We start from the raw sequence: 72089 nt of genomic DNA, 5'->3' as shown, positions 1-72089 counted from the left end.
CCAAGCTACTGATGCCAGTAATAGCAGAGGCCATTCCCTAAGTCAACTTGATTAAAAGCATTTAATGGACTTCTCCTCCAAGAACTTATCCAAACCTTTTTTGATCCCAGCTATACTAACTGCACTAACCACATCCTCTTGCAACAAATTCCAGAACCCAATTGTGCACTGAGTGAAAAAGAATTTTCTCCGATTAGTCTTAAATGTGCTACTTGCTAACTTCATGGAGTGCCCCCTAGTCCTTCTATTATCTGAAAGTATAAATAACCAATTCACATCTACTTGTTCAAGACCTCTCATGATCTTAAAGACCTCTATTGTATCCCCTCTCAGCTGTCTTTTCTCCAAGCTGAACAGTCCTAACCTCTTCAGCCTTTCCTCATAGTAGGTTTAAGGAGAGAGAGAGAACCTAACCATAATGCCCTCATGCTAGATAAGTATTTATATCTCTATGGGAGGCCCACCTAGTACCTCAAGGTGAGGTTTAGGTATTAGTGTAGGGGGTTAGGGGCCACTTTGACATTCAAAATGAGACGTACGAACAGAACAGTGCTCTCTTGTGAAGATTTGATGACCTTTGGATTGAGGAAACTCACCCAAAGATGAGATTTGTGCAATGTTCTCTCAACCTAGCTTGATATTGTTATGTTTGTGGCGAATTGGACCCTTGGTCGTATTGGAGATGACTCCTCCCACGGGGAGGGGCCACGTGGGGAAACAATATGGTAGGCTAACCTCAGAGAGCAGACACGGAATGAATGGAAGGCTTTATTTTACTACTGTAGAGAGATGGCATGAAGCAGGAAGATAAGACATTGAGGTCCGCAAGGTGCCAATACGTTCAACAGTCTTGGATGTAGAATCTCACCCAGACGTTCAAGAAAGGAGGGAGCCCGTGGTGCGGGCAATGCTGAATCTGGTGGGTGGAGTTGGAGCACCGGATCATAGAGGAACTCACAGGAGTGTAGGCGTCTTCCTGGTAGTGAGATGGTGGGACTGAAGGTCTGTGGTACAGGGCACATAGACTGGTAGGCCCTCGAGGAGCGAGTACCTAATAGTCCGGAGATCCTGAAAAGAATAAAAGAGAGAGACTCCCGAGGAGCGGTTTTCTCAGTTAGTAGAGGCCCCGAAGGGTGATGGAAGCGTGAGACTCCCGAGGAGTGGGTGTCTTAAGCTTTTAAGGAGCGAGGCCCTTGGAAATAAAGTGTCATCTATGCGAGCAGCTTAGAGCAGGCAGAGTAAGTTAAACCTAAGTCCTTGCTAACTCAACCACCGATGGTGAGTTGAGTGTTTAAATACCTTGAAAGGGGTGGAGTCCTTCCTTGGTACTGCCCAGATTTTCCCGCACTGTCCCCTTTAAGAAGGGAGCTGGTCCTGCCGCGCGCATCCTAGAAGACATCAGGGGCGGGGCTTCAGCGGCAGCGGTGTTCCTGCCGCCGAAAGAAGCCTCCCAACACTGGAGCCAGCCCCGGAGGAAGTAGCCCGCTGCCGGGGAAGGTAAGCTCGGCCATCCACGGCTATCGTGGCCGACTGGCGCAACAGATGTTACCCAGGTAGAGAGTCCATCAAGCTAGGTTGAGAGAACATTGCACAAATCTCATCTTTGGGTGAGTTTCCTCACTCCGAAGGTCATCAAATCTTCACAAGAGAGCACTGTTCTGTTTGTACGTCTCACTTTGAATGTCAAAGTGGCCACTAATCCCTATACTAATACCTAAATCTCACCTCGAGTTACTAGGTGGGTCTCCCATAGAGATATAAATACCTATTTAGCATGAGGACATTATGGTATGTTTCTCTCTCTCTCTCTCTCTCAGGCCCCAATGGCTCTCCAGGAGCTTCAAAACAGCATGTGCAAAAAAACATCACAACCACAATAAAGCCCTATCACATGACTTTACACAAATGAAAAAGCTGTAGTTAAAGTCATGTGATACAGCTTTGCAAAACTGTGAGCCCAGCCTACTTGGCCAAAATTCCCAGCCCACCAGCCTCCCCTTTTTCTCATTTGCATCACACCAAACATTATGGTGTTTTTGCATGCGTTCATGGCATTTTCACATGCATGAATGTGTTTTTTGCATGCGAAAATGCCATATAGCACTTTGATAAATGACCCCCATTGTTTGCTTTTTTGACTGCTGCAGCACACTGAGCCGATGATTTCAAAGTCTTTTTCCTGGATAGTAGCTCCTAATACAGAACCTAACATCGTGTAACTACAGCAAAGGGTTATTTTTCCCTATATGCAACACCTTGCACTTGTCCACATTAAATTTCATCGGCCATTTGGATGCCCAATCTTCAAGTCTCGCAAGGTCCTCTTGTAATATATCACAATCCACTTGAGATTTAACTACTCTGAATAATTTTGTATCATCCGCAAATTTGATAACATCACTCGTCGTATTCCTTTCCAGATAATTTATAAATATATTGAAAAGCACCGGTCCAATTACAGATCCCTGAGGCACTTCACTGTTTACCCTTTTCCACTGAGAAAATTGACCATTTAATCCTACTCTCTTTCCTGTCATTTAATAGTTTGTAATCCACGAAAGGACATCGCCTCCTATCCCATGACTGTTTAGTTTTCTTAGAAACCACTTATGAGGGGCTTTATCAAATGCCGTCTGAAAATCCAAATACACTACATCTACCGGTTCACCTTTATCCACATGTTTATTAACCCCTTCAAAAAAATGAAGCAGAATTGTTGGGTGAATCCATGTTGACTGTGTTCCATTAAACCATATCTTTCTATATGCTCTATGATTTTGATCTATAGACTAGTTTCCACTATTTTTCCCAGCACTGAAGTCAGGCTCACTGGTCTATAGTTATCCGGATCACCCCTGGAACCCTTTTTAAATATTGGGGTTACGTTGGCTATTCTCTAGTTTTCAGGTACAATGGAAGATTTTAATGATAGGTTACAAATTTTAACTAATAGATCAGAAATTTAATTTTTGAATTCCTTCAGTACCCTAGTTTGCATACCACCCGGTCCAGGTGATTTGCTACTCTTCAGTTTGTCAATCTGGCCCACTTACATCTTCCAGGTTCACAGTGATTGGGTTCAGTTCATCTGACTCATCACCCTTGAAAACCATCTCCAGAACTGGTATCTCCCCAACATCCTCATTAGTAAACACGGAAGCAAAGAATTTATTTAGTCTTTCTGCAATGGTCTTATCTTCCCTAAGAGCCCCTTTAACCCCCTCAGTCATCTAACGGTCCAACCGACTCCCTCACAGGTTTCTTGCTTCGGATATATTTTAAAAAGTTTTTATTATGAGTTTTTGCCTCTACGGCCAACTTCATTTCAAATTCTCTCTTCACCTGTCTTATCACTGTTTTACATAACTTGACAGTGCTTATGCTTTATCCTATTGTCTTCAGATGGATCCTTCTTCCAATTTTTGAAGGATGTTTTTTTTGGCTAAAATAGCCTCTTTCACTTCACCTTTTAACCATTCTGGTAATCATTTTGTCTTCCTTCCACCTTTCTTAATGTGTGGAATACATCTGCACTGCATGCCTAGGATCTTATTTTTAAACAATGTCCATGCCTGTTTAACACTTTTAACCTTTGCAGCTGCACCTTTCAGTTTTTTCTAACTATTTTCCTCATTTTATCAGAGTTTCCCTTTTGAAAGTTTAGTGATAGAGCTGTAGATTTACTTATTACCCCCCCTTCCAGTTATTAGTTCAAATTTGATCATGTTATGATCACTATTGCCAAGTGGCCCCACCACCATTACCTCTCTCACCAAATCCTGCGTTCCACTAAGAATTAAAACTAAAATAGCTCCCTCTCTTGTTGGTTCCTGAACCAATTGCTCCATGAAGCATTTATTACATCCAGGAACTTTAAGTCTCTAGCAAGTCCTGATGTTACATTTACCCAGACAATATTGGGGTAATTGAAAACTCCCATTATTATTGCACTGCCAAATTGGTTAGCTTCCCTGATTTCTCTTAGCATTTCATCATCTGTTTGACCATTTTGTCCAGGTGAACGGTAGTATACTCCTAAAACTATTCTCTTACCCAACACACATGGGATTTCTACCCATATAGATTCTACTGAGCATTTAGTCTCTTGTATGATCTTTATCCTGTTGGACTCTGTTAGGGATGTGCATTTGTTTGCGATGAAATAGGAAATAGAGATGATATTTCCTATTTCGTCGCATTTTGGGGGTGACAAAACGATAAGGAATCCCACAAAATTTTATGTGGTTTTCTTATCATTTTCAGGGGGGGGGGGGGTAGAAAGGGCACATTAAAAAAAACCCCCAAACCCACCCCAACCCTTCCAATTTAATTAATTGCAAACCCCCACCCTCCCGACCCCTCCCAAGACTTGTCCAACCCCCCAAGACTTACTGTAAGTCCCTGGTGGTCCAGTGGGGTCCCGGGAGCAATCTCCCCCTCTTGGGCTGTCGGCTGCCACTAATCAAAATGGTGCTGATGGCCCTTTGCCCTTACCGTGTGACAGGGGCTATTGGTGTCATTGGTCGGCCCCTGTCACATGGTAGGAGCAATGGATGGCCCGTGCCATTTTCTAAGATGATGCTGGCCATCTATTGCTCCTACCATGTGACAGAGGCCAGCCAATGGCACCAATAGCCCCTGTCATATGGTAAGGGCAAAGGGCCATCGGCAAGTTTTGGGGGGGTCAGGAGGGTTGGGGGTTGCAATTCATTAAATTTGAAGGTTGAGGTGGGTTTGGGGTTTTTTGGTTTTTTTTTACAACCCCTGTTGCAATAATTGAATTTGAAGGGCTGGGGTGGGTTTTGGTTCGTGGGCATCTAAAATAAAATTGGCCCGAACCAGGGGAAAAATGAAATTTCTCGCAGTGGGCCGATAACAAAGGCTGAACCGAAAGATTTGGCCGAATCACATCTCATAAAGTGCCACACCCCCACCAAGTTGATCCTCCCTATCATTTTGATATAATTTGTATCCTGATATAGCACTGTCCCTTTGGTTATCCTCCTTCCACCAGGTCTCTGTGATGCCAATTATGTCAATCTCATCATTTACTGCTATACACACTGTCCCATCTTACTTCTTAGATTTCTAGCATTGACTTACAGTCATTTCAAAGTGTGTTTTTTGTTTGTATTAATAATCTGCTTTTCAGTTGTTAGGGATAATTTGGAAATCTTTAACACAGGTGATTTTTTACATATAGGCACATGGACTACGTTTGCTTTTATTGGAATCTTTCTATTGGGATGCCCTAACTCTTCTGTTTCATTAGTATCCTTCAAGGATACATTCTTCCAAACCATGCACTGCTCAGTGCACATCACAGGAATTTTACCTCAGTTAAAGCAGTTCGTTTTTAGAATACTGGCACCCAAGGCCAAATAATGTGGGATACCTATGCCAAATAGATTATCAGACTTTATGAAAACAGAATAAAACACTTGTTATGAAAGCCTTATCTCAGGACAGTTGAAGAGTATATGGTGGAATCATTTCAAGATTTTTCATTGTGATATATGATGGGAGGAAAGGTGGCCTATATATTTTAAACAAATGTTAGGGTTCTTGAAAGGCAAAATATCACTTGATGCAATTTGGAGATGGTCAGTTAGCATAGACTTTTTTTTTTTTCTTCGCAAAACTCCATGGTGCTGTGAATCTCACATAGGTATTTATTATTAAGAAAGTATCACATGATTGGAGCACGGAAGGCAATGGCAGAAAGGGGTGCAACATGAAAACCATTTATGCAAGATATGGTGGTCAGGCCACGGTTGGTCACAGAAACAATATGCTCATCGTTTTTAGGAGACAAATGTTTTAAAGGCGACTTTTTCCTTAGCATTCTCTGCAGCACAGCAAGTGAGTGAACTAGTGGCCCCAACAACAACATGCCTCCAGGCTAGAGGGTTTGCAATGTGAAGACATAGTTTTAAACTTAAAGGTGAGTGAGATTTAGGATCAGGCAGTCTATAACTGGCCAAGCAGGTAGAGGATTATGGATTATAATTTGTGAAGCAGCCAGCATGATTACATGCCTTGTTGCAAATATTAGGGCCTGCTTTGAGGAGAAAATGGGATTACTTTCTTTCCCATAGTGATGGCCAAGCATTAATCAGTCTTGGATTTATAGCAGTTTAAAAAAACCACTGAATTTTTGCAGGCGAGTGTCATAGCCACTGTGCAAGTGCATTGCCTAGTGGCTCATGATTGCAGGCTTCTGGAACGAGTTCTGGTGTATGGCCTTCGGTTGAAGACTATTTCTGTGATAACTGAGATAGGTGAGCTGGAAGAGGAAAAAATCCCCAGGCATTAGTTAATGAGGGCTCATGGCAGTAGATCCCAACCTCTGTTCCAACTGAGCTGGAAGCCCAAAAAGAGAAGGAGAAAACTAAACAAAAAGGAAAACATATAATTTGAGATTTGTATATGGCAAAATAAATTGTATGATCAAATTTATTATGTTCAGTTCAAAAATAATTTGTCTATCCCTACCCTGGCCGTCTGCATTAAAAGCAGGAGATCTGACACAGTTTTGGATGGATCCAATCCTTTCATGGAGGAGGCTTCTACATATGCAACTTTTCCTCAACATACCCTTCTTGAGAAAAGAACCATTGTATCACTTTTCTTCCAAAAAGGATTACTGTAATTTCCTTCTTTCCAGCCAAATATCTCTCTGAGGATCTTTGAAATAGTGGCATGTATTCAGATCTGCCAGGATACTGAACACATAAGTATTACTTCAGTAAGATACATAGCAGCAAGCCTATACAAAAATTTAGCAAAAATCTCAACTAGTTGATTGTGCATAATCTTATTTGCCTGAACACTGGCTGAACAGGAGTGTTTCCTGTTCATATCATGCTTTCCATTCATTTCTATAGCAACCAGTTATATAATAAAAAAAAAAGCACTGCCAAGATTAACATTCTTCACAACGTCAACGTTAACTCAAAATTCTTGGTGCACTCTGTGCAGGAACACAGTGTTAAAATAAATCTCTCCAGGGTCACAAGACTCATCCAAGAACAATGGGATATCAAATGACTTTTGCTAGTTTGATTGCAAAATTGGTATTGCATTTCAAGGAATTCATCCTTGTTTGGCCTTGGGAGCCTTATAAAATTGCAGTCCGCTTATTTCTACTTATTCCTGCAGTGTTTGCAGAGAATCTGGCACCATGGCTCTCATAGTCTCAAGTAATATTAGGTCTGCAGCTCAATACTAAAAATCTAAAGCAAAATGAAATGTTTAATCATCTCCTGTGGCTGATCTAATTTTTCTTTCAGTAACTTTATCATCCCCGGCACTAAATCCATTTTTGATCTCCAACAGCTCATAAAGTTAAAGTGAAACTAAAATGCTGGTTCTTTCACCTTTGATTCTGTCAATTGTTCTTCTGCTAGAGACAATTTGACTGAAGATATTTATAGCCCCTTTCCACCAGCAGGTGAAGTGGCTAAGGGCAAATCTCAGCAGTAGGCATCCGAGCTGCTCTCTGATAGATGGTTCTGCATTCATTTTACTTCTTGGAGATTCTCATGGGGGGAGGGGGGAATTTGCAATGACATTCTTCTTTGCTTTTCATGGAGTTTAGTGCTTTGTGAAACCTTCCATATTAAAGAGAATATCTCTGGCTATTTGAATTTTTGCTGAATAACAACTGTAATAAAAGGATTTGTTTGGGAGAATACAAAGTGGCATGCCTATAAATATGAAATTAGTGATGCTCAGAACCACTGTAGACACTCCATTAACACCCGCTGCTCTATCCACATACTGCTCCACCATCGATTATTTGCTTATGCACGGCCTTTTTATTCACAGGTATGAATCCTCAAAACTGAATATACGTTTTCCTGAAAAAAAAATACAGAAGTCCATATTCAAAGCAAATGGTGCCAACAGTGACATGCAGATCCCAAAGCACCACACGAGAGGAAAAGCATCACAAGCAGTGACCTGAAGCCAGAGAAAATTCTGGAGAAGGTCCATAGTGGTCCTGACATGCAAATCGGTCCTCAGGCCTGGGCTAAAAGCAATCCAATGCAACTAGACAGTCCTGCGCCAATTCCCCTCCCATTTGGAGAGTGGAGGAAATGTGGCATACAGAAGGCTTCCTCCTCACTGACTCGGGAGTCTCAGAGTCCCCCAGACTGAGGCTCAGACCTTGGATGCTGTGGCCCATGGACAACAGGGATCAGACCTTTGTTTGCATTTTAAAATGGTTGGTGTAATCCATTAAAGGCTAAATACCCGATGATACAAATAGACAGTAAGTACCGTAAGGGAATTTGCAAACAAACTTTGAAGAAAGAGCCCAAAAGGGTATGAAACCACTGAAGATACCTGGGTAAAGGACATGTAACATGCTCGGCTGATTCCAGCCGATAATACGGTTGTTTGGATCAGAATGGTGACTCGCTTGTGCCATGTGCAACCCATCCTGACCCTCAAGACATTGACTAAAAGGCAAAGCAGTAGGAGTGGAGGCAAAAACATTGCAAGGTTCCAATAGAGGGGCAAGAGAGAAAACCATGGGAGCAAAGCAGTGAAGCAAGAAGAGAGACATGAACACCCCAAGACTTAGCATAATGGATATGGCAGCAAGCTAAGGGTTTATTAACGGTACAATATACACAGTAACGTAGACAAAAAAAAAAGCAGTCATGTGTTAGAAAAAGCAAGTAAAGACAGTGGCATCAACAGCCCCAGACAATGAAAGAGCAGTAAGGCAGGAAGAGGAGTGGCATCAAACCCTAACAGGAGAATTTTCTAAAGGATTTGCACGTGTAAATTGTACCTACTATCATTGCAATTTTCAAAAACCATTTAAGTCTGTAAAGTGCACTTATGCGAGCAAACCTTATGGACAATTCAGTGGCATGTATTGTAGTAATTTTCAAAAGCCCACTTACAGGAGTAACGTCCATTTACTCGAGTAAAACCCAGTTTTACAAATATAAATGCTTTTTAAAATCAGGCCCCTTGCTACCAAAAGAGTGGCAAAACCGTATCAGTAGTGACATAAACAACCCAAGGGATCCTGAGTGGTTCGGCACATGAGGAAAGCATCGGATCGGTGTGGAGAGAATAATAGTCATCAGATACCAGAAGGGAATTTGTAAAGAACTTTGAAGACAGCAGGAGCAGAGACAAAAACACCAAAAGGCACCAAGAGAGGTACAAGGAAGCAGAAGCACTGGCATTAAAACATCAAACCATAGGTGCAGAGCAATGCGGCAGGAAGAATGGCATAAATATCCCAAGGCACTGAAAGATGGTCTAAAGGTACCAACACCAGTGGCAAGAACACCCCAAAGGCACTAAGGGGCCGATGCAATACAGAGCACACTGTATAACCCGCAGTCCAACGCGAAGTGAAACTAATAGCACTCATCGCTTGCAAATGCATGTGAATGAGGCTATTAGCTATTCACTCCGCATGCAAAAAAAAAATAAAATTGTGTATCTAAGACGCACATTTTGCGCTCAGCAATTACTGCCTGCCCAGAGCAGGCGTTAATTGCTGAGTGCTCCTAAAAGTAGTACAGAAAAGCAGAAAAAAAACTGCTTTTCTGTACAGCCTCCTACTTAATATCGTTACGGCCCCTAATTTAAATATTGCATGGGACCCCCAGGAGGGGTGCCTGGGGGCGCATTAGGAGAGCGGGCGCTGACTGCTCAGAGCCCGCTTTCAGTGCACAATTATTGCATTGGCCCCTAAAAGAGAGACAGGAGCAGGCTGAGCAGCAAGTGGCAAAACACAGGAAGGTGCTGAGCCAGGCTAGAGGTGGCATGGGAGAAAGAAGGTTTCTCTTTTTTTTAATTTTTGTTTTTGGGGCCAAATTTCCGCAGAATAATAACCAAGAGAGAGACAGGGTGGGAGATGCAGGCTGGGCAGCAACAGAGGTACAACAGCACAGCAAAGAACTGAAGCAGGAGAGAGGCAGAGCAGGAAGAAACAGGCCGGGTCGCAGGAGTGGTTCAACAAAACATCAAGGCCCTGAGCGAAGAGAGAGGCAGGGCAAGAGGAGTGGGCAGGGCAGCAGGCGCAGTCCAGCAGTAGCCAAAGCAAGGCCCCAGGACCCCAAGACAGCCAGAAAAAGAGCAGAGGAGGAGAGAGCTTTTTCTTTCTATTTTTAATGCTTTGTTTTGGGGCTAAAGCACCCCAGGATCACTGAGAGAGCAGGGCAGGAGGAGTGGGCTGAGCAGCAGCTGCAAGCGTAGCAACCGGCAACAAGAAAGCAAGGTGCTGAGGGCAAAAACTGTGGACATTGGTTCACTGTAGCTGCCACACAGTCCTGCTGCCGGTCACATAGAATTTCAAGGAAATGGAGCAGAGGGAGGTTTATTTTAATGAAAACGAACTTCTGCACCAACTCCTATGAAGAAAGACTAAAGCGGTTAGGACTTTTCAGCTTGGAGAAGAGACGGCTGAGGGGGGATATGATAGAGGTGTTTTTCCTGTATGTGCACTCACGATATCCCCTGCCGTCGAGAATATCCATTCCCTAGGCTCGCTGGAGGTGGGCAGGCATGCTCGGGGACAGAAGGAGGCATGCACGGTAGAGAGCTAAGGGGGGAATCGGGCCACTTTGGCTTGGAGGGGCACTGGCAGCTAATCATTCCCCCACTTCCATGACCATCCTGTATTGTAGGCAGCACAATGGCTGTACCAGCCTTTTACTTTCTCAAAACTCCCAGACATAAGCTCTGCTTTCAGTCCAAAATAATTGGACAGCTCCAAAAAGCATTCATTCAAAGCTCAGACTTCTCCTTCATTTCAAGCGTCTGAATTCCTATAGCGGTCTTTGGTTACACTAATAATGTCAAGGACACCAAAAGATCTTAGTCCTCTGGAACCTATTGTTGGAAATACATTTGCCTTGTGCAAGAAAAAGTTGGATGTATTTTTGTAGTGCTCAAGAGTGTGACTGTGTGTGCCTTGTTTCTTGTCTGTCATCTCTCTCGCTCTCTCCTTTTCTCTCATTCTATCCCTCTGCTCCATGTCTCCCCTGTCCTGCAGGTGCCCTATGAAATGTTTTGGTTTGTATTTTGAGATGGTGGGGAGGAAAGAACTGGGTGGATCATCTATTTGGTCCCTTGCCCCTGGGGGAGACTCACTGCAGGGGAGGCCCCCTGCTTATGTCACTAGTTAACTTAAAGGTAGATTTTTAAAGCTTGGAGCACGCAAAAACTGGGAGATATGCGCATGGCTGGACTGAGCGTGCGCCGAGCGCATTTTAAAAAACGGCCCAGCCATATGTGTATCTCCTGGTATGTGCGGAAGTGCCAGGCCCGTCAAAGGGGCAGCTTGGACAGCGGCCAAAAGACCTTATCCTGGGGAAGCACGCGCTGGCAGCCGGCTGGCGCACGGAACTTACTACTGCTCCAAAAGAGCAGGTAAGCTCTTGAACAAAAAAAAATGAGGGTAGATAGGTACGGTTTAGGGATCGGGGAGTAGAGAGGAAAAGGGAGGAAGGTTAGGGAGGGGGTTAGGGAAGTTCCCTCCTAGTCCGCTCCTTTATTGGAGTGGATTAGGAGGGAACTGGGGATAACCCAAATGCGTTGCTATGCGCTTTTTAAGAAAATCCCCTCCTTATGCTCTATCTGCACGCACATGTTATAAAATCGTGCATCTTTTAAAATTTACATGTTATTGTATTAGATAAAACATATTTCTTCCCCTAAAAGAAAACCAAGGTGCTGTACAATTAAAATATTTAACAAGCAATATCTAAATATAGAATAAAATTAAAAAAAGGTATGATATTGACAGACATTTAAATGCCATCAGAGGAGGAAAGTGCAAGCTTCCAGAAAGACCTATCTGGTAATTCTGCTTTCTCTTTAAATTTTTTGCAACTAAGGATTCTGTGCTTATCTCATGCCCTCCTCACTTGCAATAAGCCTCAAACCTTAAACTGATTTCTCAAGCATTAAGGGAAATGTTGCATATCCAGGTACAAAAAAAAATGTTTTCTAAATACTTACGCCCCAACAGTGGATACCATAAGAAACCGTGCTTCCTCTTTAGAGGATATATCTCTTATATAGGAGATGTCTTCAATCAATAACTAGATCTGGTGTTAGATATGCAGTTTAAATGTAAGGTAATAACCCTAAATCTCTACTGGTAATTAAATATCCAAAGAGGGAGGAAGGGCTTTTAGACCCATGGAGAATCTCATATCCTACAGAGCTAGATTATGCTTACTCCTTTCCTAAGAACATAAGAACATGCCATACTGGGTCAGACCAAGGGTCCATCAAGCCCAGCATCCTGTTTCCAACAGTGGTCACAGGCCATAAGAACCTGGCAAGTACCCAAAAACTAAATCTATTCCATGTTACTGTTGCTAGTAATAGCAGTGGCTATTTTCTAAGTCAACTTAATTAATAGCAGGTAATGGACTTCTCCTCCAAGAACTTATTCAATCCTTTTTTAAACACAGCTACACTAACTGCACTAACCACATCCTCTGGCAACAAATTCCAGAGTTTAATTGTGCATTGAGTGAAAAAGAACTTTCTCCGATTAGTTTTAAATGTGTCACATGCTAACTTCATGGAGTGCCCCCTAGTCTTTCTATTATCTGAAAGAGTAAATAACCGATCCACATCTGCCTGTTCTAGACTTCTCATGATTTTAAAAACCTCTATCATATCCCCCCTCAGCCATCTCTTCTCCAAGCTGAAAAGTCCTAACCTCTTTAGTCTTTCCTCATAGGGGAGCTGTTCCATTCCCCTTATCATTTTAGTAGCCCTTCTCTGTAGGGGTGTGCATTCGTTTTGAACTTAAATGTAAAACGCAACTTTTTTTTTTTTTAACTTAAAAAAGTGATGAGGCGAAAACGATCGGATTTCCAACTTATTCAACATAGCTATGTTGAATACATTGGAAATCGCGATTGTTGATCCTAAATAAAAATTTAAACCCCTCACCCTCCTTAATCCCCCCCCAAGACTTACCACAACTCCCTGGTGATCCAGCGGGGAGTCAGGACGCCATTTCTGAACTCCTTTGCGAGGAGCACGTGACGTCGGCGCCACGTCGGAGTGACGCGGCGTCACATGATTCCCCGCGGGTTCGCTCCGGGACCCTCGTTGGGCCCAAAAGGAACTTTTGGCCAGCTTGGGGGGCTTTAAATTTTTATTTGCACGTATGGACATAGACTCAACATGGAATTCTCCATATGCCCATATTGACCGAAATTGACCCCCCCTTTCGACTTATGGACTTATGAACATAAACTTTTGGTCTGCACATCCCTACTTCTCTGTACCTTCTCCATTGCATCTATATCTTTTTGAGATGCGGCGACCAAAATTGTACACAGTATTCAAGGTGCGGTCTCACCATGGAGCGATACAGAGGCATTATTACATTTTCCATTTTATTCACCATTCCCTTTCTAATAATTCCCAACATTCTGTTTGCTTTTTTGATTTCCGCAGTACACTGAACTGGCGATTTCAATGTGTTACCCACTATGACGCCTAGATCTCTTTCTTGGGTGGTAGCACCTAATATGGAAACTAACATTGTGTAACTATAGCATGGGTTATTTTTCCCTATATGCATCACCTTGAACTTATCCACATTAAATTTCATCTGCCATTTTGATGCCCAATTTTCCAGTCTCACAATTTATCACAATCTATCTGCAATTTAAATCTGCAATTTATCACAATCTGCTTGTGATTTCACTACTCTGAACAATTTTGTATCATCTGCAAATTTGATTACTTCACTCGTCGTATTTCTTTCCAGATCATTTATAAATATATTGAAAAGTATGGGTCCCAATACAGATCCCTGAGGCACTCCACTGCCCACTCCCTTCCACTGAGAAAATTGTCCATTTTATCCTACTCTCTGTTTCCTGTCTTTTAGCCAGTTTGTAATCCATGAAAGGACATCGCCACCTATCCCATGACTTTTTACTTTTCCTAGAAGCCTCTCATGAGGAACTTTGTCAAATACCTTCTGAAAATCCAAGTATACTACATCTTCCGATTCACCTTTATCCACATGTTTATTAATTCCTTCAAAAAAATGAAGCATATTTGTGAGGCAAGACTTTCCTTGGATAAAGCCATGCTGAATTGGTTCCATTAAACCATGTCTTTCTATATTTTCTGTGATTTTGATATTTAGAACACTTTCCACTATTTTTTATGGCACTGAAGTCAGGCTAACCGGTCTGTAGTTTCCCGGATCGCCCCTGGAGCCCTTTTTAAATATTGGGGTTTCATTTGCTATCCTCCAGTCTTCAGGTATAATGGATGATTTTAATGATAGGTTACAAATTTTTACTAATAGGTCTGAAATTTCATTTTTTAGTTCCTTCAGAACCCTGGGCTGTATACCATCTGGTCCAGGTGATTTACTACTCTTCAGTTTGTCATCAAACATATTAGAAAATACAATTTCTTGATCCTCTTACTCATATCTTCAGTAGTTTAGGCAGAGATCTATAGTATATAAGTGATCATGCTGTAATCTCTAAAATTGTAAGCTGGGATGGTATACGTTTTCTCAATCAAATATGGTGTTTTAACTCCAGGCTTCTGAAAGATCCAGATTTAGTAGATCAATGGACCTATCTACTAAAGGTGTTAGGATAAATGCTCCCATGTAAGGAACATTAATATGGGTGCTCTCTAATGCCTATGCCCATTGTTCATGTGTTATTTGAATGTATGTTAGTGTTACCATGTAATAGCATAATACACAGACAAATAAACCACTTAAATCCAAATTTAAGGTATCAATGCTAGATATTACATTCAGCACGCATATCTAAACATTTAAACAAGGGCCACTTAATACAGGGAAATTAATGACACATTAGAAGTTAACTTTTCTTCTGGTTGTCCGCATTACTGCACATTATCAGACCTCTCCAAGACCTAGTGGAAGATTTGTGATCCCCCTGATGCCCCTGGATGACAACTGTAATCTCTGAGATCATGATTCCCCCACACTCTGGAGGATGATCAAACTTCTAAGCTCATGACTTCTCCCAGAGATTTCATGGGCCTTAATATGTATTTTGGTGTACAATTTTGAACCATTGTGATAGATGATATGAGGTAAATCCAGTGAAGAATCCCAGAGGCCCATCAGCTTCGTAAATTACTACTACTACTTATCACTTTTATAGCTCTGCTTGATGTACGCAGCACACTTTCTCATAATTCACGGTGGCCTTGTCTCAGCCTCTTCTCATGCGTACACCACTGCAGCCATACCATCTGCCTCCCTCAACCCAGCCTCACACTATCCTGGGCTGGCAACAGTGATCGCCACCATTGCCTCTTCTCCTGCTGCAGGCAGCCGGGTAACCAACCAAACCAAGCAGTGTTCTATGGGGGATAAAAAATAAAATTCTAAGGGTTGCCTCATTCCCCTCTCTGGTGATGCTGGTTTCATAATTCCTCACATGAGCTGTGACGTTAAAATTTTCTGAAGCAGAAAACTGTCATGTACAATGCCATCAGACCATGCAGAGAGGGAAACGATGCAATATTTCTGAGCCCAATATTCAGTAGGGCGGGTAGTGGACAAATTATCTGGCCAAAGTTATCTGGATAACTTGTCTCATATATTCAATGGGATAAACGTCCCACTCAATATACCTGATTAAAGTTATGCAGCTGTATGTAGCCAGATAACTTAAAAACTTTACTTGCTAAGTCTGAATATTCGGATCAAAGATTACAGAGGTTTTTTATATGAATCAACACAGTGGACAGCAACCTGAAATTCACAGCACATTCATCATTGGATCAGATCACTTTCTTGGATGTAGAAGTCACTAAATCCTATGGATCTCTCAACACTATGGTATACCGTAAATCTACGGACAGGAACAATCTATTGAAATTTCCAAGTCACCACACACATAATTTCAAAATTGGCTTACCAGTGAGCCAGTTTTTTAGAATTAGATTATTTGTTCCACAGACATGGAATTCCAAGCAGACATTAAAAGAGAGATTCAGAGTCAGAGGATATCCCCATAAGGCAATTCAGGGGGCATATAAAAGAGCAAAATTTAGTGACCGCCAACAGTTGTTGTCATATAAACCCAAAAAGGAATCATCTCTATTAGTATGTGTATTACAACAATCTACAGCTACGGGATTATTATTTCAGCCATTAAGAAGTATTTGCATATTTTGTCATTGCATAAAGAATTTATAGAACTCCCATTGTTTGCTACAATGAGAGGCTGAAACATTAGGGATATGTTGGTACATGCACAACTGGATTATAGTATTCCCACAGAGGATATTGTAGGTCATCAGATATAGGGGCGTTGCAGTTGGTGTCATCAAACCATTGTGGGGAAAGAATGGGTGGACCCTGTCACATGTTACAAAGTTTGGAGAAAAAGTAACACCAATTGCAACTCTTGTAATGTGGTATATGTTATAATTTGCCCATGTCCCAAACTTTATGTGGGCCGTACATCTCACCCAGTACTCATCAGATTGGGGGACCACAAATTGCGGTACACTAAAATGACGGCTCCTATGGTGCAACATTTGAAGGAAGCAGGACATGGTATAGCAAATTTAAAATGGACTATATTGGAACAAGTTAAAGTTTCCCCACGTGGTGGGGATCCAAGCATCCGACTGAACTATCGTGAAGCATTCTGGATTTACACACTACAGTCGTCACATCCAGCAGGGATGAATGAAGAGTTAAACTTGTCTGCAGTTTTGTAACAACGGCTCTCCCTGCAGGGTTGTAATATCTTTAGAGTAAGCTGGTTCATACCGTTCCTACCAGGTCCATTGGGATACAATGTTTGTATCTGAAGTTGAGCAGTTCGTTTCTATCTAGTCCGATATTACAAGCAAATAAATGACCGTGTTGCCAACCAGGTCTGCTGGATTCGATAGCTTCACAAACAAGGAGGTGTGGTTTATTTTAAAAGCCGCCATGTTTAAAACCCTTTGCAAAGTAGAACTTCCTAATATGTTGGATTCCTATTGGCTCTTTGGATCTTAAAAATCGTTGGATTGGATAAAATTCCATGTCGAGGTGTGGGTTATAAGGAATATGCTCTGGACATTGGTTCAGTTGACATCCAGACCGGGAGAGACTCAAGATCTGGACATTTGCAGAAACAATGAATCTTTGTGGAATTTAAGGAAAGTGGTGAAGACCTTTAAGTTAAGTCGCAGTGAGTTTCAGAAGGACTGTGTGGTAATGATCATCTGTTTGTATCTTTTGCTGTATAGTATATTCCCCTGAGGAAAGACGATAGCATCTGAAACATGTACGTGTCGTGACTTTTAAGCATCTATTGATTTATAGCAGATGGATTTGAGTCACACATTACATCATTAGAGTGAGTGTGATACATCGCCGTGGGAAAACATATTGAAAGTTTTGGAGTCCTTCAAGAATAACTTTATTGGATGTCACATATTCACAACATTTAAAAAAAAAAGAAGCAAAAAAATTGTTTATAAAAAAGTTCACATAAGGAGGAGGTTGGAGGTATTTATGGTGCAGGGACGCCTACATGATTATATGAAACCTTCAACCAAGTCCTATAAATATTTCAAAAAAATATATTTAATGATTATATCACCATTCACAATTTTTGTACCACAGTCGTGTAGGTTCTAAACATTAGTAAATTAAAAAAAAATATATATATATATTTGCATTAATAGCAAAATATTACAGTGGAGCTTTTGAAGACATTTCTTTGGTACAGTGATTGAACAGTTCCTTTTGTGATTGAGTATAGGTCTGAATATAGCCAGGTAGGTTTTTAAGTTATCTGGCCTTGTGTGGCTGGATAACGTGCTACTTACCTGGAAATCTTTAAAAGAAATCTGGGTAAGTAGCACTGAAAAGAGAATAAAAAAAGACCTCTGTGGGCCAGTGGTCCAATTCCCCTCCCTAATAAAATTACATTGGCCCCCGCCATTCCAAGCTACTCCAGCCCCCTGCCTAACCCCTACAAGTCGCAGTAATTTGATTTTGGAGGGGGGGGGGGTGGTCTCAGATCCCTCTCCCCCTCCTTTCCTGTTTTGTCAGATTAAATAAATAAATGAATAGACAAATAAATAAATAAAGCTTTCCTGCCAAACCCTTCCACTTTCTCCCCACCTGCACTCACAATGTTATGTACCCTGCCCCCATCTCTGGACCCTTAAAGACCCCGCTGGGAGCAAATGAACTTCCTATCTGCTCCCAGTGCTGAGGTAGGAGGTTACCTCGCTCCTGACAGTGTTCATATTCCCTCAGGGGGTTTCCTCATTTTAATTGTTTCTAGTCTAATCCGGCCATTGCTCTGACAGTCCTTGACCAAGGGCCATACAGCATGGCTCCTGCGTTCTGCACTAGGTGTCGTTGTGGGGTGATAGTTAGGATTCCACACCCCTGCCAGTGACGGGTTTCGGAATTTGGCATCTCTAGACCCTGTTGGTGCTGTTGCCCCCTGTCCTCCCCTCCTCCCAAGGTTAGAAAACACGGAGCACATGATCTAAGGCACTGTCCCCTAGTTTCCTGTAGCAGCTCAGAGGTATATTAGTAACAAAAATAAAAAATCTGAAGCAAACATTTCCATCTTTCATATTGCATTATAAAAATTAAGTACTTTTCCAGTATAATTATACTCAGTGTAATTTGTTTTCTTTTTAATTGGGTGAAGAAAGGGGATTTCAGGGATGGGGAGAAGGATGAAGGAAACAGGGGAAGGGCTGTGAGAAGGAAAAAGGACTTGAGATGGAAGACGGGGAAGATTAGAAATCTGGGATGGGGAAGAAGAAGAAGAAGAGAGAGGGAGGTTTTTGGATTGGAAAGAGGAGAAGGAAAGGTTGAGGAGTGAGGTTCATGACTGAGGAGAAGGGAATGGTAGGAAGAAGGGGAGATTTCAGGATCTGGGGGATAGAATCAAAGATTAAGGGAGGGAGGATCTGAACTGCAGTAGGTGGGGAGGAGAGGAGGGAGGGGTCCCTACCATGCTCTGACTCTGCTCCTCCTTGCATTCCCTAACATCCCACCTAATCTGACATACACTCGCACACACCTGGCACCACTCCCTCCTCTCTCACACACACGAGCACTGCCCACCCATCCTTGTTCCCCCTTCTCTCATACACAGACATACCCCCCCCCCCCCAGCTGAACCCCATCTCATTCCCCAGCCTCTCTTCTCACCCTCTAATAATCTCTACTCAGCCCCCTCCTAAACTACCTTAAATGACCTCTATTTGCTCTGGCTGCTGCAGGCTCACTTCCCTCCTCTCCTGTTCCCTGGAAGGTAAGGGGCTGAATCAGAAAACAGAGGGCTGTTCTCTGCTGAGTGAGATTCAGCACAGCTGGAAGGCAGCAAATCTTCAGCCAGCCTGCTGCTACCCCTACCCCAAGGTTTGCCGCCCTACACATAGGCCTAGTGCGCCTATTGAGAAATCCAGGCCTGAACCCTGAGTAATGTGCCTTCAGAGTACCCTTGTCCAAGGGGCCAGCCGGTGGAGCAGAATCAAGCTGAGGAATCTGACCCAGATCTCCCACGTAGCAGAGAGCAGCACAGCTGCTGATCCATCAGCAATTATACATTTTAATGGCAGCCTAGCTTCTTCCTAAACAATTAAATTATTCCACATGAAGCAATATCAAAACAAAACACTCTTTTATTACATATCCTTTTAATTTGTTCACAACATTCAGTAAACAGCTTCAACTGTGGGGTATGCTGATATATACAGAAATTCTCAGGTGTTTATGGATTATATTGTTGCATTACTCACACATTGTAAAACTTTAATAGAGTGTATTTTACAAGTGAGAAAACGACAATGATGAAAAAAGTGTTTATATAAGATTTTGGCAAGCCTGTATATAACCAATGTAATATTGTTTTTCTGATCAAGCAAATGCATATTTAAAATACTGTAGGTAATTAGCAATGGCTGGCACTGTTACTGATTATTTGAAATTTTAATATTAGTGCTGGCCAGTGAGCAGCCAGACTTAGTGAGCATTAACAATGGAATCTCTCCAGTCATGAAGCAGTTTAGAAAAAAAAAAAAATTCAAGCTAATGATTATATGTTTTTCATGCCATCTTTAACTGCACTTTGTAAGTTTCATAGGGTTTCATTTTTAATTGCTAACTTTTATTACCAGGGACATTTTGAAATAGCAGAAAATGCATTGTCAGAGGCATGCAAAGTAAGTAGTAAAGTGCAGTAAAAAAAAAAAAAGTAACAAATAAAATGATAATTTTTCATTGATGTGATAAATGGATGGAATCCTTTCTAGCATGACTTTTTAAAAGTTACAGCTATTTTATGGTTGTGGCATAAAAATGTGGTATTGCTTCTTAGTTAACCCTGCCCATAAGAAGATGGGAGTCATAGGCATTGCTTAAAAGTGACACCTACTGGCTAATTGAAATGCACACTTTTCCAAGTTGTGAAGGAAGCCATGGCCCATATCCCTTGCCTGGTGGAACTCAGCTGTGATAGCTGGGTTTCTGAGGGTAATCCTAGGATGTAAGACCAGGAATAGAACCCTGCCTACTGTAAATGAAGGTTTCTGGTGCCTGAGCATTTGTCCCCTTGTTGTAAAAGCCACATAACTGAATTGAAGTAATTCTGAAAGGGCTGAAAGATTAGGACCTGGAGGAAACTATCCAAACTTTACTTTTTTCCTTCTGGGAGGCTATGTTAAAGCAATCTTCCAGGTGATTCTATACAAATTGTCCTTCTGTATTATTTTTATGTGCAGTTTCATGAAACCAAAAAGGATGTGTGTGTGTGCTTTAAACTGGGTTTTAAAAACAAATTTTTCCCAGACAATGGAAGTGAGAGACCTTTTTAGATATTAGCTGGTAAACCTTAATTGCCTGTTTTATGTTATATTATAACATTAATCTGTAATGTTGCATTTCTAACCATAAAGGTTTGCAAAATGGTACGTCTATGCATTTTAAACCATTTGGTATTACTAGTGTTCTACCAACCACAGTTAAAGTACTCGATGTATAGAAATGCATGAGGCTGAATGCTTGACAACTGGGATATGAAAATATAGTCCTCAAGAATATACTATGAAATAGGAAATCTCTGCTACACATAGTAACATGTTTGAATAACGAAAATATTTTAGCATATTTTTTCTTTACGATGAGCAAATTAAATGAAATGTGATATGTACATCCAGAAGTATGTTTTCATTTACCAGTGCTTTCTGCTGGGGAAAAAACATTGATTCTCATCTTGCAAGATCCAATTCCTTTGAGAACTGTATTTGTTACTTTATTTTCAGATACGATAGTTTGATCATTTTCTAGTTTTAAGTTTGAGGACTGGCGTACTGCAGCGATGCATTCTTGACATCTGTCATATTTTAACAGGTTACACAGCAATGCTGCCATTCTTATAGGTTGACTGTTCTGCAGATTTGGGACTCCTTTCCCAGCCTTGACGAATTTTTGTAATTGTTTTGTCCACACATGGGGTCATAAGAACAAACTTAATGACTAGCACAATGCAAGGAATAACTAGAGAAAGCATGTATGGCAGAGGAAGATACCATCTGTATCGAGAAGTATAGAGGAACTTGTCCCAGCCAAAGATCAGCGTGTGTCCTGTGCACAACAGCAATGTGAGGTAACCCAATTTAGACTAAAAAACAAGAAAAAGAAGCAAAGAACACATAGTTAATATTTCTAATGCATATTAGAGCTAATTGTAGTAGCAATGTATTATATCCCTTTGCACAATCTTTCTTACAGTCAATTAGTCTTTGTTAGGGCTAATTCGTGCTTTTAATCAAAGTTTTCACAGAGCATTAATCTATTATACGTGTGTAGAAATCTGTTCAGTCTTGGATTAGAAATAGTGGTTTTAGACTCCAAAAATCACCAGCTGTGTCACTGGGAGGGCACATGCAGTGAAGAAATGTGTCTGTCAAGATAAGATCCAGTGACTCTCCCTGCTCTTGAAGTCATAATGCAGCCACCATAGTTATAGCAAAATCTCCACCAGCTGCTATGGAAGCCTTTTTCCAGCTGCTGAAGTATTTTAAGAGAGTCCACCATACATCCTATCTCTTTGGCAAACCTCTCTTATGTTCTTCTAGATACCACATCCAGAAATGCTTTTCCAACTTTGAAGCTGGAATCTGACCCTCTAGGGAGCTTCGGTACTGAACCTCTATTTTGCAATTCTTATATGCGCAAGTGAAGAGGAGCCTAGGGCCTCATTTACTAAGCGGTTTTCCCATAGACACAGGAGAAAAGCCTTAGTAAATAAGGCCTCTAATTAGTAGGGATGTGAATCGTTTTTTGACGATTTAAAATATCGTCCGATATATTTTAAATCGTCAAAAATCGTTAGGGCCACGATACAATACCAATTCCCCCGATTTATCGTCAAAAAATCGTAAATCGGGGGAAGGGGGAGGGCAGGAAAACCGGCACACTAAAACCCCCTAAAACCCACCCCCGACCCTTTAAATTAAATCCCCCACCCTACCGAACCCCCCCCAAATGCCTTAAATTACCCTGGGGTCCAGCGGTGGTCCATAGCTAAATCGGGGGAAGGGGGAGGGCAGGAAAACTGGCACACTAAATCCCCCTAAAACCCACCCCCGACCCTTTAAATTAAATTCCCCCCCCCAAATGCCTTAAAGTACCCTGGGGTCCAGCGGTGGTCCGAAACGGGCTGAAAACCGGCACACTAAATCCCCCTAAAACCCACCCCCGACCCTTTAAATTAAATCCCCCCCCCCTCCCGACCCCCCCCAAATGCCTTAAAGTATCCGGGGGTCCAGCGGCGGTCCGAAACGGGCTCCTGCTGTTGAAGCGTGTTGTCTTCAGCCGGCGCCATTTTGCAAAATGGCCGCCACAAAATGGCGGCGGCCATAGACCAACACGATTCGACCGCAGGAGGTTGCTTCCGGACCCCCGCTGGACTTTTGGCAAGTCTTGTGGGGGTCAGGAGGCCCCCCCCAAGCTGGCCAAAAGTCTCTGGGGGTCCAGCGGGCGTCCGAGAGCGATCTCCTGCCGCGAATCGTTTTCCGTACGGAAAATGGCGCCGGCAGGAGATCGACTGCAGGAGGTCGTTCAGCGGAGGTCCGGAACCCTCGCTGAACGACCTCCTGCAGTTGATCTCCTGCCGGCGCCATTTTCCATACGGAAAATGGCGCCGGCCATACGCGTATGGCCGGCGCCATTATCCGTACAGATAACAATTCGCGGCAGGAGATCGCTCTCGGACGCCCGCTGGACCCCCAGAGACTTTTGGCCAGCTTGGGGGGGGGCCTCCTGACCCCCACAAGACTTGCCAAAAGTCCAGCGGGGGTCCGGAAGCGACCTCCTGCGGTCGAATCGTGTTGGTCTATGGCCGCCGCCATTTTGCGGCGGCCATTTTGCAAAATGGCGCCGGCTGAAGACAACACGCTTCAACAGCAGGAGCCCGTTTCGGACCGCCGCTGGACCCCAGGGTACTTTAAGGCATTTGGGGGGGTTCGGGAGGGGGGGGGATTTAATTTAAAGGGTCGGGGGTGGGTTTTAGGGGGATTTAGTGTGCCGGTTTTCCTGCCCTCCCCCTTCCCCCGATTTAGCTATGGACCGCCGCTGGATCCCAGGGTAATTTAAGGCATTTGGGGGTGGGGGATTTAATTTAAAGGGTCGGGGGTGGGTTTTAGGGGGTTTTAGTGTGCCGGTTCACGATTTTAACGATTTTCACGATATTCTAAACACCCAAACGGCAATGATACGATTCCCTCCCCCTCCCAGCCGAAATCGATCGTTAAGACGATCGAGGACACGATTCACATCTCTACTAATTAGGTGCATGGAATACTTAAAGGAACTGAATCTACAGCAAAATAGACATTATTAAAAAGAGTTGTCATGCAGTAGAGGCTTCTGCTAAATAAATTAAAAGGCGTGCCCTTTTTAGCCTTAGGAAAGTGTCCCTGCCCTTTACAAACATGCAGAAAGTGGCTTCAGCTGGTCTGAGTGCCCTCAGTGTGACAGACCCTGGCTGTTGGCAATGTCAGGTTAGTGTCAGTGTGATGAGGAGGAGCTGGAGCACCACTCCCTACTGAGAGGGGCAAAGTAGTGCTATAGAACTTCTGCTCTCAAATGAGAAGGAGGATTGAGCAGGGCTGTGAAGCTATTTATTTATTTATTTATTATTTTTATATAATAAAAATAATAATAATAAAAATAATCAATAAATCTCGATCAAGATATCACACCAGTTTACATTCAGGTACTGTAGGTATTTCTCTATCCCCAGAGGGCTTACAATCTAAGTTTTTGTACCTGAGGCAATGGAGGGTAAAGTGACTTGCCCAAGGTCACAAGGAGTGACAGCAGGACTCAAACCCTGGTCTCCTGGTTCATAGTCCACTGCTCTTACCACTAGGCTATTCCTCCTCCCTAGTAAATTTCTAGAGCTGTTTCCCACAGAGGGGCTCCTTAGGGTCTGTCTCCCCAAAAGAGGGTTCAGAGGAGTCATGTGGAGGAATAGAATTCCAGGGAGGAAGAAGAGAGAAGAAGACTGTGAAGAGTTGGACCAGTGTCCTGGGAGGTTCCAGAGGAAAGGGCATCCTGCCTGGGGAAGTTCACCACAGTCAGAGATTGGTCCTGCCACAAGCAGCCTAACACAGGCAGAAAGAGAGAGAGAGAGAGGATTATAGCCATTATATAGGTACTAGGAGGCTCAGGGTGGAAAGGGTACCTGTCCTAAAGAGACGGCATGCTCTGGAAGTTGAAGAGAGACTGTGATCAACCTTTCTGATTTTTCTGGATTGAGTTGCAGCTTTAGATTACTAACTTAAGTATACTGTTTTGAACTTTGTGTTTTTCCACCAGTTTCATTAAGTAAAGACTTTATTTGGAACAACAGAGCTGAAGAGTGACTTTTGGTGTGAATGAACCTGGTGTGCAGAACCCCCGCAAGAGATACATAAACCCTAATGGCCTTGAACACCTGTTTCCCCCCCCCCCCCCTCCTCCGCCATGCAGGAACCCTGGGATGGACATGGGGCCTTGCATGGCCTGTGGCCCTCCTCATGTGCCCTTATGCCCAAGAGCTGACCAGGATGAGGGACTGCATAAAATATAGCAGTTACTAGAGTTAAAGTGTTCTGGATCCAGTACAAATCAGTGTATCATTTAGTGGCACAAGAAAAGGCCAAATGGATCAGAAGTTTCTGCTGATTCAATTACCCTCCACTGTGAAAATCATGTGTAGGGCTGTCTAAGCCCCACCCTGTTAATATTGGGAGTATTTCAGCTATGGGAGGTTCCTGGGTAAGCAATGTCACTTAGACATGACATGACAGGGAGATCCATTCCCAAAGGACTATAAAAGGTGACTCCATAACTCACTGAGTTGAGCTGAATCAGAGTTCAGTTGAGAGATGTCATGAAGGGACCAGGAAGAGAAGCCAAGGGACTGGGTCTCTTGGTCCACAGGAAAGTGTGATCCAGTATGAGTGGTGAAAGGTTGAAGAAAGAGGAATCTGACCCATAAATCATAGAGAGAACTTCCTTTTACAAGCCTGTCACTAGTGGATAACTCAGAGTGAGAAGAGGGGATTTTGTAGTTTTCCCTGTTTAGGGCTGAAGAGATATAGGCCTTTTTAGAAAGATACTAGGATCCTATTATTGTGGAACAATACTGAAGCAACATAAGGATTAATGCTAATACTTTTGTTGCTGGTGTACATAAGAACATAAGAAATTGCCATGCTGGGACAGACCAAGGGTCCATCAAGCCCAGCATCCTGTTTCCAACAGAAGCCAAACCAGGCCGCAAGAACCTGGCAAGTACCCAAACACTAAGAAGATCCCATGCTACTGATGCAATTAATAGCAGTGGCTATTCCCTAAGCAAATTTGATTAATAGCCGTTAATGGACTTCTCCTCTAAGAACTTATCCAAACCTTTTTTGAACCCAGCTACACCAACTGCACTAACCACATCCTCTGGCAACAAATTCCAGAACTTTATTGTGCACTGAGTGAAAAATAATTTTCTCTGATTAGTCTTAAATGTGCTACTTGCTAACTTCATGGAATGCCCCCTAGTCCTTCTATTATTCGAAAGTGTAAATAACCGATTCACATCTACTCGTTCAAGACCTCTCATGATCTTAAAGACCTCTATCATATCCCCCCTCAGCCGTCTCTTCTCCAAGCTGAACAGCCCTAACCTCTTCAGCCTTTCCTCATAGGGGAGCTGTTCCATCCCCTTTATCATTTTGGTTGCCCTTCTCTGTACCTTCTCCATCACAACTATATTTTTTTTAAGAAGTGGCGACCAAAATTGTACACAGTATTCAAGTTGCGGTTTCACCATGGAGCGATATAGAGCCATTATGACATTTTCCATTTTATTAACCATTCCCTTCCTAATAATTCCCAACATTCTATTTGCTTTTTTGACTGCTGCAGCACACTGAGCTGATGATTTTAAAGTATTATCCACTATGATGCCTAGATCTTTTTCCTGGGTGGTAGCACCTAATATGGACCTAATATCGTGTAACCACAGCAAGGGTTATTTATCTCTATATGCAACACCTTGCACTTGTCCACATTAAATTTCATCTGCCATTTGGATTTCCAGTCTTGCAAGGTCCTCCTGTAATGTATCACAATCCACTTGTGATTTAACTACTCTGAATAATTTTGTATCATCCGCAAATTTGATAACCTCACTCGTCGTACTCCTTTCCAGATCATTTATATATATATTGAAAAGCACTGGTGCAAGTACAGATCCCTGAGGCACTCCACTCTTTACCCTTTTCCACTGAGAAAATTGACCACTCCTACTCTCTGTTTCCTGTCTTTTAACCAGTTTGTAATCCATGAAAGGATATACCCTCCTATCCCATGACTTTTTAGTTTTCTTAGAAGCCTCTCATGAGGGACCTTGTCAAATGCCTTCTGAAAATCCAAATACATTACATCTACCATTTCACCTTTATCCACATGTTTATTAACCCCTTCAGAAAAATGAAGCAGATTTGTTAGGCAAGACTTACCTTGGGTCAATCCATGTTGATTGTGTTCCATTAAACCATGTATTTCTATATGCTCTATGATTTTGATCTTGAGAATAGTTTCCACTATTTTTCCTGGCACTGAAGTCAGGCTCACTGGACTATAGTTACCTGGATCGCCCTGAGCCCTTTTTAAATATTGGGGTTACATTGGCCACCCTCCAGTCTTCAGGTACAATGGATGATTTTAATGATAGGTTACAAATTTTAACTAATAGATCAAACATTTTATTTTTTAGTTCCTTCAGTACCATAGGATGCATACCATCTGGTCCAGGTGATTTGCTACTCTTTAGTTTGTCCATCTGGCCTACTACATCTTCCAGGTTCATAGTGATTTCATTCAGTTCGTCTGACTCATCACCCTTGAAAACCATCTCCGGAACAGGTATCTCCCCAACATCCTCATTAGTAAACACGGAAGCAAAGAATTCATTGAGTCTTTCTGCAATGGCCTTATCTTCCCTAAGAGCCCCTTTAACCTCTCAATCATCTAATGACCTGAAAGGTGGCAGATCTGAACTATTCGGAGGGACCTCTATAAAATAATTGCATACAAGTACCTAGAGATTTTTCCGCAGCAGCACCCTGTGAAGTATCCAGAGGTGCACCGGGCAGAGTGAGTCAGCACGAGACGTCCCTGAAGCAGCGGCTCGCGAAATGTGCGCATCGGATCCTTGACTCCGATACCGCCTCAAAGAACAAAGGGAAGTACAATTCTTTGAGTTTTAAGCAAAACGTAAAAAAGTTAAAAATTACTTTGCAAAAGTTGGACTAATGGACCTATGATTAAAAAGGACCCACAAAGGTGTGAAACTCAAGTGCATACTTGTAGCACCGTGGGTGTTATGAAGGTCCCAAATTCATAAATGATTTGTGTGGAAATATTAAGTTGAAAAAAACCATAGCACCTAAAAATCAAAAAATTGTGATACAATGTATGTTTCTTGATGTTACTCAGATCGTTCTTATGTGGATATACAGACATGTTTCTTTATCGGTAATTAAAATCTCCTATTATTATTGCACTGCCAAATTGGTTAGTTTCCCTGATTTCTCTTAGCATTAGTACATTGCTGTTTTTCTTGTTTTGTACACTGGACTGTGCCTAGTTTTGTACCTGCTGAACTTTGAACAGTAAATAGTATTCTGGAAAACAAACGCTGCTTATTTTTTTTAATGTGATCCTCTTAAGTCCCTAAAAGTTTATCCCCCACACAGAAGCTATGTCCCCAGCCTTGCAACCAGTGGATCAGTATTCAGCAGAGCTTGGGGGTATGACCTCCCCCCTCCCATCCTTTGTTAAGAGAGTCATACATGCCTCCTGAATGCTTGCACTGATACAGGAATGCACTCCAGCACCGACAGTATAAATCATGGCTGTACCATGTTATAGGAAAAGGCTGGAAAAATGATTCCGTCATCCTCACTACTTTTATGAGCATGATGTTAGGCCATGTGCATAACTAACTTTCACTGGTGCAATATGAGAGACAAGTACAATTATTTCCATCGGGAGAGTAATTTTCAAAGGCATTTCTGTGGGTACAATGTGCTTTACCTGCGGAAATGGCTTGTTGTGAGATTGCCCACCCAACAGGCGGGTAAGCAAGCATATGCATGTGTGTCCTGGATACGTATACGTTTACTGGACTGAGTGGAGGTATTCCCGGGGGGCAGAGTTGGCGGAGAGTTTGGATTTTATGCATACCTTTTGCATTTTCAAAAGCATGTGCGTAAATTTCCCAGACAATTTCCTGCACACAAATTATCAGGTGGAACTGTGTGTGGGTTTGTTTTGATGGGGTCATTTTCAAAGCAAACTTACACGCTTAAGATGGTGTAACTTTTGCACGCATTTGCTGAATTTCTTATGCAGGCTGTTACAAAATTACTCCCTGATTGGTTATGGACTTATGTTCTGGATAATTTCTAGAAGAATTTGATCCACAGTATTCTTCTTGCCATGTTTCAAAGAAAATATTTGGGTCAACTTGGTGAATAATTATTTGTGAAATTTACTCATGTGCAGAATTTTGTTCATCTCTATATTGCATAAAATGCAGAACTATGTAAAAGTACCGGTGGAAAAATGCTTTTTTTTCCTCAAAATTAATTATTTTTAAATGCGCTTGTTGACTGTAAGAAGTGCCTCCTCCCAAATTGCCTCTCCCCACCATAAACTAAATTCTCTGAGAACAAACAGGATAGCAGTTGGTTACATCATCAGATGGAGGCTGATTCCAGAATTTTTATATCAAAGTTTGTAGAACTTTGACCATGTCCCACTGGGCATGTGTGGCATGCAATGATACCACGTGTTCATGTGGGGACCCCTTCAGTCTCATCTTTTGTGTGGATCTCACAAGTCACAGATCTTCACTCTCCTGCTTCCCTTGGATTTTCTTGAATCCAAAGCCAACAGGAATCACTTATCAGGGGGGCCTGTGCTCTAGTTTATCTTCTGTAGAGTTCCTTAAGTAGATTTTTCATTTAGTTTTGTAAGTTTCAGTTCTTTCTTGGGCCTTGGCAGTGCATTATTTCCGCTGCACCGGGGGCATTGATCACTCACATCATCACATTTTTAGACTTTTGTGCTTTTGTCTGGTCATAGATAAGCCTGCAGATGGCTTCAAATGGTATCACCAGTGTGACAGGATCATGTCTATCATGGATCATCATGATGTGTCCTGTACTTGGAGACTATGTATGACATCCTGATTATTGCATGACCATGAACCTTAGGGGGGTGCCTTTCCTGGTTAGAGCTCATGGAGAAGCACTTCAGGCACTATAAGGCTGATCCATCAGAATTGGCATCAGAGGCATTAACATCGATGGACCCAAGATCTGCACTGAATGCAGCAACATTGAAAGGGCATCGAACCGCCTCATCATCGAACATTGGGAAGAACCATGGAGACAGACCATTGCCAGGCTCCTCTCGCTTACAGGAGGCAAAGGGTTCAATCTCTTTGGTTCCAGCATCAAAGAATTCTGATGCCATTGCCAAGCATCAGGCAAAGCCCAAGAAGCATCAGCATTAGACTCCATCAATGCCAATGCCAGGAGAGGCTTTGTCTGTGTCTCTCCTGAAGCATTCCTGTGGAGAGGAAAGCTCATCCTTGATGCATTCTCAGGAGTCTCAACAGCCTCCAGGGATCCAGAGGTCTGTCATTGATACACCTCTGACTTCTCAGGAAGATATGGCCTTGCTTCCTGCCTCCCAACTAGCATTTTGAGGAGGAGCTGCACAGGAAGATCCATCATACCTTGGACAAGATGATGCAGAACATTGATGACCCAGCATCAACAGCATTGGTGTTAATGCAAACCAATGTCCAGCCATTGAGGGAGCGCCTGGAGCTGCCCAACAGTTTTGTACTGACATTGTTACTGGTGTCAGTTGCTGGAGGGGAATCATTATTAATGTCTACTGCATTGATGGTCATCTCCAACCAATCAAGGTGGGGGTAAGGGAAGCTTCTTCAAGATGCAGGAGTTTCTCAGGGTCCAGGCTCCAACAGACAAGTGCTTCCCTCTCTGAGACCTTGTATGCTGGCCAGACTGTATCAGGGTCATCAACTCTGACGTACCATTTGGGTTCAAGCTCTACGTACTCCTGTTATAGATCTGGAGATATCTTTGAAGAAGAGGAACTGATAGTTCTTCCCTATGACCCTCTCCTTCACTTGAAAGAAGGAAGCCTCCACCAGAGGTTCTCTCCTTTGCCAACTATATACAGAGAATGGCGGAAGCTATTCCATTTCCATTTCAGAAGGAGGATGAGACCAGAAAAATATATCTGACATCCACTACTTTGTGGAGCTCCCCCCAAGGAGATTGTCACAGTTCAAGTACATGAGATCCTTAAGAGGTGGTACAGGTAAGGATGTGGGAGAACTCCCTCCGTGACTCACATGTATGCAGATTTTCAATGTCGTCAGAAATCGGGGGCTCCCCGAAACCAATAGGAAAACCCAACAAAATTGTTCGTGGAGATCTCTTATCGTTTTGGGGGAGGACGGGAAAAACAGCAATCCCTAAACCCACCCTGACCCTTTAAAACTGATCCCTTAGCTTCCCCCACCCTCCTGACCCCCCCCCAAAACTTTTTAAAATTACCTGGTGGTCTTGTGGGGGTCCCGGGAGCAATCTCCCACTCTTGGGGCGTCAGCTGCCACTAATCAAAATGGCACTGATGGCCCTTTGCCCTTACCATGTGACAGGGTATCCGTGCCATTGGCCTGCCCCTGTCACATGGTAGGAGCACTGGATGGCCTGCGCCATTTTTAAAGATGGTGCCGGCCGTCCATTACTCACGAAATCTACTTGCCTCCCCTTGGAGTTGGCTTCTCAAAGAAAAAACCTCAGAAATTACACTGAGGGGGCTCCTGCATGGATTCATGGTATCATTAGGGGTGCAGGGGTAAAAAATGTATTTTGTTTTTTGGTCTGTTGTTGGGGGGCATCCCATGAATTTTGATTAGTTTAATGTTTATCATCATTTCTTTAGTTTAAAAAATGAAAAGGAATATTAAAAAAAAAAAAAAAAAAAAAGAAACTGTACCTCTTGAAGCCTGATATCACTACCACCCATCATTCCTACCCAGGAAAATGCAGCAGCAAGAATCCTTCCCGGCCCCCACTTGCCCAGTCTGATAGGGATCTGCTGGTATAGCCTATGCCTAGGCCAAAGTCTTGGCCTTACATAGGCCTAGGCCATGGTAGGTCACTGCAACCTCAGCCAAGACCCTGGCTTTTAGGCATGGTTCTGATGCCTTAGCGGAGGCCCAGTGCCAGACCCTAGGCTAGACAGTGGACCCTTAGCCTCAGCCCAGGCTCAGACCTAATGCCAATTCCCAGTCCAGAGGCTGAGTGCCAATGCCTGAGCCATGGCCAAGGCCAGAGTTTGATCCCTAGCCCGAGGCCAGGACCCAGTCCGGAGTCCATGTCCTGACATCTGAGCATAAGCCTAGACCAGAGCCCAGAACAAGGCCCAACATAAGGGCCTGGCCAGAGGCCTATTTCTAAGCCTGGGCCCAGGCTGAATGCGAGGTCCAGATGCCTTGACACAAGTCAATGCCCGATGATGGGACCCAGCTACCCGAAGCCAGGGCCTAATGCCAGGGCCTGGTCCAGAGGCTGGATCCTGATGCCTAGGCCAACACAGTACCCCAGACTGGAGACAGAGTCCCAACACCTGAGCTACTGCTTAGGCCAGAGCCCAGACTCAAGCCCAATGGTGGGTACTGGCCCATAGGCTGGGTTCTGATGCCTAGGCCTCAGCCCAGACTCAAACTTGATGCCAGAGTGAGCCCGGCCCAGAGACCAGGCCTCAACATCAGGGCCTCATCCTAGGTTTAGACCCTGGCCTGTAGATCAAAGCCAAGGCTTTGGAGTCTTCGTTCCTCTTTCATCTTGATTCATTCTTCTTTCTTCAAATAACTCCATCTGCTGACATGCCAGAGTAAATTAATTCCAGAGCATCCTCCTCAATAGAAGGCGCCATTTTGCTTTATGGCAATTGCACATACCCAGTAAGGTATGGTCAAAGTTCTAGAAACTTTGACATAAACGTTTCAGGACTGGGTTCCATCTGATGATATCACCCACTTGTGAGGAGGCATTCTGCTATCCTTGGATAACACGTGTTACAGGTAATCAACTCTGCTTTACTTTGTGAAGTACCAAAACAGAGGTCTGTGTTTGATGCTTTTTCCAAGTAGAGAATAATCTTAACTCCTTGGTGTCTTCATGAAAAGAAGACAGCAATGGGTTATTGAATTTAGACTGTTTGCATGCACAACTTTGAAAGAGCACATCATTATCCCAGTGTTTCCCAACCTTTTCACGCTCAAGGCACACCTACAATAACAAAAATGTTCTGTGCACACCAACCTCCGCGCAGCAGCCAAAGTAAGAGCAAGGAAAGCACTTAAAATCCCACCACTCTCTTTTCCAATTTTTTAAATAAAGAGAGGGGATGAAGACAAACATGAGCCTGCCACAACGGACCACCTCCCTCTGTATACTTGTGGCTGCCAGAGTTCCTGCATTGCTGATGCACCTAACACTCAGAGTGAGTTGCATCCAGTGCTCAGTGTATGGTCTCCCTGTCTCACTCAGCCTGGGAATAAGGCAGAGCCTGGAAGGTCTCAAAGATGGAGGAATGCGGAGGTATTGTGTGCAACGTATGTGCTGCACAAAGTGAGCCCCAGCTATCCAAGCCCTGCATGCTGTCCATTAATTATCACACTCCAAGACTCATTCTGTAACAAGGAAGGTGAAGAATAAGTGTTTACACATTTTATCAGAAAGGAGCTGCTGCATGTTTAAGAGTCATTGCTGGTACCTCAGCAAGATGCTGAGAGCAGAGCCCAGGCATTGATGGCTTTTCTGTGGCACACTTGATCAGCTGTGAAGGCACATTAGTTGGGAAACACTGCTCTAGCCCAAGTATTTAATTTCCAGTACATTCTGGAAGAGAAAGAATTCCATAGGAAATATTGAACAAGCAAAATGTTATGCAAAGAGTAGTACCAGGATGCAACTGCAACAGCTGAATTAACTTTTGTGTGAGTGTGTGTGTGTGTATGTGTGTGGGTGAAAATGTAGGTCTGAGTTTCATGATTGTGATGTGTGGAAGTGAGCTAGATCACAGAGGAGCTCTATGGCAAAATAAGAAGGAATGATATGTGTAAATCTAGTATAATTATCTTTCCCATTTAGAAAATATAACTGTTGGTAGACATACCTGTACAAATCTGAACTCTCTCCAGTTGACCACGTTGCTAACTGATGGTAAAGAAGTTATCCCCAAGATGACATAAAACAAAAATCCAAGCATACCCAGAGCTATGTAAGAGTCAGTACGCCATGCAGCCTTAGTCTCAAATACAGACGTTTCATTTTTCTTTATCTAAAAATGTAAAATAGTTTTTATTAACATTCAGTAAAATGTTCTTTTTACAGTGACCCAGAATAATGGTGCCATGGTATTGTTGTATTCTGCCATACAGTAGATTCAATTTCTATCCCTAAGCTACTTCTACTTTTGACCCTACTAAAACTGGAAGTACTAAAAAGTTAGTACCCTTGACAACATCTTGGGGACATTATCAGATATCGTGCACGACCGCCAATTCTTATTAAATCATTAATAGAATTATAGCTTTTGCAAGTTAGACTGGTGAACCCTTAAAATGGAAGTTTGATTCATGACTGTCTTTATTTGAATGCCCTACGCTCGGGCCTTAACCTGAACTCACTTGCGTTTGCTTTTTGAGGCAATCGAGAACACATAACTGCAATCTTCAAGTCACAACTGGGATATGTGAGGGCTAGATCCTAGAAGGGTAAGGCAACCTTTTCAGCTCTCCCATTTTTGGGAGAGTCATTCCTTATTTTAGGATCAAAATGTTACAAGTTTCCACACTGGCTCCCTCTAAAAGAGTCTACAAGTCCCGTTCACTTCAATGGGAAATTAGGATATCGCCCATCTTTAAGATCTCTCACTTAGGAATCTTCAAACCTTGTTTATATATGGCAAGGAATGATACAAAGAGGGTCATCAATAGAGTGGTGAATTGGACAGAAACAGGCTTTGACTAAACTGATAACTCCAATCAATCATATCAGAGAAACTTGCCAAACTTCCCTTTAGAAAATTCAAGATTTAGCACTGAAGTGTTATATTTGTACTGCCGTACATGCACTTACATTAAGAACTAGCAGCAGAGGACAATAGTTTTATTACAGCATTATCTGGGTAGTGTCTACTAAATGCATGCAAATTATTTAATGGTGAAATCTAGCTTTGTCAAATTGATATCCCATCCTTTTTATCTACATTCTTTCATAAATGGATGTGCAAAATATTACTTTTGGATAGTATTGTTTTCATGGCAGAGCACCCATAATGTAAAACTGTCTGATTCTATGCCATGAAAACTGATGTTCCAAACAGGTCAGCATATCTTTGATTTCTAGCTTTTTGGAGACAATTTTCACACATTCCACATAGAGGCAAAGTTCACAGGTACTTTTTATTTGCAGATCTTTTCCTAATGTTTAAAGATAAACTGCATGAGTAATTCCCCTTTATTTATTTATTTATTTCAATATGTATATATTATATTAATAACAAAAACACTTTTCCCCAAAGCGATATATATCTCAATTTAACATGATGGATTGAATTTTATAAATCATATAAGCATGTATATTCTAGAAAATTACCCAGAGGGTCGTGAAAGCAATTTCACATGTACTTTTATGTGTATTGGAAAATGTTGTTCCTGGGGACGAAGTTAGGATGGGGAAACCATTAACTGTGCATCCTTTTGAAAACTTGCATTTTAACATTTGTACCTGGTCCCCTATGCAGGCATAAATATGTGTGTTCACACATAGCTACTTATTTTCAAAGCAGTGAAAATTATGGCTGAAGCTCTAGGCACTATATAATAAAATTGGGCTCAGGATATTTAACACAGATGTACAGTACATACGATCTTAAAACAGTTCTGTTATTCTCGACTACAATTGAAAAACTAATAAAAAGAAACATTTCATAAAAAGGTCTGTGGGTCAAAGGTACTTCTCTCCTGCTTTTTGTGAGGGAAACATTTTCATTTAAAATACCACATGCATTTTCATTTAAAATACCACATGCATTCTTTTGGCCTAACATGCTCTTTTCCCGTTCTGGGGACTGCCTTGACTGACTAAAAGTACGTGTACTGTGGAAACGCATACTGACTTATAGCTGGATTGTGGGCCATAAGTGTGGAGGACTTTCAGACAAACTTATTTACTTAGGTGAATGGCTTTGAAAACTGTCCTTATATAGTCAATAATCTCGTGGAAGTCATCTATTTCTTCTCTTCTGTCTTCCTGATTTCAGTGCTACACCTCTGTCTCTGAGAGCACTGGAATCTTGCTTTGAGGCTTAATCCATCAATGCCTTTGTACCCTTCGGCAGTAGGCACTGCAATAGTTGATAAATTTGCAAGTGGCTATCATTCCCTCTCTATTATTAATGGCAAGTATCTTTTCACATACATTGAAAGTCTTGGAGATCCTTGTAAAGTTAAATATGCTTGCTATTTCTGTTCAACTACCGATGTTCACAAAGAAGTCTTTCTCTGTTCACTAAGGGTCCTTTGTAAGCAAGTTATCCCAACAAGCAGTGAGTTATCTGCTTATGTATTTATTTTAAAACATTTCTTGTTTGCTTAAATTCAAAGAATTCAAGGTAGACAATTATAAATAATAAAATAAATAGGGGTCTAATCTCTACAAAACATAAAAACAAACAATGCTCTATAAAATAACATAATAAATAGTATATGATGGCAGATAAAAGGCCAAAGTGGTCCATCCAATCTGCCCAACAAGGTGTTCAGGGTTGTAACTGCCACTCTGACTAGGTTACCCCTTGCCTATAAATCAATTAATAAATATAAAGATTAATTTAAACAAACATTACTTACTGGATACAACAGAGTCAATCAACATTTCAGCAACACATCACAAAAAATGATTCAGCAAATTCCTTTATTAGGACAACTTGATTACAATGGAACTTTAATTAACAAACTGATTCACCAAGGTCTCTTTGTAAACTCTAGGGGTGTGCATTCGTTTGCAACGTATTGGCAATCAACGTATATGCTAGGGATGTGAATCGTTTTAGGACGATTAAAATTATCGCTGAACCCTCGCTGAACCCTCGCTGAACCCTCGCTGAACGACCTCCTGCAGTCGATCTCCTGCCGGCGCCATTTTCCGTACGAAAACGATTTGCGGCGGGAAATCGCTCCCTGACCCCCGCTGGACCTCCAGGAACTTTTGGCCAGCTTGGGGGGGGGCCTCCTGACCCCCACAAGACTTGCCAAAAGTCCAGCGGGGGTCCGGAAGGACCTCCTGCCGTCCAATCGTGTTCGTCTATGGCCGCCGCCATTTTTCGGCGCCATTTTGGAAAATGGCACCGGCTGAAGACAACAAGATTCAGTAGCAGGAGCCCGTTCCGGACCGCTGCCGTTCCGGACCACCATTGGACCTGCAGGTTATTTAAGTCATTTGGGGGGGGGTTCGGGAGGGTGGGGGATTTAATTTAAAGGGTCGGGGGGGGGTTTTAGGGGGTTTTAATGTGCCGGTTTTGCGATTTTACGTTTTTTCGATTTTTCACGATTTTTCACGATATTTTACCCCCCCAAACGGCAACAATACGATTCCCTCCCCCTCCCAGCCGAAATCGATCATTAAGACGATCGAGGACACGATTCACATCTCTAGTATATGCCATATTTGTTGTATTTGTGGGGGTCACGAAACATATGGCGAATCCCCACGAATACAATGTATCACTAACGAATAACCCCTCACCCTTCTGACCCCCCCAAGATTTTCCAAAAGTCCCTGGTGGTCTAGCGGGGGTCCTGAAGCGATCTCCAGCAATCGGGCCGTCGGCTGCCACTATTCAAAATGGCGCTGATAGCCTTTGCCCTTACTATGTCACAGGGGCTACTGGTGCCATATGCAGCCCTGAGCAACACGACTGGCATCAGGAGTTCAGTAGATCAGTCTTACCAAGGCCATGCCCCACACTTCCATGTGACCTGTAAGTAGACTACATCTGATGAATAACATCCCTGAGCAACCTTTAATCATGCTGCAATGGTAAGGGAATGGCAAACCTTGCATTTTGTATGGTGATCATGAAATAATCACTTGGGCTGGACACCGATAGAAACCCTTATGCTATCAAACTAAGATATCCCTTATGCTCTGGGCTCTGCTGCCCTAAACTGGAAGTAAACTCATTGGAAGGTCTTCACTTCTAGCACAGAACATAAAGAACCTGTTCAGTATGAACAGTTATACTGGCTGTAAATGTAATGTTTATGATGTTGTAAATACTTATGTATTATCTGCCTCGCATGAAAAGAGATATCTTTGGGAACATCAATCCAAGTTACATAATAGATGCTAACAGCATGGGAAGTGCAAGAAAATTTACCATGAATTATAGAAAATTCATCAAACAACTAAAGCTTATGAAATATAATATAATAGTATTGGGAAATTACCTGATTTATGACATAATAATTTGAACGCCATTTTACATAATAGCGAATTGGTATAACAAGAGTATAGAGAACATGTAGAAAGGCAAACGCTAGGGCTACCAGTCCGAGTTGTTTTCTACATAGCATCCATTGGTCCAACCAGTTAGGGAAACGACTGTACTTTGTTCCTCTGTACAACTGAAGAATTGAAGCAATTATACCGGGAAGGTACACCAAGCCAAGCATTGTGAGGGACACTATTGGGAAGACTTTGTTTGGAATGGAAATAGCTGTACGGAATGAAATATCTCTTCCTTCTAAAACATAGGTGTAGATAACATCAGTTAGCAGACAATAGAGGAAAACGAATACAGTTAAACAAGTGGCTATGTATATGGGAAGCCTCCACATTGGAAACAGTTGCAATGGGTAGTTTTCCACCTCTTTTGCTACCAGAAGAGATCCTTGATCAAGTGGCGTAAGACCGAGAGTACGAACAATATCCATCACCATTTGTTTAGACTTTTGATCATCTCCACATACGAAGACCTGAGGTACAAAAGAAAAATATTCAATATGAATTAAGTTATCTCTGTAAAACAAGATGAAGTATAAACGTTTTTTCTTATTTTACTTGTTGTTCTTTTTGGTTTATGAGATAACATGTTCAGCACATAGCATGAAGAGAATATTATAGAAGATCCTTACACATGGATCTTACATTGCTCATTTATAAGATGGGGATAATTTTATAATTGCCAGCACTGGTGTAAAATCTGTGGCTACTTTTACCCACGGACTTTGCACCAATTTTCAAAGGGCAAGTATGTGTGTCCTCAGATGTAGAGTGGAGTGAATTAATACCTAATTAGTGTCAGGACATCTGACAGCTGTCCTGGCACTTAGAGTGAAACCTGGTGGGGTAAGATGCAAGTCTGACCCCCTTCTGCTGGGCTTCCAGGCCAACTTTGGAGGTTCGGGGTTTCGAGTAGAGGTGGACAGTTTTTCGTTTACTAGGAGTGTGTGTGTGTGTGAGTACATTGGACTGCTATACTTTATTTACTTTTTGGAGCTATGGGAGAGACCACTCCAGTCTTGCTACACTTTGCTTATTATTTTGGGGAGTGGTGGTGGGAAGGTAGATAAGGTTGCTGCTGGTCTGCAAATTAAAAAAAAAAAATCTTACCCAACTAATTTTAGACCTAGATTATTTCTGACCACAGTTAGCCAGGCAAATTTATCCACTCAATGGTAGCACTAGCCATGTAAACTTTGGCCATGCTCCCACAATGCCCCTGCTCAACCTATTTTTTTTTATCCAGCTAAGTTTTAACTGGATAATGACTTACCCGGCTAAAATGTGTCTATTGGTGGGGCGGAATATTTAAAACTTCCCTTTTAGACCCACATTTGGTCTGCCAAACCCTTTTGAATATTGACCTCCCTGTCATTCTGGTAAATGTCAGGAATCAACAGGTATAGTTTCAAAAAAATTAGTCGAGATCTTCACATGTAGAATAAGGAGTTGTGCATGTAGATTGGCTGGATGGCTTAAGCAGATTTCTAGCCTCTTTAACCAAGCACCTAAGAACATAAGAACATAAGAAATTGCAACGCTGGGTCAGACTAAGGGTCCATCAAGCCCAGCATCCTGGGTTTGGGTTTGGGCAATTACCCAAACCCAGAACCTGGCAATTACCCAAACACTAAGAAGATCCCATGCTATTGATGCAATTAATAGCAGTGGCTATTTCCTGAGTAAACTTGATTAATAGCAGTTAATGGACTTCTCCTCCAAGAACTTATCCAAACCTTTTTTGAATCCAGCTACACTAACTGCACTAACCACATCCTCTGGCAACAAATTCCAGAGTTTAATTGTGCGTTGAGTGAAAAAGAATTTTCTACGATTAGTCTTAAATGTGCTACTTGCTAACTTCATGGAATGCCCCCTAGTCCTCCTATTATCCAAAAGTTTAAATAAATGATTCTCATCTTCTCATTCAAGACCTCTCATGATTTTAAAGACCTCTATCATATCCCCCCTCAGCTGTCTCTTCTACAAGCTGAACAGCCCTAACCTTTTCAGCTTTTCCTCATAGGGGAGTTGTTCCATCCCCTTTATCATTATGGTTGCCCTTCTCTGTACCTTCTCCATCGCAACTATATCTTTTTTGAGATGTGGCGACCAGAATTGTACACAGTATTCAAGGTGCAGTCTCACCATGGAGCAATACAGAGGCATTATGACATTTTCCATTCCCTTCCTAATAATTCGTAACATTCTGTTTGTTTTTTTGACTGCTGCAGCACACTGAGCCGAAGATTTTAAAGTATTATCCACTATGATGTCTAGATCTTTTTCCTGGGTAGTAGCTCCTAATTCAGAACCTAACATCATGTAACCATAGCAAGGGTTATTTTTCCCTACATGCAACACCTTGCACTTGTCCATATTAAATTTCATCTGCCATTTGAATGCCCAATCTTCCAGTCTTGCAAGGTCCTCCTGTAATGTATCACAATCCGCTTTGATTTAACTACTCTGAATAATTTTGTATCATCTGCAAATCTGATAACCTCACTTGTTGTATTCCTTTCCAGATCATATATATATATAAATAAAAATGTTAAATAGTTTGGACAAAATCGCTAATCTCAGAAACCACTAAACCGATTGCTTTCAAATTTGGACACAACCTTCATTTTGCATACAGGAAGGTTCTTCTGTACTTACATTAAGATATGTCACACCTGTGACAGGTAAAATAGGTTTAATTTTTTTTTGCGAAAACAGCGACATCTGCTGGACGTAAGCGCCATCTGTTACACCTTACACTAACACACACTACACTAATCATTTCGCCAGTCCAGGTCCACGTTTCACTTCCATTTTAACACATTCACGCACTTTTTTTGCCAGAAGATAACTATTTCCTTTACAGATAAAATACACACACCACCCTCCTCACACCCCCCACACACATGCCAAATTTATTTACTTCTCAGGCCCTCACAACACACACAAAACCTGACAGAAGTCTGGGAGGCTCCAGCGGGGGGCCAGGACCGGTCCAGGACACATCTCCTGCACTACGGCCATCGGCTGCCAGCAATCAACATGGCGCCGACGGCCCTTTCCCTTACTATGCCACTCGGGGACACCAATGGCAGCAGTAGCCCATGTGACATAGTAAGGGCGAGGGCCACTCGGTGCCATTTTCAGGACTGGCAGCCGGTGGATCTTTGCCCTTACTATGTCAGAGGACCTACCACTGACATTGCTCCACCCCACTGACATAGTAAGGGCAAAGGGCCGTCGGAACCCATTTCAGTGCTCGCAGCTGATGGACCAATGCCAATACATCGCTCCTGGACCACTCCTGAACGCCTGCTCCACCGACTGACATTTTTATCAGGTCTTGGGGGGTCTGGAGGGTGGGGGGTGGTAATGAATTTATTGCGAACATCTTGGGTAGGGGTCACCTGGGGGGGCAGGTTTCATTCATTCAGCAACTCTGGGGGGGGGGGGGGCAGGGGGTGGGCTACTGTTTTTTGCAGGGCTGGGGGAGGGGGGGCAGGAGAGTGTGGGGTGGTTAGTTTAAGAGAACTTTTCTCATAGGGTTGTTTTTTGGGGGAAGGGGAAGGTTCACACACAAATACATACACTAAACTTTCACGATCTCAGGAATGCACCAAAATATCCCTCCGCAGACCACAAAACAAATTTGGAAGTGCAAATTTGGTTAGGCACGCCCCTATTTGGCTACATAACGCACACAGATGCCCAGGGATAGACCACATGTAGCACCAACAATTTTAATTTCCCAGGTCTTGGGAGGGGGCAGGAGGGTGGGGGGTTATTATTTGATTTAAAGGATTGGGATTGGGGTTTTTTTTGGGGGTGGGGGGTTCCCACAGAAATAGAAAGACAAAGGTTTTCTGATCTGAAGGGTAGGCAGTAGGCGGGGGGAGGTGACAGTGAGGGGAGAGAGAATAAGGGGGGAGGTGAGTGTCAGGGGAGGGAGAATGAGGGGAGAGGTGAGTGTGAGGGGAGAGAATTGGAGTGGGGACAGGGGAGGGAAGGGGAGGGAAGGGGGGTGAGTGACCAAGGGGGAGGAGGATGAGTGACTGAGGTAAATGAGCATGGGGGAGGGAGGGTAAAGAACCTGACTCTGCCACTGCAACGCATGGCCGGGTACCACTAGTATATATATATATATTGAAAAGCACCGGTCCAAGTACAGATTCCTGAGGTACTCCACTGTTTACACTTTTCCACTGAGAAAATTGACTATTTAATCCTACTCTCTGTTTCCTGTCTTTTAACCAGTTTGTAATCCATGAAAGGACATCGCCTCCTATCCCATGACTTTTTAGTTTTCTTAGAAGTCTCTCATGAGGTACCTTGTCAAATGCCTTCTGAAAATCCAAATACACTACATCTACCAATTCACTTTTATCCACATGTTTATTAACCCTTTCAAAAAAATGAAGCAGATTTGCTAGGCGAGACTTCCCTTGGGTAAATCCATGTTGACTGTGTTCCATTAAACCATGTCTTTCTATATGCGCTACGATTTTGATCTTTAGAATAGTTTCTACTATTTTTCCCAGCATTGAAGTCAGGCTCACTGGTCTATAGTTACCCGGATTGACCCTGGAGCCCTTTTTAAATATTGGGGTTACATTGGCCAACCTCCAGTCTTCAGGCACAATGGATGATTTTAATGATAGGTTACAAATTTTAACTAATAGATCAGAAATTTCATTTTTGAGTTCCTTTAGTACCCTAGGATGCATACCATCTGGTCCAGGTGATTTGCTACTCTTTAGTTTGTCACTCTGGGCTACTCCATCTTCTAGGTTTACAGTGATTTGGTTCAGTTCATCTGACTCATCACCCTTGAAAAACATCTCCGGAACTGGTATCTCCCCAACATCCTCATTAGTAAACACGGAAGCAAAGAATTCATTTAGTCTTTCTGCAATGGCCTTATCTTCCCTAAGAGCCACTTTAACCCCTCGGTCATCTAATGGTCCAACTGACTCCCTCACAGGTTTATTGCTTTGGATATATTTTAAAAAGTTTTTATTATGAGTTTTTGCCTCTATGGCCAACTTCATTTCAAATTCTCTCTTCCCCTGTCTTATCAATGTTTTACACTTAACCTGACAATGCTTATGTTTTATTCTATTTTCTTCAGATGGATCCTTCTTCCAATTTTTGAAGGATATTTTTTGGGCTAAAATAGCTTCTTTCACCTCACCTTTAACCATGACGGTAATCATTTTGCCTTCCTTCCACCGTTCTTAATGTAAGGAATACATATGGTCTGCACCTCTAGGATTGTATTTTTAAACAATGTCCATGCCTGTTGAACACTTTTAACCTTTGCAGCTGCACCTTTCAGATTTTTTCTATTTTCCTCATTTTATCAAAGTTTCCCTTTTGAAAGTTTAATGTTAGAGCTGTAGGTTTACTTTTGTCCACCTTCTAGTTATTAATTTAAATTTGATCATGTTATGATCACTATTGCCATGTGACCCCACCATGGTTACCTCTCTCACCAAATCCTGTGTTCCACTAAGAATTAAATCTAAAATAGATCCCTCTCTTGTTGGTTCCTGAACCAATTGCTTCATGAAACAGTCATTTATTACATCCAGGAATTTTATGTCTCTAGCAAGTCCTGATGTTACATTTACCCAGTCAATATTGGGGTAATTAAAATCTTTGTCAAAGAGAGTCAGTGGTTAACCACGAATTATAATCCAAAACAACAAAGTGGAAACCAAAAGTTAGATTATATTATAGCCTTGAAGGTGTCAGCAAGCCTGTGACTTAAAGAAGTGACCAACCGGTCTTCTAATCATCCACCTTCAAAAAATCTTTTAATTTCAAAAATATTTTTTTGTTAGTTTTATGTCAATTTTTCTAAAAAGTCTTTTGCTTTCAGAACAGTGTATACTGAAAAGACTCCTTAATACCTTTATCCAAAACTGTTATCCAAAACAGGGCTGTTTTGGATAACAGTATTAAAGAGTCTTTCTGAAAACAGAGGACTTTTTAGAATCTGAGTACAGAAAATAAGGATAGAACTCAATAGACCACAGTTTATTTTGCTCCCTCATTCTTATATTATATCATATATAGAACTGATATTGATTTGTTAATGAAAACATGACAGCTGTAGAAATAAAATACAATGTATTTGATTGATGCATTCTTTATAACTCAGTAAAGACTAAATGTACTTTAATCTAATTACTTTTTTATGTTTAATGTACTGTACATACTGTGATCCTTGCTTTTTCCAGGCAATTGTCAGTATCTCTGTTTCACAAAAGATTATAAGGTTTTGTGCAGTAAGTTTCTTTTCTGAATAGGAGTCTATTATGTGCCAGATTGCAACTACTATATTTGTATTGTTTTGCAGGAATGAAATGTAAATAATTTATTCTCATGCTTGCTCATTGAACCATATTAAAGGCAATCACTTTTATTTTACCTGTCTGCTTGCATCCAGTGTTCCTGATTGCAGAGCCCAGGCTGACACCGTATTAAATGCTTTGACTACTTTCGCTCTTGGTATCAACTGAGCAAGATATTGTGCATTGGATTCTGGATACTGGTTGATTTTCAGGTTGTTGCTCACATCTACCAAGACTTTTCCATCAAGGACATCAGTCAGCTCGGTGAGAAACTCATAGTGGTCTCTGTGGATTGCTAGGATGACAATGGAAGCTCTCTTTGCTGCCTCTTTGTGACCCAGGACTTCTGCTCCTTTAGGAAGCAGGCTGGAAGCCCCAGGATTTCGGCTCCCAAACACTACAGAATAGCCACATTGTAACATCTTACATCCTAGGGATCTTCCAAAATCTCCTGTTCCAAAAATACACACGGTGTCATGTTTTTCTGAAGAGCCCGCACACAGTGGAATCATATTAGACATATTTGTCTCCATAATCTGTGGAAAGCAAAAAAAACCACAAAACACCAGTGCATTAGAAGATTAAATATAAAAATATAACTACATAAAACAGTGCAGGGGTTGCCAACCTTTCACACAACAAGAGCCACAAAACCAAAATTTACAGTAGCTGAGAGCTGCCATTCATTTCAAGAGCGGGCAGGGGCAGTGTAGGTAAGGAAAAATAATTCCCCTGAGAGAAAAGAGCAACTCTCTCCTTCCAAAACACAAAGACACACACACAAAACCCTTTCACTCTCTCCCAGACACGAAGACACACACACACACATGCCAAACCCTTCTCCTCTTTCTCTTCCAGACACAAAGACACACATAACCTTCCACTGTCTCCCGGACACAGACACACACAATCTGCCACTTTCTCTCTCAAATACACACACTCACATACACACACACAAAACCCTTCTACTTTCTCTCTCAAACACACAAACACATAATCCTTCCGCTTTCTCTCTTTCTCAGACAGAAACACAAACAACCCTTCTTCTTTCTCTCATATACACACATATATTCTTGATTATACATACAGAACACAAACATACCCTCACCAAATACAGAAAAAAGAAACCATAAAGTTTAAGAAGAAAGATGCAGACAAAAGCTGAATTGGAAACTGCAACAAGCCAGACTGTTGCAGTGCAATGGGAACGCTTAATCACCACAATTCCTCAGAATGCTTTAAACAATGAGATCAAGAAATAAAAATCTTAATAGTAAAACCATACTAATAAAAAGACTATTTTAGACAGCTCACAAAGAAAACATCAAATAATTAAAACCACGTATAATATTCTTTAAAAATTTCCCAATCAGCAATATAGACTTGCAAAACAGTAGATACATCAAATTATATCCAATAATTAAAACTAATAATTATTAAATAATCCTCCATTCTACTTACCTGGGAACTTTGGATCTACAGATGTTCTAAGATTGTGGTGGATTAGCAAGGGAAGAGGAGGGGTGGTTGTTGCACCCAAACTTTCTCATCCCACACACACATACTCTCTGACACATACGTTCTTATTAGGAATGTGCAGGGGCAAAAAATGTTTTTTGTTTCCAGTTCATTTTCAGGAGGTTTTCTTTTCCATGAATTTCGGTTTGTGGATTGTTTGATTTAATTTGTGAGAAAAAAAAAAAATCAAACAAAAAAAAAAAGGCCAAAATATGAAAATGAGGTCTTCTGCCCACCTGCCTGGAAAAAATACCAGGTCCAGGATCTCCTCCAGCCCCCATTTACCCATTCTGGTGAGGCCTAGGCCCAGACGAAGCCTCGGCCTTATGTAGGCCAAAGGCTTCGTCTGGGCCTACATAAGGCTTAAAGGCCAAAGTTGCTGAATATCAGAGGCCAGGTCCCAATGTTGTGGCCTCAGCCTGGATTCAGGCCAGATGCCCAGGCCTGGTCTGGAGGCAGGGTCCTGAAGCAGGGGCCTCGACCTAGCCTAGGCCCAGTCCCAGCACCCAGGCCTTGCAGCTTCTCCCTTATCATCCTCTTCTTCTCTTCTGATGCTGACCGCTGGGATTGCACCGGAATTAATTAACTTTGGCACATTCACCCCAGTGGATGGTGCCATTTTGATGTACAGCAATGCCATACACATTGCTATACATCAAAATGGTGCCGTCCGCTGAAGTAAATGCGCCTGAATTAATTAACTCCAATGCCACCCCAGTGGATGGCATCAGAAGCAAAGAAGAGGACAACGAGGGAGCAGCTGCGAGGCCTGGACTGCTTCAGGATCCAACTTCCAGGCCAGGCCCCAGCATCAGGTCTGGGTCCGGACTGAGGCCTCAGCTTTAGGGCCTGGCCATCAGGTGAGTCGCAGCATCAGGCCTGGGTCTGGGCCGAAGCCCAGAGTTGGAACCTGGCCTCCAGGCTGGGTCGTGGCATCAGGCCTGGGTCCAGGCTGAGACCTTGGAGTCGAGACCTTGGCTCTGGGCCAGGTCATGGCATCGGGCCTGGGTCCAGGCTCCGGCCTAGGCTTAGGCCCAGGTGTCGGACCTGGCCTTCGGGCCAGGTTGGAGGGTTGGACCTGGGTTCAGGAGAACGCTATCACAACTTGTTTGTTGATTCTTATTTCTTCTTCTCCTATATAAACTTGAAAGAGTTGCTTTTCTTTCCCTGTATAAGAACAAAATAGGAACAACCCTTGCAAGAGATGATCCAAGGATGATTACTGACAGATCCTATCTTGTTAAATTTAGATTAAACATTGTTCTTTTGAAGGCAGGATTTATCATTCCTCGCGGAATGATGACTCTCACAAAAAAGAGGGCGGGCCTGTGAAAGGCCACAGCCGTTTGCACAGCGGCGGTGTGATTATGCCGGCCGCAAAGTGGCCAGCTGCAGCCTTTCGCAGCAAATAGCGATACTGTAAAAGGTGTAGTTATTCGCCACGCTACTGCCGGTGATAATGTTCCTCATATTATCGCCGGCAGTGGTGCCACGGCGACTCCTCCCCCTCCCCACCCTGACTCTTCCCCCTCCCCACCCCAACTCCTCCCCTCCAGCTAATTTAAATCCTATTGCACGTGAAAAGACCCTTTTCATGTGCGATAAACCTTTAGTAAATAACCCCCCCGGCTGCGGGACCGGACGCGATTTCTCTGGACCAGGGCCGGAACATCAAGCCTGCCTTGGAGGCCCTGACGCAAGTGGGAGGAGCCCAACATGTTACAAGACCGGCGCAGTAGTGGCGCTAGACGCTGCGTGACCGGACGTGAGTCAGGCTTGATGTTCCGGCTGTGGTCCACAGCCGGAACATCAAGCCTGACTCGGAGGCCCCGACGCAAGTGGGAGGAGCCCATAGTGCTACAAGACCGGCGCGGAAGCGGCGCGCCACTGCCGCTGGCGCGGCTTGGTCCGGCTTAGTCCGGAGTAGGATGGAGTAGAGGGAGAAGCTCTGTGTACCGGTTTCAGCAGTCACAGAGGTAGGAACTTAATCTTATTTTACAGAATACTGACTATAATGACAATTCTGCTGGACTGAATTTTTTTCTTATTGACAATTATGCCGCCTAAAAGAAAGGGCAAAGTTAGGGTGAACCCCACTACGCCCCTTCCATCTCCTATCCAACAGGAGATTGTTAGATATATGTCAGCGTCTGTGCTAAATACACCAGCAGCCAAGGAACCTGCTGAACCACTACAAGTGGGAGGAAGATCTGGTTCTATAGAGGAGGCATCGCTAAGTCCCAATCTGGGTTTACCATCTTTGCAGAGGGTGAATGAGTCAATATCTGGGAACATAATGATAGAATCACCCTTGGCAGGAGCCGAGGTCTCCTTGGAATATACGAGTGGAGAGCCCTCAGCTGCAATGTGCCTAAGATCAAGCCAGAATGAAGAAAGGAAGACATCTCTCGTGGCTGTTATTGGAGAAGAAAAGCAGGCAGCTGAGGATGAGGTTTTAGAGACTTTAGTCCGCCCTGCAGTGGTTACACTGGATCGAGTTTGGGACTTGATGGTAGTGATGCCTTCTAACATTAAAGGTTTAGAGAACAAGATGGACTTTATTGCAGGGAAAAGTCAGCAGGATTTAGAGAAGATACATAGGGGTAGATTTTATAAATGTACGTGCGGGCATACTTTTGTTCGTGCACCAGGCACGAACAAAAGTACGCTGGATTTTATAAGATCGCGTATCTTATAAAATCCGGGGTCGGCATGCGCAAGGGGGTGCACATTTGTGCAACCTGCGCGCGCCGAGCCCAGCGCGCGCTGCCTGTTCCCTCCGAGGCCGCTCCGAAATCGCAGCAGCCTCGGAGGGAACTTTCCTTCAGCCTCCCCTCACCTTCCCCTCCCTTCCCCTACCTAACCCACCCCCCCGGCCCTATCTAACCCCCCCACCTTTGTTGGCAGATTTAAGCCTGCGGAAAGCAGACGTAAATCTGCACGCGCCAGCGGGCTTCTGGCGCGCCATCACCTGACCCGGGGGCTGGTCCGGAGGCCTCAATCACGCCCCCGGGCCAGCGCCACGCCCCCGGGCCCGCCCCCGAAACATTGCGTCACTTGCGGCCTGCCCCCGAATCGCAGCATCACTCACGGCACGCCCCGACACGCCCCTCCATGCAAGCCCCGGGACTTACGCGTGTCCCAGGGCTTGCGCGCGCCACCGAGCCTACGCAAAATAGGCTCGGCGTGCACAGGGGGTGTTTGGGGTAGGTTTTCGGGGGGTACGCGAGTATCGTACGCACATACCCCTTTGAAAATCTACCCCATAATATGGTTAAAAAGTCTGAAGATAGAATTAAAGTCCTGGAAGAAACAGGTGTTAAAAATTTGGAATTTCAGGCTGCAGTGGCTAAGGACAGAGAAGCACTTTCTAGGCATATAGAAATTTTTTAAAATAACTCCAAACGGTTAAATCTCCGGCTGCTCAATTTTCCAAGGGTAGTCGGTGAGATACCGATGGAGTCATTGCAAAAATTTCTTCAGGAAGTGTTGTCTTTTTCTGAATAAGAATTGCCAAGTATTAGTTATTGTTATTTCTTGCCAAAGAAAAATGCAAATTTGAATGTTTCAGAACTGCCTTTCCAAGGGGATTTAACTAATTTCTTAGAAACCTCTAACTACTTGATAATAGATCGGGGAATATTGTTAGTTTCCTTTATAAATTTCTCGGACCTTAATAAGGTCATGAAAAGATATTTTTCCAAATACCCTATCTCTTTTCATGGAAATGCAGTAAAACAATTTTCTGACTTGCCTTTTGCTACACAGCAGAGGAGAAAACAGTTTTTGATATATTGCCAGGATGTGATAACTTTGGGTTATTCCTTTATTCTAAGATTCCCATGTAAGTGCATAATTAAGAAAGATCAAGATGTTTTCATATTCTTTTTACCAGATCAGTTAAAGTATTTTGTTGAACAGAAGAAATTAACCACCTCGTCCCCCCTCTCTAGTGAGTAATGTGAGAAATAGAATAGCACAGTCTGTGAATTACTAAATTAGTAAGTTAATTACCAATATTGAAGCTCCCAACTATTTCAATACCTCTGTTTTGTTGACATAAGTACCTGTTATATTTGGTTATGCTATAAGAAAACATGCTAATTGCCTAAAGATTATTTTGTGGAATAATTAGTTTGGTAGGTTCTTACCAAACTAAACTCTGTATTCTTGTTTCTGTTTTAATAATGGAAAATCAATAAAGATATCAATTAAATAACCCCCTTAGATGCCTAAATCTAGGAAACTGACTTGCAGGTCTAAATTTAGGGACCAAAGTTTTAGTGGCTTAAATTTAGGGGGCTTTCAGCTGAAAACTTAGGAGGTCAATATTCAGTAGGATGGTAAGCAGCAGCTTACAGAGTATAGACACAAGGTCACTTCTTTCCAATTTGAAAATCAGTATGAAATCTTGGTGTATGATTTGACAGTACTCTATTCTTTTAAGTCCAGATATCTTCCATGGTTTTGGACTTCCTTTAGATTTCTATGTATAATTTAGCCAGTTGAAGGCATTGTTATCCTCCAAAAGCCTAGCTACAGTGATCCAAGCCTTGATTATATCAAGATTGGATTATTGTAATGCTTTGTATGGGGGCTTGTCTCAGATGAAAACACAGTGGCAAAACACCTTGGTGGTCTTGGTCCTAGGGACCATGTTACCCCTTGGTTAATGAAACTTCTTTGGTTGCCAGTAAGTGCTCTCTGATTATTTAAAATTCTGATGCTGTCTAGGGATGCACATTCATTTTACATAAATGTGTAAAAATGAGACAAATGAGGCCAAATGGAATTAACTGAAAATGTCATCAAAAAAAATTGCTGGGTATTTTTATTTTCAGGGGAAAAGAAGGCCTCTTCCTGCCCCTTCTGACCTCTCTCCCACCCCAAGACAAATGTAGCCTGGGATGGATCTAGCCGGGCCTCCTTGGACCCCTCTGACTCTCTTCCCATTTTCAAAATCTCATGGGGCCTAGGCTTACCTGGCTTGGCTTAACTGAAGCTTAAAATCTTTGACTCCTGATGAAGCAGCCGGGTGGCTGCAAAACACGGCCGCTGTCGAGTCATCTATATTGAAATCATGAGAGTCATTTCTTAATTACCATAAGATTCATCGAAAGGGCATACATAGATATTGATACAAATATCCCTAAGAACATTGCTGTCTGAAGAACACCGGATGGTGTATTATTCTGGTATAATCATTTATATGGGCTGCAAATGATTGAAAAGACCGGACGACTTTTTGAGGTTACTGAGCACGCCGTCTACGGCTTGCTGATGCAGTCCCGATTCTCACTAAAAATTTATTTCGTATGATTTGTCTGGCAAATGGTGAAGAGCACACTATAAAGTTAACTTGGCGATACCTTTTGTGATTTTTGGCATTAACTGAGGCTTAGCCAGGCAGCCTCTCTTACCGCCCTCCTCTCTCCTGTCCCATTCCAAAACTCACTGGGGCTGAGGACCTACCTGGCCTCTCCTTACCAGCACTGTAGCCCATAGAAGGGGTAATGTCAGCATTGGAAAGGAAATGAGTGATGCCCACTTGCTCCTGCCCTGGATTGCTCACTTTGAAAATGCTGCTGCCGGCCTTCCTGAGCGAAACCAAAGTGACGTCACTTTGCCACCTCTTTCATGTTGTATGACCCTCTACCTTCCACAGTCCTCCAACTCCTAACCTTAGAGACCTCTATCGCCTTAAGAGCTCTTTACATCATGCACAGCTGTAAAGGAGACCGGGCTGCCCCCATGCTCTTAAGTACTACAAAACCATCATATTTTCAAGTCTGAGCAATAAATAACTTAGTGAGATTACTTGAAATGTGAATGCATAAGTCTTTGAAAACAGAGTTTCTCAATGTGTGGACATCTGAGTAGTAAAACAGTGCATCAAAAGAGTTCATGCACTGATTTGGCTATTGATAGGTCAGACCTTTACCAGCTGTCACCAAGTTCCTAATGATCTCAATGACTTTTCAGTTTCTAAAGTAAATTGTGCCCAAATTGTTCATTTTTGTTTTGATTAATGTTATTTCTTCCCATTTGATTTTCCCCATAGATCTCTCTCCCTCTTTTCTCATCTTTTCCTCGGGAGCAACATTAAGAGAATATGAAAATTCCAGAATGCTGCAATAGTCCCTGACATACTGTACTTGGATAACATTCACAGAGTGCTGCTGCTAGACGGAACAGTAATTTCAGAGGTCTGCTTTACATTTTTAAGACCCGCGGAAATACCAGTAATTTAGTTCTGTACTCAAACAACAGATGGCTCAGCACTTAAAGAATGCATACTGCACCTCACTGAAGTTGTTCTCAGTTTCTTTTGGAGCAAATGAATCAACTTTTCAAGATGATTGGGAGGTGCCCAAAGAATAACCAGGGAAACAATGAAAGTCCCATCGGTCTGTCTTGCTTTCTTATCTCCCCAACCCTAGCTCATGCCCACCAGTTACTCCACTCCTGTCCACACCCCCCACCCTGTCTCACTCCCAGACCATCATCAACAGTCTCTCTTCTTTTCCCAGCACACACTCTCTGCCACTCAGCAGGCCCATTTCCCCATTTCTCTCATTTCCCCTTTTCTCTCACTTTGTCTTAATCTCTTTGTTACTTTTGGCCGGCTACGGGGTAGGCCCGCGACTGGCCGCTCTCTCTTGAACTGACCCCAGCACTGGCGACATCCTCCTGACATAGCAGGAATGCCACTGTGTCCCTGCAAGCCCCAGTCTCTGGCACAGTGCCACCAGCATGCTGCCATCATCCTGCTCCTCCCTGCGGGTCCCATAGGCATGCACGCGCGCCACCCTGCAATACCTAAAGGGCCAGTGGTGGGAAAATGATGGCATCAGCAGGATTTTGCCACTTAAGTGCAGCCTGCACTCCCTATCTCTGCCTCAGCAACAGGTCAGCTGCCTAGAAGCAGTTCAGGAATATCGAGTAAGAAAAGGGAAGTGATTATTCCCTTGTACAGGTCCTTGGTGAGGCCTCACCTGGAGTACTGTGTTCAGTTCTGGAGACCGTATCTACAAAAAGACAAAGACAAGATGGAAGCGGTACAGAGAAGGGCGACCAGGAAGGTGGAGGATCTTCATCGGATGATGTACGAGGAGAGATTGAAGAATCTAAATATGTACACCCTGGAGGAAAGGAGGAGCAGAGGAGATATGATACAGACTTTCAGATACTTGAAAGGTTTTAATGATCCAAAGGCAACGACAAACCTTTACCATAAGAAAAAAATCAGCAGAACCAGGGGTCACGATTTGAAGCTCCAGGGAGGAAGATTCAGAACCAATGTCAGGAAGTATTTCTTCACGGAGAGGGTGGTGGATGCCTGGAATGCCCTTCCGGAGGAAGTGGTGAAGACCAGAACTGTGAAGGACTTCAAAGGGGCGTGGGATAAACACTGTGGATCCATAAAGTCAAGAGGCCGCCAATGAAGAGTGGGTGACTCGCCAGAATGATGGCTACTGCCTGGACACAATACCCTTATTCAATAAACATACACATGGTAACTGTGACTCCAACATCACTCTAAGCTTCAACAGCAAGAGGAAATGTGGAAAAAAGGATTTGCACTCACAAAGCCGGGAGTAGCTGGCTTGTTACGGCGGTTACTACCCCAAACCAAATGTGCCTGATACTTCACTTTCGATGCACATCCAGCATAGCTCTCTGCTCCAATGGCAGGGGAGAAGAAAAACTGATACTTCACGCATACCCAGCATAGCTTCAACGGCAGGGGAGAAGAAAAAAGGATTCACACTCACAAAGCGGGGAGTAGCTGGCTTGTTACGGCGGTTACTAACCCAAACCAAATGTGCCTGATACTTCACTTTAGATGCATATCCAGCATAGCTCTCTGCTTCAACGGCAGGGGAGAAGAAAAACAACCAATAAGGGCTGTATAACATAGTCTTGGTTAAAACAAATAAGCATGGGTGTAGCTTGCTTATTGCGGCGGTTACTACCCCTACTACCCCCTAACTAATCAAGCTAGATATTTCACTTGGATGCAGCTCCATCACTGCTCTCTACATTAATGGTGGGGGAGGAAGGGAAATAGAACCAAGAGCTAAAAGAAACAGATAAGTATGAGAGAAAAAATGTGTGAAGCTTGCTGGGCAGACTGGATGGGCCGTTTGGTCTTCTTCTGCCGTCATTTCTATGTTTCTATATGTTTCTATGTTTCTATGTTTCTATGTTTACATTCCTGTTTTCCTGATTGTTCCTGTGCTCAGCCTGCCTCATCCAGCCTTGCCTTGCCCAACATGTCTTGTTCAGCTTTCTTGACCAGTGTCCTGTGTGTGTCTTCGTCCATCCTTAGACTGAATTCCTGTTACTAACTAACCTCTTACTTGGACCTGACCACAATTGCCTGCTGCCTGGATCTGATCTCTTGCCTTTCCCCAGACTACGATTGCTCACTGCCTGTCCTGACCCTTGGCCTGTTCTGCTGCTTCCAGCTTCTTGCCTATCCTGACCCTGGTGTGCCTTTGGATTCTTGCTCATTTCACCCTCCATAGGGATCTGCCTACGTCCTGCCAGAACCCAAGGGCTCAATCTGTATGAGAGAAGGCTGGTATAGATGAAGCTCTAGTCTGACCTGCCACAGGCCGTGTTTGCCAGCTGTTGGCATAGGCTTCTTAGGTTCGCCTTCGAGGCTGCGTCAACTACGCCACAGCATAAAGGGTTCACTCCCACAACACTCATCACATTCTTCTTCCTCATCCCCTCTTCTTCTATTTTTCTCCTTCTTTATATCCTTTGCATACACATAGTTTGATCTATATATATATATATATATATATATATATATATATATATATATATATATATATATATATATATATATATATATATATAGGGCAAGGGGCTTAATACCCTCACTAGCTGCTTCACGCTAACATCTAAACCTTTGCTCCCCCACTTCCTCCTGATACTGATCTGATCTGCTAATCTTCCAGTGTCTCTCCATGTGAGGTTTCCCCTCATCCGTCTGTAGCCAGCTCTTCTCCCAATAGGCTCATCATCTATCCCTTCATTACTGCTACCCCTCCTCTGCTGGCTTAGTTAAGCTTTCACAAGCTCGGCTGAGCACACGGCTTTATATGTATGTCCAAAACCACTCATGCAATAAGAGGATTAGCGCGTCCAAAACACGTGTCCAAATCAGAGCGTAGCTAATAGTGCTCATCAAACGTAAATTCATGTTGATGAGGCTATTAGCTATTACCTCTTGATGCAAAAAAAAAAAAAAAAAGTGAGCCTGACGTGCATATTTTTACTCTAAAAAATGAATGCCTGCCCTGGAATAGGCTTTAATTCTTGAGGAGCCCCAAAAGTAAACAGAAAAACAGAGAATACTGCTTTTCTGTTCTTCCTCCAATTTAATATTGTGGCGATATTAAGTTGGAGAAACCAAAAAAAAAGGAAAACGGGAAAAAAATGTCACCTGTGGTCAGGTTAGGAAAATAGACGCACGTAAAATTGAGCATCTGTTTTCCTAACCCGCTGATAGCCTCCTCTCCGGGGCGCCTGATGCCGAGGAGGTGGTAGGGACGCATAATTTTCCCTAGTGCCTCCTTTTTTACTGCAGCAGCCCATTTAAATATTAAATCAGGCGCCTGGGAGAGGTGGATCAGCGTGCGGTAATGATGAGTGCCTGTTTAACGTGCGCTGATTTTGCATCGGGCTTTCAGTTTGTGATTCTTCCGCTTCCCCAGGCTTAGACTACCTCCCTGCTCCACCGTTCCAACGCCCAGGTACTTTTTGTTCCCTGGGATCATTCCTGCTTCCTCATCCCCTACAACACTTCTTCTGGTGCTCCCAGATTCCAGACCAGGGCAGTACCATGCATGTGTAACCAACCTTTAGAAAGGACAATGGCATATAAAATATGTCATTTGAGATACTATGAGACTGCAAACTGTGTGTTGTCCTTTTAAGGGCTGCAAAGAAGTTGTAGAGATAACGTGATAGCACAGAACATATGCAGGCAGACTACTTACTCTGTTCATTGAGGACAGATGAAGTTTTTGCTCTGCATAAGAACTGTTATTTGTTTCAAATTAAGGAAAGTCCCTGTTGTCCCTGTGAGCATTTCAGAGTTGCCTGATCTCTTGGAGAGAAAAGTTTTCTTTGTTGAAGGCTGTTGCAGTGTGGATTTGAACAATTAATCAGCATAAGTAGCAGCAATGACTTTTCCTGCCATCCAGTATTCAAATCAGCTACACAACAGGACATTTGAGCTGGGACATTTTTGATTGTGGTGCAAGGGATTTGCAAAAAGATTAAAGATAGCTATGCCCTCTTAGGCATTATCTTTTCTTTTTAAAAATCTTAATTTGTTTAGAAGCTTTTCAAATGTAACATAATAATATAGTTGAAATTTTAGCTTATTTCTGTTTTAATCTTAATGTAAAAGTGTGTTATATATGTCCTTATTATTGTATACATGTTATAATTGTGATCCACTGAGCATAACAAAGTTACTATCAGAGGAATATAAGCACATGACTAAATAAATAAATAAATCCAAGCAATCTCTTTTGCATAAATCTGTGAGGCATTTATGTGTTGTGCTTTCAGCAAATTAACCAAGTTTTGCTTATTCCCTCAGTAAAAGTTAATGGTGTTATATGCTAATGAGCTGTGCAGTTTCATTATTGATGCTGGGTTAATGATTGAGTTGAAAGTCCCTGCAGTCTTAAACATTGTAAAATCAGAGCTCTGCAAAGCCCTAGAAACGATAATATATAAAAGTGAAATATAATATAACATACAGCAGGGTTACACATGCAGCATCCAGGTAATTTGCCTCACTATCTGCCTGCCTTGAACCCTGGCAGCTCAGCAGTTGGCAGCTGCCCAACTCCAGAGTTCCAGTTCCACATCATACTTCCTGCCGTCAGCCTGGAAACTCCAGGAATCATGTGCTGAGTGCAACAGCTGGAAATGCAGTCCTGGATACAGGCTATGCACTAATATTGAGCCTCTGCTTGCCAGCCCATCAATACAGCTCTAATGGACATATAAAGGTGAATTTTAAAAGAAATGCGCATGGACAAAATAATAGATGCATGCACAAGTAGCGCTTATTCATGCTAGAGCTATTTTATAAACATCACACATATTTAAGATGATACATAGAATATATATACCCTCTGTTCAAGTATTTAAAGTTTAATTCTGATAAATGCCCCAAATGTTTAATAAATAAGGGCACTTACATCCATTGAGACCGATGCAACTATGTGCGCCGAAAGCGGGTGCTGACTTTTCAGCGCCCACTTTTTTAATGCATGCATGGCACCCGCAAGGGGGGCGCCATGCAATATGGAAATTAGGGGGTCGCAGCTGCTGGTTATGAAGACCAACGCTGGTAAACTCGGCCTTGGTTTTCATAACCGGCCTGTCTGCCAGTAATGAAAAAGGCCGCCAAGTTTATCGGCGGCCATTTTCATTACTGGCAGACGGCCGGTTATGAAAACCGACGCCGAGTTGACCGGCGTTGGTCTTCATAACTTGGCGGTCTGCAGAGTTATTTTATTTTTTATACTTTAAAAAAGAAGAACAGTTTTTTCTGCTTTTCTGTACTTCTTTTCAATGCGCTCAGCTATTAACGCCTGCTCCAGGCAGGCGTTAATATGTGAGTGATAAATGTGCATCTGAGATGCACATTTATCTTCTTGCATTCGGAGTGAATGAGCGCTATCTCATTCACTCCATGTCAGACGCGTGTTAAATAGGCACTAATCCCCCTATTGCATTAGGGGGTGGATTAGCGTCTATGTATCCTGCGTCCGACTGCAGGTTAACAGTGCACTTAGCTGAGCGCACTGTATTGCATCGACCCCATTGTATTTGGATGTTTGCTAAGATAGGTGAGTTTTGGGACCACATTATACATGAGTTAATTACCATGGTTAAGTTTACATATTTAGGGAGATTATGTGACACTGAGAGTGAAGAAAGGTATAGTTTCTTTCTCTCAGACCTGACCATTCCTAATCCACTCTCATCGTGGCAATTTTCTTGTCTCTTTTGGCTGCTTCAGTGGCTGGGAAGTGGATGAATACTGTTAACATTTCAGTTTAGGTATGTCATTTCTCTTGGGAAAAACGGATAAAGAAAATGAGAAAGTCAAACCCAAAGTGCTGGAATCTAAGATGGCGGATGGTCAGGCTGTTGCAGAAATGGAGCTAATTAAACATGGAGTGGTCGCTGAAATAAAACTGGCAATAGTAGAAGTGCTTGAACTGGAATTGAGGAAGATTATGGATAAATTGGTGGAGACCTCTTCAACAGTAACGGGCTTTAAATAGTGCTTCATGGAGATGGAGCAAAGAGTTTTGGATTCGCAAGACGAACTGAGAGACACAAGATCGGATGTTGCGGCACCAGAGGACCATGAAAAAGCAAAAAGAATGATTGGAGGATCTAGAAAATAGATTTTGCAACAAAGTTTGTTTTCTTGGGCTACCTAAGTCTTTGCTAGAGAGAAAGCTTCAGGGGTTCCTGGAGAAATTGCTTCCATAGGAGCTGGGTCTTGCAAACCTCATCAGAACTCTGCAGATTGAGTGTGCTCACAGGTTTGGCCCCAACCAAGACATTGTTGACAGGCCTAGAGTGGTCAAAGTATGGATGCTCAATTTCACCCATAAGGTGGCTATAATGCTGGTTTTGCGAGGCAGAAAACAATTGTGCTATGAAGGGAAAAAAATGTTCCCTTCATAGCACAATTGTTCCAGATGTTCCAGGACTATTCAGCAAAGCTGTCCATGATGCACCGTGAATTTGCCCCCCCTTTACTCTAAGCTTTTTGCAATGGGCATTTGCTCGGCCTTGCTTTACCTGACCTAATTGAGGGTACAGCATTCTAGTGAAGTTTGTTGGTTCCAATCACTGTTGAAGGCGAAGAAATTTATTGATGAGCTGGAAGGGGAAGTCGCCTGAGCACGATAACTACCAGTCAACCTGCAAAGCTCTAATAAAAATTTGTGGTTTGGGCTCGTTAATGTTGCTGGGACCTTGACACGATCCTGTGTTATTTTTTGTTTTTTCCTGTTTGGAGCATTGGACAGTTTTTGGTTATGATATAGGCGCATGGCTATTTCATACTACATGTGTTTGAAATAAAAATACTGTCATTTGATTGATGTTCTTTGTAGTTAGTTTTCACTACCTAAGGTTGGCACAGTTGTCTCTCTGTTTAGTTTTAAAGGAAGAAAGAAGAGGAGGAAGGAAAAAGAAAGGAATGGGAGAGAGAAGAAATGAAAAAAGGAAAAGGATATGTTTAGATTATTAGCAGCTGAGATACTGATTGCCTGTGGGGATTTGAAAAGTGGTATTTTGGGTTATATTACAGGAAGGATATAGTTGATGGGGTGGGTTGGGAGCAGGGGACGGGTCTTAGTGTAATAGTTGATCTTAGATAGGAGTGGAGGGTGAAATACTGGGGATTATTGGGATGATGGGGGGATATGGGTGGGGGGGAGGGAGGGGTGGAATTGGAGTCTACTAAAGGGTATAGGTGCATACCTTGAGGTTTCTTGTGTGTTTTGTATCCTTTTCAGGAAATGGATGCTGGGAGAGTATTTTAAGAATGTGAACTCCTACTGGAAGGGTTTAATTTTAAATGAGAGCTTTTTCTTTTTTTCATTCTATAGGATGTAAAAGATAAGCTATGGTTTATTCCAATCTAAGGCGTGGATTTATCAAAATGCACTAAATATTGCATGTGATAGAAAAAGGGGTGTGTTTTATGGTAATAGGCAGTTTATGCTAATACCTATGCAAAGCATTAGATTACTGCAATAACTTTTTCACACTTTGAGAGTTGGGGTATTTCTTACATACAACCACTGGGGGGACCATGGAGAGAGAGAGAGAGAGAGAGAGAGAGAGAGAGAGAGAGAGAGAGAGAGAGAGAGAGAGAGAGAGAGAGAGAGAGAGAGAGAGAGAGAGACTATTCATAATGGCCTCACACTAGAAAGGTATTTATATCTCTATGGGAGGCCCTCCTAGTAACTCGAGGTGAGGTTTAGGTATTAGTGTAGGCGTGGGAACTTTACAAGCTCTTGTGAGTGCAGAGCAAAGACTTAGGTGGAGAGGAGACAAAAATATCGCCCGTTTTAACTGTGTGAGAGAGAAGTGTGTTAATGTGCGCTGAAGGCGAGTGTGAGTGCCAGAAAGAGAGGGAGACTACGTGAGGGATTGTGTATGTGTGTGAGAGGGATTGGGCATGTGTGTTTGAGGGACAGAGGGAGAGTGTATGTGCAAGAGAGAGAGAGGAAGCCTATGTAGGGGGCTGTATGAGAGAGAGAGTCTCTACCCCCCCCCCCAGCTCTCCACTTATAGGTTAGAGTAGAAGGGGTTGAGTGTAGAGGGGAATGGGAGAGCAAAGGAGTTGGGGCCTGTAAGGATAGAATGAAAGGGGTCTGAGCCTGTCCCTCCGCCACCGGGGAAGGGGGGAGGGAGTTGGGATGGTAGGACCATTACTCCTCGCGAGATCCCTCTCGGCCACCGCTGCAGCTCCTACCACTGCCGCCGCCTCTGGCCCTTCATGGTGCTGGGGGGGGGGGGGGGAGGAGCGGAGCAGAGCAAAGACGTAGGAGGAGAGGGGACAAAAATCTCGCCCGTTTTAACGGGCTTAATGGCTTGTAGTAAATATTTTACGATTCCATTTCAATGTTTCCGATTGCATTGTTAAATTGAATTTTCATAGATTTCAATTTATTTTCATTTTGATTTAATTATTTCGTGTGACATTGCATTGGAATTGATCTGTGTCGTTTACCATACTGTTCATTTACTGAGTATAGTTTATTTTTTTTCTTTTTTCATTCTTTTTCATTTCTAGAATTATGCGGTTTACATCTAGACACGGATTGCTTCTCACATGGACAATTATATGTTGCGTGTTCTAGAGTCGGCAAACCAGACAATCTCTATATCTGCACAGACAATGGAACAACAAAAAATATTGTATACCCACAAGCATTGTGAAATTACACATATTAGAAACGTGCGCTTTCTCTTTTCTTTCTTTTCCATTTAACCAGACTGAGCCACAGCAACGCGTGGCCGGGTACAGCTAGTGGGAATAATAAAATACAAAACTAAAGTATTAAAAATAATGAAAAAGAGACACTGGTAGACTTTAAATCAGGAGGTCTTCCAGTTGTCTGATACTTAACATCCTCCCCCCAGCTTTATCTCCTTGAAGATCTTATGATTTTCTCTTTCATCTGACTTCTTTTCTCAAGTCTTCTTTTTCTTTTTCCTCATGTCAGTTTCAGGACCATCTTCTGAACTGGCAGTAGTTTGGGGATTAAAGGATGGCCTTCTTCCTCAGGGCCAGTGCAGAGATGGGATGGCCTACACAGAGATCAACAGCATACAGTGGGTCTGTCTATCTCTGGGGCTCTGACTGGGCACTGGGCACGAGGATGCCGTTGAATGAGGCCTTCTGTGTCACCCATCTCTTAATAATAAAGCAGCAGATTGGTTGTTCAGCTAGACACAGTGTACCAATTTATGGACCAAGAAGTATAACACAACCAGTGGCAGCAGCAGGGGATTAAAGAGAGCAGAACTGGCACTGCCGGATGATATTCAGGAAAGACAAAACAGCCATGAAGTGGGGGAGTAGCATTCCATATGGGAAGTCTCCCACCTAAATGGGGAAGGATGGCAAATACGAGGCTAGAGAAAGTCCAGATCTCATTCCTGAAATTCTGCCTGTCCCATTGTTAACAAAGCCTCAGTACAAGGGATAGAAGCCTGCAGAAAGTGATGTTAGTACTGCACCCGGTTCACAGGGAGTTGTAAAACAGATGCCATGGAGCATAAAACCAGTGTAGACAGGTAACTCAATTAAGTGTCTAACTGGCCATGTCAAAAAATATGTGTTTCATGAGTGGGCCACATACTATAGAATACATTTTCCCTTAGATTAGAAGCTGATTTTTGAGAACCATTAAATAAATATTCCTATAACAGTAGATATATATATATATGCTGTATACATGTAAATGTTTAGAAGTACATTTTAGGATTAAGATGAATTGATGCCCAGCACAATATCTCTGTAAAGAAAGTTGGTTGTGCCTGTGAGGAATGTTATGAAGTATATAATGTGTAGTTGTATCAGTCTCCTGCTGCTGCTATTATTACTACCACTCCTGCTACTCATTCATATTGCACTACTACATATTCATAATGCTGTAGACAGACACAGTCATATCAGCGTTTGTTGAATGATTATTACCTGACACATAATCCAAGCTATCTGAAATGGTACGCTGTACTTTTCAAGCACCTGCTGTTCCTCAAATGACTGGAGCTGCTATACATTAATGCAGACAACAGAATTTGCACAACAATAACAGGGGAAAAAAAAAGAAAAGAAAAAGGAAAACTGCTTCCCTTAGAGTTTATGTCCTTTACATTTTACCAAGTCAATTATATTCATTGCGTCAGACTGTGGAATAATTTTAATAGGAATAATAGATTTCTCTACTGTGGAGTACATTGTTAATGCTCAATATTCCCTGCATGAAATATAATATTGGCTGAATTTAAGGATAAGTCCAAAGGGTGGAAAAGTCTGCAGCTCAAGTTGCTTGCCCAAGTTTGAATTTTCCCAGTGGCTTTCATTTCCTGCGAGTTCTGAAGGTGAAAATATTCCACAAATAGACCTGTGCAAACCCTCCGCGGTAAAAGTGCTTTTATGCACATTTTTTCTTGTACAGCTCTTTTCCTATGGATTTTTTTTCCTTGAAGAAACAGCAGGAAATTTAAAAAATGGACATACGTTTTTCTGTTTTAAATTAGAGTTGCCAACTGGTTCCAGATTTGCCCAACAGAGTTGATCCAGTCCTGGATTTACCCCATTGCATGCAGGGGCTTGTAGTCTTAGGGACTGTAATAGGGAAATCAGAACTACAAGTCACTACATGTATTGGGGTAAATCCAGGACTGGTTCTACCGTGATGGGCAAAGCTGGAGCCAGTTGCCACCCTATTTTAAAATTGTGTAAGTTTTGTTCATATTTTTATACTACTTTTGCCCAGTCATTTTTCAATTGACATTTTTAAGCATTTTAATATGTAACAATTTTTTTCTTTCTGTTTTTTACCAGTACAATTATATCAATCTTCTCAGGCTTTGGTAGAATAGCATCTGTAACCTCAGCATAGATATAAAATACATTTCTCAACCTGTTGCTGTTTTTACCAGGAAACCCCAAATTGGCATCTAAAAATTAGAAATTAGAAATGTTAGATGCCGGATTTACGTGTGCAGGGCACTCGCTCGCTGGCGCGCCTATTTTGTATAGGCCGCCGGCGTGCGCAAAGCCCCGGGACGCGCGTAAGTCCCGGGGCTTCCTAAAAGGTGCGGGAGGGACGTGTCCAGGAGGCGTGTCCGGGGGCAGGGGGCGGTCCAGGGTGGGTCCAGGGGCGTGGTGACGGTTCGGGGGCGGGCCGGGAGGGCGGTCCCGAGTCCCCCGGCACTGTGGCCTGGGCCAGGGGATGCCGGGGCGGCGCGCGAAAGTTACGCCTGCTTCAAGCAGGCGTAACTTGCCAAACAAAGGTAGGGGGGGTGGATTTAGGTAGGGCTGGGGGGTGGAGTAGATAGGGGAAGGGAGGGGAAGGTGGGGGGACGTGGAAGGAAAGTTCCCTCCGAGGCCGCTTCGATTTCGGAGCGGCCTCAGAGGGAACAGAGGCAGGCTGCGCGGCTTGGCGCGCGCAGGCTGCCGATTTTGCGCAGCCTTGTGCACGCCAACCCCGGATTTTATAAGATACACGCGGCTACGCGCATAGGGGCGGATTTTCAGAGCCCTGCTCGCGTAAATCCGCCCAAAACCGGGCGGATTTACGCGAGCAGGGCCCTGCGCGCCGGGAAGCCTATTTTACATAGGCCTCCCGGCGCGCGCAGAGCCCCGGGACTCGCGTAAGTCCCGGGGTTCTCGGAGGGGGGCGTGTCGGGGGGCGGGCCCGGTCGACGCGGCGTTTCGGGGGCGTGTCGGCCGCGTTTTGGGGGCGGGTACGGGGCGTGGCTACGGCCCGGGGGCGTGGCCGCGCCCTCCGTACCCGCCCCCAGGTCGCGGCCCGGCGCGCAGCAGGCCCGCTGGCGCGCGGGGATTTACGTCTCCCTCCGGGAGGCGTAAATCCCCCGACAACGGTAAGGGGGGGGTGTAGACAGGGCCGGGCGGGTGGGTTAGGTAGGGGAAGGGAGGGTAAGGTGAGGGGAGGGCAAAGGAAAGTTCCCTCCGAGGCCGCTCCGATTTCGGAGCGGCCTTGGAGGGAACGGGGGGAGGCAGCGCGGCTCGGCGCGCGCAGGCTATACAAAATCGATAGCCTTGCGCGCGCCGATCCAGGATTTTAGTGGATACGCGCGGCTCCGCGCGTATCTACTAAAATCCAGCGTACTTTTGCTTGAGTCTGATGCGCAAGCAAAAGTAGGCTGTTCGCGCGCCTCTTAAAATCTACCCCATATCTTATAAAATCTGGTGTACTTTTGTTCACGCCGGTGGCGCGAACAAAAGTACACGCGCACGTATTTTTTGAAGATCTACCTGTATGGGTAAAATCTGGCAAATTGCCAGGTCTAGTTTTCAATTCCAAAATTACCACTTTGGGAACAATTTTGAACCTATCTTGGCACAAAGTCCATGGGTACTTTTTGCCCCCAGACTTTGTGCCTCATTTCACTTTCAGAAGCTGGAAAGTACCCATGGACCTTTCCTCCTGTTCTAGTGAGGACAACACTTGCAGATTTGAAACTTCCGTCTATGTATTCTATTTTCTAAGCTTGCCAAAACATGCCCCTGGGAATGTCTACCCCCAGTCCAGCTAAAAGGATTCACATTATAGTATCCCATGCTTACTTTTAGTTGGATGGAGGAAGTCAAGTGTTCAAACAATTTACCTAGGAAAAATCACTATTTACCGGGTAAATGGCTTTGAAAATTGCTCTCTATAGTTTACATATCTAAAACAGATGAACCCACAAGGGTTTCTCAACTTGTATCTGTAAGCAAACAGAAACGTCATACTCATGCTGCAGTCCAACCCAATAACAAGAAGAATGACTCTGGCTTCCGCTCTAGTAATGGTAGTCAATTTAATTCCCATATTCTAGAAATTTGCAACCTAGGGGATAGATTTTCAAAGGTACGTGTGCGTATCCATGTGCGCACGCTTCCCGGTGCGCACACTTGGACGCACCAATTTTATAACATGCGCGCACTGGTGCGCACGTGTCATGAAAATCCGAGGACCGCGTGCACGCATGTGCGGACGGCATGCGCTGGGGGGGGGGGGGGGCACTTATGCAATTTTCGCGCGGCGACGCATCCCGGCCTTCCCCAGTTCCCTCCCAGTCCACTTCAATAAAGGAGCGGACTGGAAGGGAACTTCTCTACCACCCCTGTCCGTACTCCCTCTCTCTTCCCCTGTCCTTCCCACCCCCTAAACCCTTTTTTCTACCTTTCCCTGTTTTTATTAAGTTGCTTCCTGCTCCATTGGAGCAGGAAGCAACTTGTGCGTGCCGGCTGACTGCCGGCGCGTGCTTCCCTGGCACAGCAGCAAATGGCTGCTGTACCAGCCACCTCCAGCTCCATCCCTCCCTGGCCCCCTCCCCACCTCTTTCCTTTAGCCGGTTACTTCTGCGCGTAATGGGAGTTATGCGCGTGGCTGGGTCCCTTTGAAAATGCGTGCGGTGCGTGCAAGGCCCAGCCACGTGCGTAAACCCCATTTTTTACCTGCGTGGCTGATTAAGAATTTACCCGTAGGTGTCTTAAATTTCAAGGAATGCAATATAATAGTTTAAAAGATGTTTCCTAAATGTAACCAAGTACTGATGAAGGAAAACTCTAGCCATATTTTCTGGATACTGATTTCTTGAGAAGGGTGGTCCAGCAGTTGTAATAGAACCCTGTGCTCCCAGGTAATTTGTCAATTGGTGAAGGAGGCCTTCATTTTTTGTGGCTGAACGGTGAACCCCCTCAATGTGAGGCTTTGAGGGGGCTTTGAGCATCAGGTAATTGATAATTTTCATTTCAGATGAACCCACATCCCAAGTTCCAGCTTACCAACATTTATTTACCACAAAAACATGTTTAACAGCAATGCACACATGCAGCCAAAATATATAGATTGCAGCAATTAAATCTTCTGAGCACAAAACAGAAAAAAGTTCATCCCCTGGCAAAATGCTGTGCATGTTTTGTAACAGCACATGAGTCAATTACTCCCTTTTAGAAGTTGAGATATATGATGAGACTTCCATTAACTCTAATCACCTTTACATGAATCCCCATGATCCTCCCAGTGGCTCATTGGAAAGAAAGCCTTAGAAGTAAGAGCAGAGTGGCTGAGTCACTCCAGGAGCAAGGTATTAACCAACTGTTAAAACTCAAAAGCAAAAGCAAGAAGACCAAAAGGGGCTCACCCTCACTGCAAGTCTCATCTTTTATACCTGCTAGATGTCATTTATGACATCATCAAGGCTTAAAGGCACCAACACTTTATTCAACTTCTACTACCTGAATAATTAAACAATAGTGTTCTAATGAATGCTACTTAACTATCCCAGTGGAGTCCATCCTTCTGAGGCAAAAAAAAAAACCCTTCTAGTGTAGTGTTTTTGTAGAGCTCATCCCACTGAGGCCAAATAGTTCCACTGAAGTGCTCTGGCAAAACCCATCCTGCAGGTGCCAGTCTGCCAATTCAAGAGCCCCAAAGGGTTTTGGCAGTAGGGAAGCTTCATCCATATTGGATTGAATTTAAAGAGACAGCCTTATATTCATGGTCATTTTATTATCAGACCAAAACATCACATATCTTGCTCTGACACAACCCATAAACTTTTAGTTTTTTCTGTATTAGTTTAGAAAGCTTAAAGGTTTTCTAACAGTCATAAATGGTTTCATCCAACATAGGGAGGAAAGCAGACTTAGACAATGTGAGAGAGAGAGAGCTCCCACATGTAGGAGCCCAAGATGGTGGATCCCTGGTTTATAAAAACCCATAATACCATTTTGTTTTGTGGACCTTTCCACAACACAAAATAACTGTTTTCTGGTTTGTTTTATTTTTGAAGAGCAAGGTCTCTGGGGTCTCAGGAGTTGAGACCTAACTTCAGATCAGAGACAGAGAGCCTCAGAGAGCCTTTACTCACTTAATCATCTTGTTTATGGAAGCCTTTATTTTCTTTGAGTTTTCTACTCTCCCTGCCTCATGCCTTCGTTTTCCCAGTGTTTTATAGGTTTTTTTTTTTAAATTTTGGTTTTACCTCCAAGCTCTCAGATTTTGGTTCAACATCAGAGGAGGAGTATCCTTCATTGAGAAGGAGTCATAAGGATCATCTGCATCCTAGAGGAGGGATGACATGGAAGTTATCACTGGGAAAAGGAGTGAAATGGGAAAGAGGAGTTACCATGGACCCTTGCCTTGGCTCACTAGCATTTCAAAGGAGACCTCAGGAAGAGGAGAAGAGTAAAACCAATACTGATCAGGTATCACCAAGAGAATGAAGGAGAAGAGAGAAGAACTAGAAGAGAGGTAGAAGAATTGAGACTTTTCCATGGAATACATCTAAATTGACAATCATTGCAGCTGCCTCAGAGCCCTCTAGGACTCTCCAGTGTCTATCCCAGGCCCTGGGTCTTCCAAGGATAGTGTAACATTAAAACCCCGTTGCAGAGGAGCACAAGACTTGGGCAGGCCCAGGCAACAGAGCTTCCCTACCCCTATCAGATTGGGAAAGGAGTTCTCCTTACTACCTGATTTGGACAGAAGAAAGACTAAATATAACAATGGATTATTAAGTACCATCAGAATCAACTGACTGAGAAATCAGATTCACAAATGTATTAAACCTTAGCAGATATATATCTTGTTGTGACAATAGAAGTTCTAAAGAAACTTTTCATCAGATGCACAAGTATTTAGTAAAAGTTATGCTGGAAACCATATCAGCTTCCAGCATAATCATTGCTGAATAGATCATAGGACATCCTCACTGCTGCTTACCATGAAAATTATTGGGTATGTGGATTTTATGTAATGCACAGGGCCTAGAAGACTTACATAAGAACATAAGAAAATGCCATACTGGGTTAGATCAAGGGTCCAAACCCAGTATCCTGTTTCCAATAGTGGCCAATCCAGGCCATAAGAACCTGGCAAGTACCCAAAAAACTAAGTCTATTCCATGTTACCGTTGCTAGTAATAGCAGTGGCTATTTTCTAAGTCAACTTAATTAATAGCAAGTAATGGACTTCTCCTCCAAGAACTTATCCGATCCTTTTTTAAACACAGCTACACTAACTGCACTAACCACATCCTATGGCAACAAATTCCAGAGTTTAATTGTGCACTGAGTGAAAAAGAACTTTCTCCGATTAGTTTTAAATGTGCCCCATGCTAACTTCATGGAGTGCCCCCTAGTCTTTCTATTATCTGAAAGAGTAAATAACTGATTCACATCTACCATGCTCAGGGAATCCTGGACTGGCAGATAAAACTAACATCCTTGATTATGACAGAGTTTGAGGTGTAGTTCCTGGGACCCTCATAAGAATATAAGAAATGCCATACTGGGTCAGACCAAGGGTCCAACAAGCCCAGTATCCTATTTCCAACAGTGTCCAATCCAAGTCACACGTACCTGGCAAGTACCCAAACATTAGATAGATCACAAACTACTATTGTTTATTAATTACCATAATAGCTGTTTATGGATTTTTCCTCTAGGAACTTATCCAAAACTTTTTTAAACCCAGTTATATTAGCTGCAGTAACCACATCCTCTGGCAATGAATTCCAGAGCTTAACTATGTGCTGAGTGAAAAATAATTTTCTTTGATTCATTTTAAATGAGCTCCTTGCTAACTTCATGGAGTGCCTTCTATTATCTGAGAGAGTAAATAACTGATTTACATTAACTTGTTCAAATCCTTTCATGATTTTGTAGACCTATATCATATCCCCCCTTATTTGTCTCTTCTCCAAACTGAACAACCTTCATGAGAGGTTTCTAAGAAAACTAAAAAGTCATGGGATAGGAGGCAATGTCCTTTTATGGATTGCAAACTGGTTAAAAGACAGGAAACAGAGAGTAGGATTAAGTGGTCTGTTTTCACAGTGGAAAAAGGTAAACAGTGGAGTGTCTCAGGGATCTGTACTAGGACTAGTGCCTTTTAATATATTTATAAATGATCTGGAAAGGGGTACAATGAGTGAGGTGATCAGATTTGCGGATGACAAAATTCTGCAGAGTAAAATCTCAAACTGAATTGTGATGAACTACAGGAGGACCTTGTAAGCCTGGAAGGTTGGGTTTCCAAATGGCAGATGAAATTTAATGTGGACAAGTGCAAGGTGATGCAAATAGGGAAAAATAACCCTTACACAATGTTAGGTTCTATCTTAGAAGTTACCGACCAGGAAATGGATCTAGGCGTCATTGTGAATAATATATTGAAATTGTCAGCTCAGTGTGCTGTGGCAGTCAAAAACCAAACAGAATGTTAGGAATTATTAGGAAGGGAATGGCAAATAAAATGGAGGATGTCATAATGCCTCTGCATTGCTCTATGGTGAGAGCGCATTTTGAATACTGTGTGCAATTCTGGTCACCACATTTCAAAAATATACAGGTGCACTAGAGAAAGTACAGAGAAGGACGAGCAAAATAATAAGGGGCATGGAATGACTCCCAGATGAGTAAAAACTAAAGAAGTTAGGACTCTTCAGTTTAGAGAAGAGACAAATAAGGGGGGATATGATATAGGTCTACAAAATCATGAAAGGACTTGAACAGGTTAATGTTAATTGGTTATTTACTCTCTCAGATAATAGAAGGACTAGGGGGCACTCCATGAAGTTAGCAAGAGGCTCATGTAAAACAAATTGAAGAAAATTCTTTCCCACTCAGTGCATAGTTAAGCTCCTGAATTCATTGCCAGAGGATGTGGTTACAGAATTAGTGTAACTGGGTTTTTAAAAAGTTTGGATAAGTTCCTAGAGGAAAAATCCATAAAGTGCTATTAATTAATAGGCAATAGTAACTTGAGATCTATTTAATGTTTGGGAACTTGTCAGGTACGTGTGACTTGAATTGACCTCCTTTGGAAACAGGATACTGGGCTTGATGGACCCTTGGTCTGACCCAGTATGCCATATCTTATGTTCTTTTGTTCTTATGACTATGGCTTAGATTCTCTAATACCGCCAGGCTCTTTGAAGCGCACGGTACAGGGGGGCGTGGGGGCGAAGTGGGGGGCAGTCCTGCGATAGTCGGCAGTGATCGAATCTCCGCGGTGCGATCGCTGCCAGCTTTCGCACCCAATAGTGCCATCATAAAAGGTGGTGCTATTGGGCGCGAAATTGGCAGCGAAAAGGGTTCTTACCTTTTCCCTGTCCGCAATTCCTTCGCAGCGTCTGCCCCGGTGCCGCCCCGACTCCTCCTGTTCCGGTCTTGATTCCACCCCACATAGAAAATGACCCCCTATGTCTGGATCTACTGCAAAGGCAGCATTCACAGTCCATAGGAGGAAGGAGTGCCAGGTTTTGCACAATGGTGACATCTAGAGTCCAGACTCAGGCTACATATAGTTTCTGGAGGAAGCGCAATCTGTTGCTCCTGTCCAAGAACAGTCACTACAATAGTTAGGCTAGATGGGATGGGAGAAAGAATTTAAAAAAGGCAAAATATCCCATGTTATTAAGAATGAAGGCTTTTGGCACCATATCCCCAGTAATGGCTAATTCTGATTGAGCTGAAAGCCAAAAGAAGCAAGAGAAAATGTAATCAGATAAAACAAACAAACCCTAGAGAGCTTCACTTTCAGAATATTTTAAAAGTTAAGATCAACAGAATTTGAAGTTCATTGACTTTCTTTGTAACAATGACACTGTTTTTAAATACAATTGATTCTACAAGCAACCAATATAAGAGGGTAACTTAAATTATACAGCTCAATTGTTTATGGTTAATGATGTTCTTTATGTGATATCATGCTCTAGGAAACATGCATAGAGTATCGATTTGCTACCACAAGTTCTCTTTATACAGTCAGGATATTGACTAAAGCTTATTGGAAGGAATGATTATTTAAACCATGACTTACCTAATGCTCTCTCTTTTTTTTCCTTTTCAAAATAATCAAGTGAAATGGTACAACTGAAGCAGCAGTTGTGTACTGTGGCAAGGACTCAGAGAAGCACCAACTTCTTTCTAATAACTCAACCTCCTGTTGGTAACCACACAGGCTTTATTTATTTGGCAGTTGATTTTCGCAACTTTAAAAGTCCTCCCTTTGCGAGAAGTGACGTAGGAAACTTGCAGCCAAACTGACAGGGAATATCCCATTTTATTTTCAGAGAGTACATCATCATGGAAATTCCTCCTGTGCGATGCAGAAGCAATTTCTGGCCAGACTCCCGAATCTTCTCAGTGGCAGCAGCAGAATGAAATAATTAAGAGGTACAGTCCCCTCTGCTCCATAGCTCTTGCAGGGTTGTGGAATACAGCTGGCAGAATTGCATGGGGTATTTTTTTTTCCATTAAAGTTCATTTTAAGTTTTGCGAGATAAATCATTTACTAAAGCTGGAAAGCAAGTTGATTCCTGAATGTTCACCGAGTGCAGATTTAATTTGGCTGATGAAGATTCTGCTCTGATTATTCAGTGTTATTTCCTTGCTCTGTACATTTTCCAATTGACATTCAGCATAAAATGTATGTCTTAAGGTCCACATTACTCCCCTTCTTTTATTTGCTTCATTTGAAAAACAATTTGCATTTTTTAAAATAAATTATACTGATGTGTAAACTGAAAGAAAGAACTGTACCTGTAGCACTGCACGTGCACTTCATATTCAGTAGTGATCATTTCTACAGCTGTGAGACTGGCTGTATTGTTCAAACTCTGTGCCATTTAGAGTACTAGCTCAACAGTCCA

The 72089-nt window shown here is 42.9% G+C and overlaps 1 protein-coding gene across 1 annotated transcript; it reads right to left on the bottom strand.

Annotated features, from left to right (window-relative positions):
* Positions 1-19659: 19659 nt before the first annotated feature.
* Positions 19660-71407, bottom strand: STEAP4 (STEAP4 metalloreductase). The gene is made up of 5 exons (XM_029588825.1): positions 71258-71407; positions 44666-45124; positions 38175-38702; positions 33836-34000; positions 19660-21674 (listed from the first exon to the last, which is right to left on the bottom strand). Exons 2-5 carry the CDS (start codon positions 45119-45121, stop codon positions 21405-21407), a joined length of 1419 nt encoding a protein of 472 aa, XP_029444685.1. The 5' UTR covers positions 45122-45124; positions 71258-71407; the 3' UTR covers positions 19660-21404.
* Between the last annotated feature and the right edge of the window lie 682 nt (positions 71408-72089).

This window comes from Rhinatrema bivittatum, chromosome 2 (assembly GCF_901001135.1).
Source record: "Rhinatrema bivittatum chromosome 2, aRhiBiv1.1, whole genome shotgun sequence".
NCBI classification, from domain to species: domain Eukaryota; kingdom Metazoa; phylum Chordata; class Amphibia; order Gymnophiona; family Rhinatrematidae; genus Rhinatrema; species Rhinatrema bivittatum.
This window is presented reverse-complemented; position numbering and strand designations above follow the sequence as displayed.

Excerpts from the sequence above, each read along its gene's own strand:
- STEAP4 (XM_029588825.1), bottom strand. The coding sequence starts at position 45,121 with ATGGAGACAAATATGTCTAATATGATTCCACTGTGTGCGGGCTCTTCA. Across the intron at positions 38,703-44,665 it reads CACTGGATGCAAGCAGACAG|GTCTTCGTATGTGGAGATGA; the intron begins GTAAAATAAAAG and ends TTTGTACCTCAG. Across the intron at positions 21,675-33,835 it reads GAGAGTTCAGATTTGTACAG|TCTAAATTGGGTTACCTCAC; the intron begins GTATGTCTACCA and ends CTTGTTTTTTAG.